Below are 72089 nucleotides of genomic sequence, written 5' to 3' on the forward strand. Positions count from 1 at the left end.
AGAAGAGAAGGCCTCCTATGGTTATCAACTTACCTTGGCATATCAAGTTGCAGTAAGACTACGTGCATCTTCTACTATTAAACCAAGACAAGGCAGCCCAGTTAGGGGAAAAGAGTCCAAAGACATGCAACAGAGTCAGAGACAGCCTCTGCTCTAGTTGTTAGGGGTCTCATATGAAGACCCAGCTGCACAACTGTTGCATATGTGCAGAGGGCCTAGGTCCATCCCATGCATTCTCTTTGGATGGTGGTTCCATCTCTGTGAGGACCTATGGGCCTATATTAGTTGATTCTGTAGGTTTTCTTATAGTGTACTTTATCCCTCTGGCTGCTCCAAACCTTCATCCCATTCTTCCAGAAGATTCCCCTAGCTCCAACTAATGCTTGGCTGTGGGTCTTTGCATCTGTTCCCAACAGCTGCGGGGTAAATCCTTTCAGAGGACAATATGCACTAGGCTCTTGTCGGCAAGTATAGGAAAATATCATTAAGAATGTCAAGGGTGGGCTCTCTCATGGCTTGGGTCTCAAGCTGGGCCAGTCATTGGGTGGCCATTCCCTCAATTTCTGCTCCATCTTTATTGCTACATATCTTGAAGGCAGGGAAAAATGCTAGCTGAAAGTTTTGTGGGTGGGATGGTGTCTCCTATCCCTCCACTGGAAGTCTTATCTAGTTATAGGAGGTGGCCATTTCAGGTTCTATATCCCCTATTGCTAGGAGCCTTAGCTTGGATCACCCTCAGAGGTTCTTAGGAGTTTCCTTTGTCCTAGGTTTCTAGTTCATCCCACACATACTCCTCCAAGCCCCACCAATCCTGGTTTTCTCTCCCAGATCTCCTGGGACTTGATCCCTCCTATTCCCCTCCCAAGCCCTATCCTAACCAGTTACCTCCCTCCTTCCATCCCCAATATCTCTTTCATTTTCTTTTAGTGAGATTCAATCCTTCTCCTCTAGGTCTTCCTTGTTACTTAGCTTCTCTGGAGCTGAAGCTATTCTGTACTTTATTCCTAATACCACTTATAAGTGAGTTCATGTGTGTCTTTTTGTGTCTGAGTTATCTTACTCAGAATGATTTTTTTCTGGCCCCATCCATTTGTCTTCAAATTTCATGATGCCTTGTTTGGAATAGCTGAGTAGTAAGTTAATTTGTAGATTTATCACATTTTCTGTATCCAGTCTTCAGCCGTGGAACATTGCTTGCGGTCAGAGCTCTGAGAATGTGAGCTGAGCATGGAAATGTGGAACACAAATGTGTGCCGTTCTCCAGTGAGGCAGACTAGAGTGGGAGCTGGGAGGAGCAGCAGATGAGAGCAAGGCTAGCTTTGTTTCTAGAGGGCAAGGCTAGCTTTGTTTCTAGAGGGCAAGGGACAGAGGGTGGAACTAGGAGTAGTGTCCTGTTCCCTTTCGTCACCTCCCAGTCTGCTGTTGGTCTCCTTGGTGAAAGACTTTAGTGAGGAGTGAGCAAGGAGCCTGGGATGTTTTTCAGATCCCAGCTTCAGCACCTCGAGGCATTAAGATGGCTGCCCTACCCTCTCATGAGGCTGAAGGAGACCAAGTAAATAACTGAGGAACTCTTCTGGTTAAGGATTTTGGAGACTTGGTCCCAAGGTGATTTGGGAAAATATGTTCTGTCTTTTGAAGCCTGTTTTCAGTATGATTCTCAGGAATACTCATGTAAGAAATTGCAGCTTGTGCAGAACCTGAGTGGAAAACTCCCAGTGCCAGTGTAGAAAGTGACTCCAGGGTCACAGCATTCCTGTGAGTCCCAACACAAGGGACCGAGGATTTATTTTAGTTTTTGCCTCATTTTGTTCTGTCCTTTGTTTCAAGAATGCCTTCCGGGCCAGACGCCCCCTAGGCTCAGCTCAGATGCTTGAAAGCCGCCCTTAATATAAAGTCTGCTCCTCCCCAGGCCTTGCTGTCAAACTGCACAGCCATACCCTACTCTACTCAACAGATCGTGCTGTCCCATGTGTTGTTCCACCGTGACCTAGGAGAGGCCTTCACTGTCTCCAGCCTTTCTTGAGTTTCTGTTTTTTTCTCTTCCTTTCAATATGATACTTTAGTGCATTTCTCTGGATTTTCTTTTAGCTATATACTCTTCTCCTAGAATCCACTATGCAAGGAATATGTTGTAATAAATAGTGATGTTGGCATCTCTTAGCCGGTTAAACTTTTACATTCTTCAAAGATCTTTTTAGTTTATTACTTTGACTCAAAATTTGGACATCGGTACAGGGAGAAAGTTTCTGAACAGAACACCAATAGCGTATGCTCTAAGAGCAAGAATTGACAAATGGGACCTCATAAGGTTACAGAGTTTCTGTAAGGCAAAGGACACCATCAAGAGGACAGATCGGCAACCAACAAATTGGGAAAAGATCTTCACCAATCCTACATCAGATAGAGGGCTAATATCCAATATATATAAAGAACTCAAGAAGTTAGACTCCAGAAAACCGAACAACCCTATTAAAAAATGGGGTACAGAGTTAAACAAAGAATTCTCACCTGAAGAACTTCGGATGGCGGAGAAGCATCTTAAAAAATGCTCAACTTCATTAGTCATTAGGGAAATGCAAATCAAAACAACCCTAAGATTTCATCTTACACCAATCAGAATGGCTAAGATTAAAAATTCAGGAGACAGCAGGTGTTGGAGAGGGTGCGGAGAAAGAGGAACACTCCTCCACTGCTGGTGGGGTTGCAAATTGGTACAACCACTCTGGAAAGCAGTCTGGCGGTTCCTCCGAAAACTGGGCACCTCACTTCCAGAAGATCCTGCTATACCACTCCTGGGCATATACCCAGAGGATTCCCCACCATGTAATAAGGATACATGCTCTACTATGTTCATAGCAGCCCTATTTATAATTGCCAGATGCTGGAAAGAACCCAGGTATCCCTCAACAGAAGAGTGGATACAAAAAATGTGGTATATCTACACAATGGAGTACTATTCAGCCATTAGAAACAATGAATTCATGAAATTCTTAGGCAAATGGATGGAGCTAGAGAACATCATACTAAGTGAGGTAACCCAGACTCAAAAGGTGAATCATGGTATGCACTCACTAATAAGTGGTTATTAACCTAGAAAACTGGAATACCCAAAACATAATCCACACATCAAATGAGATACAAGAAGAAAGCAGGAGTGGTCCCTGGTTCTGGAAAGACTCAGTGAAACAGTATTTGGCAAAACCAGAACGGGGAACTGGGAAGGGGTGGGAGGGAGGACAGGGGAAGAGAAGGGGGCTTACGGGACTTTCGGGGAGTGGGGGGGGGCTAGAAAAGGGGAAATCATTTGAAATGTAAATAAATTATATCAAATAAAAAAAATCTATAAAAAAAAAAGAATATAGAAAATAAAAAAAAAAAAAAAAAAAAGAAAAAAAAACAAAAAAAAAAAAATTTGGGGGTGGGGAATACAGGCTTTTGGATTCAAGTAATAACATTTAACTTCCATCCAGTTAAGTGATAATAGCATTAAGTCTAAATTAATTTCTAAAACTATGGAATTGCTCTTGAACCTCTGCTTTAACTGAAGGCTATGACAAAAGTCTGCTAGGAAGATTAACTGATACAAATTGTGTGCTTTATCTACCACATAATAGGATGGAGTAAATGTTGGTCCGTTGTACTCAAGTTAAGTAGGATACTTTACTTGTCTAAAAGGTGAGACCCTTTAATGGATAGCGGAGCTCACTGCCTATCCCAGTGATCTGATTTTGATTCCAAGCATGCACATTATAGAAGGAGATATCTAATGCCAACTACTTGGTTCTCCAGCTTCTCACATCTGCTCTGTGGCATGTGCCCCCACTGCTTAACTAAATAAATCTAATTTTTAAGAGGAAAGTGGGGAAATAAGTGGAAGCATTATATAAACCTGGCCATACAGTGGGTCACATACAAATGGTTTGTGATTCTGTTTTGAAGAAATCTTTTCTGTTCCTATAGGAGATAGGATGAGTTTAGCCTTTGTGGTGCCTTTAACTATTCAGTTAACTAAGGTGCAGATGCAATATCTGCACGCAGCGGAGAGGAGACATTAGGAGAAAGTGCAGGGCAGGGACAATAAAGGATCGTCTTAAGGAGAAGGAAGGTTTTGTATGGAAAAGGCAACCTAGAATCAGATTGTGCCTTGAAGGCTGGTCCAAACAGCATTTTTTTTTCTTTAGACCACAGAAAGTCCAAATCTGAAAGGGTAAGAAAATAAAGAATCTTGTTAAACAGATTCCACATTTTATATGCAACAACTTGTCCTTAATAAATGACAGGTGAAGAGATTCACAGACAAGCAAGATTCAGGAGGCATTTGCCTTTGGTGATTCATTTTTCCTCTCTCCCTAGATAACTCTGGAAAAGATTCATTTAATGTAATGGCTGATGGTGATTCCTGTGTTTTCATTCACATTGAAAACATCTTGTTGTTTACTTCAAACATCAAAAAATGCTATCAATAGATAATAGTAATGCTGTAGAGAGGAGAGGAGAGAAGAGGAGAGGAGAGAAAAGGAGAGGAGAGGGGAGGGGACAAGTGGGGAGGGGAGGGGAGGAGAGGAGAGGAGAGGGGAGGGGGAGGGGAAAACAGGGAGGGGAGGAGAGGAGAGGAGAGGGGAAGGAAGGGGTGGGGAGGGGAGGAGAGGAGAGGGGAGGGGAGGAGAGGGGAAGGAAGGGGAGGAGAGGAGAGGGGAGGGTAGGGGAGAAGAGGAGAGGGGAGGGGAGGAGAGGAGAGGGGAGGGGAGGAGAGGAGAGGGGAGGGGAGGGGAGAAGAGGAGAGGGGAGGGGAGGAGAGGAGAGGGGAGGGGAGGAGAGGAGAGGAGAGGGGAAGGGAGGGGTGGGGAGGGGAGGAGAGGAGAGGAGAGGAGAGGGGAGGGGAGGAGAGGAGAGGGGTGGGGAGGAGAGGAGAGGGGTGGGGAGGAGAGGAGAGGTGTGGGGAGGGGAGGAGAGGAGAGGGGAGGAGAGGGGAAGGAAGGGGAGAAGAGGAGAGGAGAGAAGCGGAGAGGAGAGGAGAGGGGAGGGGAGGGGAGGGGAGGAGAGGAGAGGGGAGGGGAGGGGAGGGGGTCTTTGGGTAGATTATTTAGAGAAAGGATTCCATTGTTAAGATTATTATGTTCAAAGTATTTTCATCTAGAGTTTACTTCTAACAGAACCAGCAATCTGCTTACAGTGAAAACTGCATAAAGAGACTGGGAAGATCAGGGTAAGAGGTGAGATGAAAAGCAGACAAGTGCTTTGCTCTCAAGGTGGGGCTAGTAGAGCTTTAGCAAAACCATTGAAGAAGTCACACAGTGATAAGGGTGGATAGTTAAATAAGGCCTTAAGAATTAGGAGCTAACAATGGACAGAAAGGGCAGAAGGCAGAATTGTTCACAGAGCAACAGCCAGAACAGTCACAGAGACGAGAAACATCTGAGTGTACAGGGATAACATCTAATATGTCTTATAGTAGGGAGAGAGGGAGGCTGAAGATAGGGTGGGTGAACCAGAAGAAGTGGGACTTATATGTTCTACCAAGAAACTTACACTTTATTCTGAAAGTGAAATGGAGATGTTTAAGATCTCTTGGAAGGTGAGTGAGGCATTCTGTTTTGTGTTTGCAGATAGGAGAGAAACAGAGTTGGAGACTAGAAATAACTGGACACTGGAAATAACCTATATAGGAATGGGGATGGGGTAGGCAGAAGTAAAGGAAAGGCAGTGTGGAAGAGCCTGAGACTGGGGTCTGTGGGAGTTGGTGATGGCTTAAATAAGAAGGTAGGGCATCCGAATGTTTATCCGTGATGCACATGGATGATGCTGGAGGCCTTCTAAGTGAAGGAATACCGAGCGGAGAGTAATCTAGGCTTTAGGAAGAAGGGGCATGGCTGCCTTGAGGTGCGGAGCCCTCATATTTCTTCCAGGTGCACTTTGGGTAGATTATTTAGTTCTCAGTTCATCTCATTTTATTGAGGCAAAACATCTTTTACTTTTCAATGAAAGCTATGCCTAAAGAACTCCAAGTTTTGCCTTTACCAACTTCTTTTCATTAGCATCATCTTTACATTAGGAAAATGGATACAGGTAAAAGGTACCTCCTTCTACAACTTCCCTTTATTGAGCCAAAGCTCTGTGGGTCATCTTAAGCTTCAGTTGCACATGATTTTCTCTTGGCTTTGTGGTGGTTAATACTGATTGTCAACTTGACAAGGTGTAGAATCACCTAAAAGACACGCTGAGTCTGTAGCTGAATAAAAGGGAGAAAGCAAGCCAAGGAGAAGCATACATTGTTCTGTTTCTGGACTGTGGACATGCCGTGCCCACGTGCTTCATTCTTTTTCCACCAAGTCTTCCCCAACTAGGACGGACCATATTTCCTTAAACCTCAAGTTGAAATCAGCCTTTATCTCCTTAGCTTCATTCTTGAGAAACTCAAATGGTACAGGCTTCATAAGCTTTTGTAGACTTTCCTTACAGGATGCTAATATTGGGTATCTACTGGTGTAGGCTATCAAGGTGACAGGGTTATACTGAGACGGTCTCAAAAGTGTGTCTTCATCCCAAGACAAGGCATGCGTGAATCCACAAAAACAAAAATTGTGTGCATAGAAAAACAAAGGTGATGTGGAAATTTGCTTAAGCAAATTTAAAATGATTATTATTTTCTCTGGTTGTAGTTAATGTTGCTGTTTTGAAGATTCTGAAATGAATTTTTCTTTTAAATATTATGTTTTTTTCCTTGCCAAGATAATGATAAATAGCTTTCCAATCTCTATGAAAGACATGTGTTTTGGACTCAGAAATTCCTTTTTTGTTTTGCTTTGTTTTGTTTTTTCCAGTAGCAGGATGGAGAAAAGGGGCAAGCCAAAACCTTCAGCTCACATCACTATCAGGAAACCTTGAAATAAACAAGTCCCCAAGGTTCTCGCTACATGTGTTTTGGGGACACAAGTGACTTGGGTATGGCAGATCCAGCTTTTGTTATGGACTGTGAACCAGCATATTTTTAATTTGGCTACTGAGGTTGGTCAAGTATGTTTTCTTGTCTTTCTCTAATAAAGTGCAGATTGTTTTTCTCTTAGAATCCTTGTTTCCAAAGATGTGTTTGAGTATGAACCTCTTCTTTGAGGATAAGAATAGATTTGTAATGAAGTTTTTTTGAACATCATTGTTGATCTTCCTTCTAAACAGATGTGTAGATTGTTTGACACAGTGGCTTTACTGAGGACATAGTACATGAGTATATGAGAATATATGAAGAGCAGGCTTGGTCTGTGGTTAATCCTTATACACCAGCCATCACTTAGAATGGCTGTATATACTGGGTAACAATACAGGTCAAAGCAGGATTAGGATCTGGATTGTAGCCCTAGCTATGTGTAGGTGTATTTGGCTTATTCTGCATAACCACCTTGCTCTTGTGTTTGGTGCAAAGGTTGACCATTATGATTCACAGTTTGAGCCCTGAGTATGTAACTTTTTATCTCTATGACTTCGGGGCATTTACTCACAGTTGACCCACTGTTGTGAGTTCCTATCAGGAATTGTGAAGCTCTGTGAGTTCATATTTACAAAGTACTTGAGCAGAGCTTGACAGATGCTAAATCCAGTGTAGATGTTAACTACTATTCCAATATTTTTATGCTACTATCTCTTACTGGAAGAGTGAGACTTTTTTTCCCTAGGGAAAAATGACTAGGATCTGTTCTTTGGTGTTAGAATGGCCATTTTAACCACAGCCACTTTGGGTTTTATTTTTTATACCTGCCAATAAGAGAGCACTCTCACCTCCAGATTACAGTGTGTGTGTGTGTGTCTGTGTGTGTGTGACATATAAAATCACAAATGTACAAAAGCACAGTGAACTCTAAAATGCTTTATAAATGTGAGTTTATTAGTTCAAACTCTCTACTCAAAAAATGAAAATCGAATTAACTTATTTCAAAAGGGGGATCATTGGATTTTTATGACAGCCCTCTAGGAAAATAGCAGCCCTACAGGAAGAGACAAGGTTTGGGGAATGTAACTGATAGCTGTTACAATTAGAATAAGCTGTTCACACTAGCTGGCATCCATCTCTGATGTCCATGACCTCTTTCTCTTCTCCACATGACTGTCTCCATGTAATGAGAAAGGAGAGGAGAAAGCGATGAGGAGAGAGATGGCAACAGGAACCCATGGTATTGTTACTCCATTCAGTCTCCTGAGCTGCCACATATAGAAAAATCTCCCAGTCAGTTAGTCTCCTGCATCAGAGTCTTCCATTCTAGTTGAATGGCTTCAATCTCCTGTCCAGCTTTGAGTTCATGGTCAGGTTCAAGGGGCTGGATTACTGAAGTCATTTATTCCTCGGACAATACTCTTTCACTTAACAGACACATTGAATATATAACCAGCACAAGGAGCAATTATAAGGAGACTAAGAGACTAAAAGCATTTAAACCAACACATGCACACACACAAGCACGCACACATGCATGTAGGCACACATACATAAACACGCACAACCAAACCCTCAAGTTATCACTATTATTGCTTGTATCTGTATGGATAATCACAGTGAGTATCTTTGTATATTTGAAGCCTAGATTAATTGCATCCTCAACCCTCAAAGTCTCTAGAACTTTCTGGTGCATAAAATTGTGAAGATACCTTTTTTTATTAGAAACTGTCTTGATTTGAGAGATTGCCTATCAGCACAATATGTTTAATCTCTGAACACTGACATTTGGGGCTGGAAAATTCCTTGTTGCGGGGGACTGTCTTGTACATTGTCAGATGTTTACAGCATTCCTGGCTTGTAACACCTCCTCCTTCCTTTTGACAATAAAAAAAAGTCTCTAGATATTGTCAAGTGCAGCCTTGGGGGAAAATTTATCTCCTTTCTGCTTTTGTAAATATTTGTACTAGTGGAGTACAGGTAAGCAGGAATTGCTACTCTTTGTCCTACAGGACAGGATGTGATACTTTGCTTAGCTGGACTTGCTTTATTATTTTATATTCTCTCCTTATCCTTCTACAGATATTTAAACTTCTTTAAATCATCCTATTTCTGGACACTGAAAGGTCACATAGGATGATTAGAAGGGATAAATTGTCCCCTTATACTCATTTAGGAGATGTGTTTAGCATTGTTTCTCTTCTACCTCAGTAAAATGGGGAGATGTCTTACCTATTCCTTTTCATGTTACCTTAATGTTTTATGACACATATTGATGTCATTTGAACAAAGAAATTGGATAGATCTCTACTGAGTTCACTTGTTGAATAATTTGTGACTATGACCTTAAGTGTCCTGCGAGTATTTCTTTTGTTCATGGAAGTTAAGACTGCACCAGGTTCCCTGAGATGTCTGGGAAGCAAGGGAAAGCTCTGATGGACCCTTGGCAGGACCTCTGCTAGAGCTTAATGCTTCTCCTATGTTGCCATTTCTGTGATGTTCCCACCTGTAAGAAAGAAGGAACCCATGTAAATGGGAAAGCATGCAGTGAGGCTGCAGCATAGTGTTCAAGGAACTGGCATACTATAAAAAGTATGGGCAATTGGTCAAGGCCTCTGGTGCAGAATAAAGGGCACATCACAGTTACCTAGGGGATTTAGAGTGAAAGAATATGTTGTAGAAAGTGTATTCTGTGAGTGCATTGTATTTCACCTTATGTTTGAGCTTAGAAAATCAAGATGGCTGCCGCTGCATTTTCTCCAAAACATTGATACTTAGGTCTCATGTTTTTGAATCTGAAGACTAATACTCCAAAAGGATGAGTTAAGAGTAGTGACTACACATTTGAAAGATTAAAAACAGCAGAAATGTGCTAGCAGAGTTTGAGGGTCAGAAGTATGAAGTCAGAGTCCATCTGAACACTTTAGGAGGGCATCCTGCTCTATGCTTCCTCCAGCTTCTCTTAGCTCCACATGGTCTTTGTCTTGCAGTCTAGCTACCCTATCATTCCCTCAGTGCTCACTTTCTCCTTTCCATAGTTGATTTATAAGAGCACTTAGAACCACAGGGGTAGTACAGAATGAAGAGTCTCATATTGACATTTTTTTAACTGAATTACTCCTGGCCCAAAAGTTCCCTTCTAAATAATCTAAAGGGACACTGCATCAATTCTGGCCTTGTTTCTGTTTAGCTGAAAATAATCACTTACAGTTTCTTTAGTTCCTCAGATTTTCCAAGTATGAAACAAGCAAGTTGGACTTTGAACCATCACTTAGTGGATGAGCCAAACGTTTCGTTAAAAATCAGTGTCAAGGACATGGCTTTTAAGGAATGGTGCCATCAGTACAAGGACAGTGGTTGCTAAACAGGTAAAATCTTCCTGCTTCTACTCAACATGTAACCACTGACATGGAATGGAAATTCTGGGGAATTTTAGGCCATCTTCTCTAAGATATTCTTTGCTACAAAGTTAGGTTCCTATAGTCTGCAATCATGAATATTCCTCCCCATTTAACTAGTCTTCACACTCATCTTTGTTTAATAACTTTTTATCTGCATGCTTGAGCCATAACCACACTTACCTCTACGTATAATTATCCTTTTCTTATTCCGTGCATCCAATGTATAAGAAAGTGACTGAGGACTTTAGATTTCCCTGAGAAGGTATAGAGCATGAGAGGCCACAGTCTCACTCTGTTTGTGTTGATGTTTAATTAGACCAATGCCAGAAAGGCAAATTGATGCTTTTACAAGGAATTGTAGATTTCTGTTATTCCATTCTCTTTCCCATTTCCCTCATCTTTTCCTCTTGTGACCACCCTACTCCTTCCTTTTCAAACACTTGAGCTTCTACTAATTTGCATTCACAGCATGGATTTAAGGCTATAAAGATGGCCAAGTCACTGACTTCCACAAATAAGTCATAGTCTCATGACCAAGAGAGTGATCCAAAGAAACAAATATCCATGCCAGGTGTACTATAGCACATCATTTCATGTAACATCTTCTATAAACAAATAACTTGCCACACCATTATTTAATTTTGCTTATAATTTCAATCTAGTATATAAAACACTGCATACTACAGTGTAGATGTGCCAATGGTTTACTCGTTCTCTACCTGGCTCAAGGGGAAGCCATTAGAAAATGTGGCTTTTATGAAAGTTTTAATTTTTTTCAGTAGATAAAAAATACTAAGAGATTCACACCTGGTCAAATTCCAAGGAATAACTGACCGTGGAATGCGAACTCAAACTAATACATCTACACTACAGCCCCTATACCTAGGGTTCAGGAGACAGCACAGTAGAGGAAGTAGAGAGATAACAAGAGTCAGAGGACCATGGCACCTGCTACCACAACTACTTTCCTAAGTCAATATAGCTTTGCTAAACACTTAACCTTATACCCATAGATAAGTCTAGCTTTCACTCCTCACCCTTCTCTAAAGAAGCTTATTTCTGCAGCAGATGTAGAACATCATAGAGATCCAGAGTTGGTCAAAATTTAGAAAATAAGTTAGCATACGAAAAAGAGTTCTAGTTGGCACACTTACAGCACAACCAGTACTCCTTTTGAGGCTCAGGAAGCATCAAAGAAGAGGAAGCAGGGAAGATTGTATGAGCTGGAGGTTAGGACATTTGCTGTGAGATGGAATCTTCTAGATGTCACAGGGATGCTGCAGCCATGAACTATGACACCATTGCTGCCTGAACAAAACCTGCATAATGGTATCTCCATTTGAGCTGCCATTAATGGGGGAACTACTACAAGCCCTCACCTTTACACTAAGAGCAACAAGCAATCAATGTGTGCTGAGAGAGAGAGAGAGAGAGAGAGAGAGAGGGAGAGAGAGAGAGAAAGGGAGAGAGGGAGGGAGGGAGAGAGAATCTTCTCAAACAATGAACTCACTGATAGGTTATCAGCCCTAAACATGCACACCCTCCTCCCCCACAACATACACCGAGTGGACTCAGTAGCTATTATTTTACATTAATTATATAGTATAGCATAATGTAATGAAGTATATCATATGTGTGTTATGTAGTAATATTAAAGAGGAAGAAGTCACAAATTTGAGGAGTATGGGCAACGTAGGTGGATTTGATGGGGAAAAGTAATATAAATACAGCATTCGTGTATACAAACCTCAAAATTAAAAAAATAAACAATAAATATATATCCATCAAGCAAATTTACAATAGAGAAATGTAGTACGTACATTCTTGAAAGGCATGTGTGTGTCCATATATATATGTGTGTGTGCATGTGTGTGTGTGTTTGCATGTGTGTGTGTGTGCGTGCACGTGTGTGTGTGTGTGTGTGTGTGTGTGTGTGTGTGTGTGTGTATGTGTGTGTGTGTGTATAATCCCAGTGTCTTTCTTCAGGGCTAACTCTTTCAGAGAATTGTGACCTCACATGTACCCGGGGTGACTGTAGAGCTGTATCACCACTCTTTCTAAAAGACAGCAGACCGAAGAACCCCGGTGAAGCAATAGGGACACCAACGAACCCACAAAACTTTCAAACCAAAACGTATCTACAAGAAATACAGTGATTGGGAGGATATGGCCAATAAATAATGGGCCCAACTTGAGACTTATCCCACTGACAAGGACTAATGCCTGACACTATCAATGATAGACTCCTGCTTGCAGACACGAGTCTAGCACGGCTGTCTTCTGAGAGACTCCACCCACCAATTGACTCAGACAGATGCAAATACCCACAGCCAAACAGTGGATGGAACTAGGGGACTCTTATAGAAGAATAGTAGAAAGGATTTCATCCCCTTAGGGGATGGGAACTCCACAGCAAGACTAACTTCCTGTAGTCTTCAATATCCATCTTCCTATGGATTCAACCACAGGAAGACTCAACTAACCTGGACCTTGGGGGCTTTCAGAGACTAAACCACCAACCATGGTTTTGAACATACATGGGCTGAACCTAGGCCATCTTACCTGTATGTAGCAGATGTGCAGTCTGTATTCATGTCTTCATGTGGCTCTCAAACAGCTGGAGAAAGGGCTATCCCTCAAGCTGTTGCCCATATATAGGACATGTTCTAGTAGTTGGGCTGCCTAGTCTGGTCTCAATGGGAGAGGATGTGCCTGGCCTCACAGAGACTTAAAGTGCCAGGGTAGGGAGATATTCAGGGGGACCCCACCCACTCAGAGGGAAAGGGATGGGGGGGTGATGAGGATTGTAGAAGGAGAGACCAGGTGTGGTGCAGTGAGCAGGATGTAAAGTGAATAAGTAATCAATCAATCAATCAATCAATCAATAAATAGATATTTAAAAAGCGGCCTGTGCCAACTGCATCATTTGTTTTTCCCAAGGTTCAGATTTCTATCCAAATCAGACTAGAGGTCGGGGCAAGCTGAGGCCCAGCACAATGCCTTTCTCACTGAGCTCTCAGCCTGGTTTGCATTAGTCTCCCTTCCAGCTACTTTGGACTCCACTGCACCCACGTGTCTTTCCATTGCAAATTTAATTTGCAAAACATTCAAAAGGCTTATTTTATTTCTCTAGGATTTCACATTGCCAATAGACACTAATTACTAAATAGGAGTAGTTAGTAAATGAGGCTATTGCTGACCATATTATTTTAATACATCCAATAATCAGGCAGGAGCAAAGGAGGAGCTGGATTTTGCTTCATGTAGCCTCACCTGCATCTATCCTTGAGATAAGCTAAGCAGCTAACGGGGCTGCATGAGGTGGGCCTTCGGGCCTGCTAACCTATGCTGGAAATGGATGGGAACTGAGCCAAGGGAGCCGGCTCTCTGCTCAGACCCAGGGAGTTGTCTGTGCTGTTTGCACTACTTTACTATTCTATTTCATTTCTTCCTGAGGGGATGACTATGGGCCTTTACCTTTTAAGTTCTTTCTGCCTGCATAATTTTTATGAAATAAGGATTATATTGGCTGAATAAACTAGCTTATTCATTAGTTTATGCATTTATTAATATTTATTGTACATTATTGTCTTTAAAAATTGTGTCAAAAATATTTAATATGCGATCTACCCCTATAACAAATCTTTCTATATAAGTACTACTTAGGTGACTTTGTTGTGCAGCAGCTATGTAGACATTATCTTGCACAACTGAATCTAATTTTCTCCTTTGTCCTATCCTCCCCATTCCTCCCCCTCTTCTTCTTTCTCTTCTCCTTTCCTCTCCCCTCCTGCCTCCTCCCTTCCACTCTACTTCTCACCTTTCCTAAAAACATAACGAAGAACCTTGCCATATGTGACAGGAACCTTGGGGACACTGTGGATAATTAAAGATATGGAGTGTGTTAATGGCTGAACAACTAAAAAGAGAATGAAGACTATGGCTTACATGGACTGGGAGGGGGATGGGAAGTTGCTTCTCACTTCTCACCTTTCCCCTTCCCTTCCCTTCTCTCCCCTCCCCTCCAGTCCCCTCCCCTCCTTTTTCTGTCCTCTCCCCTGCTTCCCTCCTTCTACATTCCCTTTCCTTCCCTCCCCTCCTCTCTTTTCCTATTCTTCCCTTCCTCCTCCCCTCCCTTCCTCACCCCTCTCTTCTTATCTGTCTCCATCTCTCTCCTCTCTCCTTCCCTATTCCATGGCTCACTCCTTTTCTCCCTCCTCTACTTTTCCCTTCCTTTCTCTAAATTTCAGTCCATCACTCTCAGCCTCTTGAGTGCTACAGATAAGAGAGCAGCCAGGCCTGGCTCTAACTGAAACTTTCTACCTATCCTACAGCAACCCCCCAACCCTCCTCCCAGTCTTTGGCAGCCCCATTCTTCATTCTGTTTTTTAGGAGTTTAGCCATTTAGACACCCCAATATCTTTAATCATCTACAGTGTCCCCAAGGTTCCCATACACTGTCACAAATTGTTCATTATGGTTTTTATCAAGCTTAATACTATCCTACCATCTAAATATTATCGATGGACATTTATGTTTCAGCATCTTAGCAGATGAATAGTGTATATTGGTTTGAATAATGGTGCAATAAACATGAAGATGCATAACTGCATGATTGTCTTGACAGCTTGATTTCTTTTCTTCTGGAAATTAGGCTGTGGATGATATGGCTAATCTACTTTTAGGTTTCTGAGTGACTGACTACACTGTCTTCCATAGCCCCCACATTAGTTTACACTCCGAGTTTCACACACCATGTTTCATAGCTCTCCACATACCAACATTTAGCACTTAATTGTATGTCTTAAAAATATGCTCATAACCATTATGACCTCATAATGTGTCTTGTATTTGCATTGCTCTGATGACTAGTGACCTTTTCATAGACCTTTTGGCCATCATCTTGTTTTCTTTGTAGAAATTTATTTCTGAGTTCATTTATTTTTAAAATCAATTATTCTGCTTATTCACTTTTGAAAGGCTTGGGTTCCTTATATATTTGAGATTTTGACTCCTTATCAGATGTGTTCTCTTGTAAACATTGGCTTTCCATCCTATAGGTCACTTCCTTTCATGCCTTCTCACCTCTCTCCATAGAGAGTTTTTACCCCACTCTGGGCAGAACACTTTAGTCCTGCCCCATCCCAGGTCTCCAGCTAGTCCCAGAGATGCCTCCCATACATGGGGAATATGGAGACTGAAGTGGTTACCTCCTATAGCCAGGTATGACTTCCATTGGAGGAGGAAGACACCAATCAACCCACAAAGCCTTCAAAGTCAATTTTTTTCCTGTCTACAAGATATGCAGGGATCAAGATGGAGCAGAGATTGAGGGAAGAGCCAACCAATGACTGCCCCAACTTGATACCCATCCCATGTGAGAGCCAACCCATGACAGTATTAATGATACTCAGCTATGCTTGCAGACAGCAACCTAGCATAGCTGTCATTGAGAGGGTTCACCCAGCAGCTGGTGGAAACAGATGTAGAGCTCTACCGCCAAACATCTGGAAGAGCTCAGGGTATCTTGTGGAAGAGTGGGGGAATAGTATTGGGTGAGCTGGAGGGGTCAAGGGCACCACAAAAAGACCTACAGAGTCAACTAACCTGGGCCCATGGGGGTTTGCCATGGGGGTTCACAGAAGTTGAGGCACCAACCAAAGAGCATGCAGGGGCTGGGCCTAGGTCCTCTACATTTGTAGCCGATGTGCAGCTTGGTTTTCATGTGTCGTCTAATTGGGCCTCAATGGGAGAGAATGTGCTTAATCCTACTGTCAACAAATGTCCCAGGGTGGGGTGGAATCCAAGGAGGGCTTCCCTTTCTTTTCAGAGAAGGAGAAGAGCTAATGGATAAAGTATTTATATAAAAGGATAGGACTGGGAGGGGCCCGAGATAGAGACTTAAAATGAATAAATAAATTAACAAAAAAATAGATTTTAGTCATTTTTCGCTTGCTTTCTTTAGCTGTTATACTTTTTATTGATACTAAAACTTACTGTCTACCCTAGTGTCAGGAAGCATCATTCCCATGTCCAAGATTCAGGTTATGCTCTTCAACCCATTCTGAGTTGATTGTACTGTCAGAACTGTCTGTTATGAACTATAAATGTGGCAAAGCAAGAGTAAGGGAGTGCCTTGCCTGTGTATGCCATGGCGTTCCCTGAGAAATCATGCCATGGGACAGACTTGATATAAGGAAGTTTATTGTGGGGGAACAGAAGGGAGCAGAGACATGGAAAAGGGGGTAAAGGCAGAGAAACAGGAAGGGACAGATAGAGAAGGAGAGAGAGAGAGAGAGAGAGAGAGAGAGAGAGAGAGAGAGAGAGAGAGAGCGCCATGGAAAGAGAAGGGAGGGGGAAGAGGATAGCAAAGAGTGGAGAGGAGAAAGAGAAGTGGAAATGGGCTGGGGTATCCAGCAGTCTTTATATGCTGACACAGGCAATGGCTGAAGGTAATGATACAAGCCATTGCTGCATTGCTGTTGGGAGGAGCCTAGCAGAATTGTCTGCAAGCCAACACTGCCTCAGTTAAGGTTCATTCTCAGAGACAGCCATGCAATACGCCTGACCAAAACTGCTGACCAAGTTCTTCAGCTACGCCTAGGCGTATTTTATCTTCTGTGATTTTATAAGCCGCATGATTTCCTCAAAAGATGTCCATCTACTCGCTACCTTGTGCTATCGCTTCTTCTTCTTCTCTCTCCCTTCTCCTCCCCTCCTCATGTGAGTAATACTTGAAAGTCAGATCTGACTGTCTCCCTGTTAGAGGCTTCTCTGAAAACCTTTGGTTTAAACAGGAAAGTTCTTTCTCACCGATCAGCTTCTGCAGGCAGGTCGACAGTGAGGCCAAGATGGAGCCACCAATATAGACTGAGTACTTGCACTCAGGAGGAGCAATGATCTTCATCTTCATTGTGCTGGGTTGCTAGGGCTGTGAACTCCTTCTGCATCCTTTCAGCAATGCTTAGATACATGGTGGTACCACCAGATAGCACTGTATTGGCATACAGGTCTTTGTGGATGTCCACATCACACTTCATGATAGAGTTGAAGGTGGTCTCATGGATGCCACAGGACTCCAAGCCCAGGAAGGAAGGCTGGAAGAGTGCTTTTGGACACCAGAACCTCTCATTGCTGATGGCGATCACCTGCCCATCAGGCAGCTCATAACTCTTCTCCAAGAAGGAAGACGATGCAGCAGTAGCCATTTCTTGCTCAAAATCCAGAGCAACATAGCACAGCTTCTACTTTATGTCATGAATAATTTCCCTCTCAGCAGTGGTGGTAAAGCTGTAGCTCCATTCAGTCAGGATCTTCATGAGATAATCTGTCAAGTCCCAGACAGGCCAGCCAGGTCCAAAGGCAAGATAGAGTGGAGAAGGGCATAGCCCTTGTAGATGGGCACTGTGTGTGTGTGTGTGTGTGTGTGTGTGTGTGTGTGTGTGTATGACCCCATCACCAGAGTCCATGACAATAAGAGTGGTGGGTCAGATGCATACAAGGACAGCACATGGCTGGGGTATTGAAAGTTTGAAACACGAGTATGATGAATTGGGACCCTCCATCATCCACCTCAAATGCTTCTAGATGGGCTGAGCAGGTGCCAGGCATCTGCTGCATGAGCTGATTCTGCAGTATTGATTTGCCCTGGTAAATGTACACACTTCATGCTAGCCTCATGAAACTGGAATAAACCTTTGACAAGAAATTTATTCTTGAAATTTGTATCTAATATCAGACTGGATCGTAGAACTTGTTGCTGATTTTTGGCCTTGTATTCAAATGAACTCTTCCCTTGGTATAGGCTTAGTACCCTATGCATATCATGATTTAGTCTTTAGTTCATGTGGCATGGTTCCTTGGTGTCTGGGGAGAGCACACTGTGGAAGAGAAATCCCCAGTCTAGTGGATCTCTGTGAGCACCACAGCAGACTTCCAGGATTTCCCAAGGTTGGCAAGGGTTCCTGAACTAGTTACCACTCCTTCTTGCCAGTCTAAAAGTGTGGGAATGTCTGAGCCTTAGGACCCAGTTTCCATTCTGTTTTTTTCCCTTCCTGACCACCATGGTTTTTACTTGCCTTGAGTTGGAATGTTTGCTTGGGCACCTGTAAATGTATTCATCCTTTTCATTTATGTAAGTTTTTTTTTGTACTCAATTCCTTAAGAAATGACAAATTTTGGCTTTCTATTGTTCAGTGAGAACATTAGGCCCTAGAAACACACCATTGTGTAAAGAAAAATAAAAGTGCTGCAGTAACTGAAAAAAAATTCTTTGAGAAACTACAGTGTTGTTGATCACTATGATAAAGGCAAGAAACTGGTCATATATTTTCATTTTCCAGAAACTGCTCATATATTTTCATTTTCCAGCTCTCTGTGAATGCAAGGATGGACACAATTTCCTTACTCTGGGTTGTATTCTCAGTTCTAATTATAAAACCTGCAAAGTCACTAGGAAAGAAGGGAGATAGGGTGGGGGTGGGGTGGGGGGAAGAACATGAAGGCATGAGAGATGGTAGAGAGACAATTAGCACCAATGGCTGGAGGAGACACTCATGGGCTCATGGCTAAGCTCAGTTTGAATTATTTTATGTATAAACTCTTCCATAAAAGTTGAAACAGCTGCTCACTGTCTGGTGTGAGGACTCTAGAGATGTGGCCACTCAGCGACTTTGTAGACTAGCTGGGGAACTGGGGAGGTCTTCATTGTTTGTGCTGGAAGGCAGTGGGTTGCTTTTGTTTGTTGTGACTCTGTTGCCATGGCTCCCATGACACCCCCCATCTGCATAAGCGCCTCAACATGCTGAGATGGAGCTGCCAGGCGGGTTTTCTCAAACTCAAGAGCCTCAACAAACCAGCAGAGGAAGGCCAGGAGGGGCCTCAAACACCAAGAGATGGAATGTGGATCTGTCCTGATCTGCCTCATCTGAGGGGAAATGATAAAGAAGGAGTCATAAATGACTGGCACCAGCTCAACTATTTGGCACCAAAGGCCTCTTCCTAAGAATCATTTTCAAAGTTGGGTTCGCACCCCTGCAGACATACTCATGTCCTTATGAATGCTGTTTGTCTTTCTTTACTGCCCTTCTCTGACCCCCACTCTCTCATTAAAAAAAAAGCAAAAAGTAAAAATAAAAACCAAAAAACAAAAAAACAAAAACATCCTGGCTTTCATTTTCAATGAAAAAAAAAAGTTTCAAGAGAGCCATCAAGGTAACCATGGAAAGACAAAGCAGGAGAAGTGAGATGAAGCCAGTGGGAGGAGCAGACGGTCTGCATGGGTGGGGGCTCAGTCTTTCTCCTGACTGGGATCTGCCAAGAGTTAGACCATGGGCTTAAAGTCTGCTGAATTCTTCTCATTGACCATGACATTGACCGGATCCTCAATGGTCATTATGTTTCCCACCAGGCTTTCTTCTCCTAGAGTCTTCCTGACTGTCTCCTGGGGAGCAATTGCACTGAAAGGCATTTTGCCACCTTCTGTTATGCTCCATTAAGAGATTTCCAACCAATCAGAGAGACTATAAATTCCCCCAAAGCCACATCTATCCTCTTACATTTCTTACATTTGGTGTATCCATTGTTTAGTTGCTTAGCTGCCCCCATGACCCCAGTGTATTCCCAGCCTGCAAGGGTCATAGTGCCTATTAGAATAGAGATGCACATCAGTCCAGAGACCACTCCAGGGATGAAATAATGGAGGGTCCTATTATGTTCCTTAGGGATTCAAAGACTCAGACTTTCTTTACACCTTGTCATCTCCTGCCCTGTGCCCATATACTTCATATTCTCCACCTTGTAACCTCCCTACTTGTTACTCTTATCCCACACCATTCACCTACAATTGGGGAAGAGAACTTTTTATTTTATTTTCCTCTACAATTGTACATAGAAGGTACACATGGAGAACAGATGTACTGAACCCCAATCCCCCATCCCAGAGTTTGTATGTATAAGACTGTAACTTTCCATTGGAGCAAGAGATTATTTTGTTCTGGCCTGGAATCTCATCAGTTCTTTTCCTGCTTCCATTTTAGTATGTTCATAACAATTTGGGGCTGCAAATGTGTGTTTTGTTGGTAAAGTGCTTGCCTGGCATGAGTCAAGCCCTGGGACCAAATCAGTGTGGTGACATAGTTCTGCTATCCCAGCACCAGGAAGAAAAGGATTAGAAGTTCAAGGTTATCTTCAGATCCTTAGACAGTTCCTAGCTGGCTTGGGATACTGTCTTAAAAATCCCAAACCAAACCAAATAATAAGAAAACTCACCCTGCCAATATTCTAGTGACTACTGGGTGGGGTAATTTGATGGTCTTACCCTAGCCACAGCCAGCACTGGTTTTCAATAACAAACCACAATAGTTCTTCCTACTATAAAGCTGTTGCTTCTCCTACACACAGCATACTCACTAAAGCATATTCAAACAATTTTTTGTGCTGTCCATTCATTCCCCAGGCACCTTGGCTATCATAGAGGCATAACTCTATTGACTATAGAACTGAAAAGCCAAAATTCTGCTTTTGTCCCTGGCATTTAATTTTTGTACAGTAGGCTCCTTGGATCTTGAAGACAGTAACTTGGTGCCACTTATTTCTACATTTTTAGTGTCTAATGACAAGCTTAGTATGTACTCACAAGATACAAAAAAGTATTTTCTGGTGGAAAGGTTTGCTGCATTTTTTTAGAGGTTAGAATGAGAGACTGAGAAGACTTGCACCCAAAGCCTTAGCAACATGGTAAAGGTAGAACCATATTTGTTATACCTAATGGTTCTAGATGCCCCTGCATCACACCTCTCCCTCCTTTATTATTTGGTTGCCATATTTCCATGCATGTTATATTTGGACGCATGCAGATTTGTTTATGTTCTTCACAAGCTGGTGGTCTGTACCAGGTCCCCTACCTTTCTTTTTGTATGTGAGATGTGTGGTCAGTGAGGGAGGGGGCATGGGCATATCAGTCCCATTCTTAGTACCACACAGTGCATATCATAGATCTTAGACTTTCAAGTTTCCAGAATGGTGTGAAGTACATTTTTGTTGCTTATCATTCTTTACCCAGTGCTATTTTGTTTTACAGCCTCAATATATTTAAATGGAGATATTGGCATGACAAAATGGCTTACTTCTAAAAGGCTCATGCTGCCAAGTCAGCCACTCTGAGTTTAATCCCCAGGTCCCATGTACTGGATGGATAGAACTAATTCTTGCTAGTTGTCAATTTACCACCATGTTCAGGCTGTGGCATGCACCACACACACACACACACCTAAATAGATTAATTAATAGATGGAGGTATTATTGCTCACTGTACTCATTTCTTATTTCTCATTTCACATTTCCATAAACGTTATTATCTGTAAATTTGTAAAATATTGCCTCATGTTGTTTGTGGAGTAGAAATTCAGGTGTAACTGCACTTGGTTTTACTTGAGGTTATAGAGTGCTGAAATGAAGGTATGGTTTGAGCTGGACTTGGGAGAATCTACTTTCAAGCTCACTAAGCTTATTGACAGACTTACTTCTTTGTAGCTGGTGTCTGATGTGGCAGGCCTAGAATGATGGTGGGTGTCAGCAACGTTAAATTAGATTGCTAGGAAATGATTTTTTTTATCATTCAAAACAACAGAAATGATATCCCATAGGTATAAAGATTACAGCTCACAGAAATCCCGTGGGCTACATTGTGAAGATGCTCCGTCATCATGAGGCTGGAGAGCGACTCACTGTGCTAATGGGGTACCTTAGTGCTCCATTATCGAATTTAACCTAAATAAAAAGAGCATTATGTGTGAATACCAGGGAATGGATGGTCAACACACAATTGAGGTAACCCAGTATCTTTTCTTTGTACCTCTATAAACTGAACTGAAACAGCAAAGAAATTAAAACGGCACTAAAAGGTACTATTTTATGACTTTATTGACATCTCCAATAATACTACACTCTCCTACAGCATTTCATTTATTTTCCTTCCATCCTTTATGGGGCTTCTAATGTAATGATCTCATTCATTAAGTCCCCCATTTGGACTCTGAATGTTATATGAGAAGTCCTGGAGAATTGGTTGAGATTCAGTCCTACTAAAGTTGAGCTTCAAAACTCCTAAAGTCTCAGTCCAGCTCAAAGCATGTTCACTTGGCCATGAATGTATCAGTTCCAAGAAATTAAGGTAGCTCTTACGATGCAAGGATTGCGTTTCAATGGTTCATGCTTTCCTGGGATGATGGTGTGAGTTGGCTTCAAGAGACACTGGCTTATCTGAACAATTTAAACCATGTCTGTCTAAAGAGTAATGGTGTCGTAGGCTCCTAGAAGGCCATCAATGGATGCACTCTTTAATAGACTAGATAATACATATACTGAACCATGCAGGTCACTTGCCTTCTGTCACAAGTACTTAGCACTGCCAGCATAGCAATATGTAAGTGACCACTCATGGCCACATTCCAAGAAAACTTTAAATGATGGGCAAATTAGAGTTTTAAATTATTTTATGGATCCTGAAGAAGAGTCTTGACTTTTCTCCAATATTTTAAAAATGCAAACTCTGTTGGAATTCCTGCCATAAAACCAAGCCAGTGAGCTGGATGAAGTTGTCAGCCTCTGACATAGATACTCAGCTATGTCTATTATTTTGGAAGCTGGTTGGTGCTGCCCTTGGGTTCCAGAGATCCCTGGAAATCCTTAGGAGAAAGAACTATCACTTCAGCTGGCCTTTCAAAATGAATCCTTTCTTTACTTGGAGTTAGTGTGCAGAGGTAGAAGCTTCTGGACAGCAGACCTCAGCTTGTCTATGGGAACGACGGCTAAGTGCACTCAAGCTATGATAACAGTGATCTCACCAGCAGGTGTGCAGCTCCGTACCCAGATGTTCTTGTGGATGTCCTGGAAGTGCTTGATGATGGAAGTCTGATATGGCTGTCTCCTGAGAGGCTCTGCCAGAACCTGACAAATACAGAGGAGGGAGCTGGCAGCCAACCATTGGACTGAACTTGGAGGTCCTAGATGGAGGAGATGGAGAAGGGACTGCAGGAACTGAGGATGTTTGCAGCTCCATGGAGGGAGCAACAGTGTCAACAGGTGGGTGAGGGAGCACCCTCATAGAGGCAGAAAGAGAGGTGGGATGGAATAGGGGGATTCCGAAGGGGAGACCTGAAAAGGGGAAAACATTTGAAATGTAAATAAAGAGAATATCCAAGAAGAAAAAAAGAAAGAAAAACATGAAAAAAAAAAAGACAGACTGCAGCTGCAACTGAGGATTCTTACTAGAGCAAGGAGTAACCTGTTGAAGATCAAATAGCCATATGGAAATAAATATCTGGCTTATATTAAAGTGATAACTGAGGGAAATTTATGGAGCATTTTAAACTATCTTGAATACTCCTGGAGGTAGGTTAGTAGAGTGTAGTATAATACTGGCAAAAATATAAAATGAATTTTATACTTTTGAGCCTTGTGACTTTAATGCCCCTAGAATTTGGACATGTACAGAACCTTAGAAATTTTTGTGGAGTTTGGCCTGTGAGGCCCAAGATGTATGTTATCACACATACTTGTAGTTGCCAAGCAACAGCTATATCCTCATTATCCTTTGTCTCTGAGTTTTAAACTTTCTATTTTGAAATAATTAAAATGCCTCAGACAAGTTTCAAAACTGCTAAGTGCCCACAGTCTCCTAAGTCAGATTTCTGTGTTGATGTTTGTCTACATTTGTCTTAGAATTCTCTCTCTCTCTCTCTCTCTCTCTCTCTCTCTCTCTCTCTCTCTCACACACACACACACACACACACACACATATACACACTCACAAATCACACATACTCTCACACATGTACACACAAACCATATGTAAATTCAGGAAATTTGTGATTAAAAAATTATACTATTGATAGCAACATTTTAAAATTAATTCTGTTACAATTTCATATATATATATATACATATTTAATGTATTATATATGTATATAATGTTCTTTTTGAGATTATAATTGCAATATTTTACCCTTCCCTCATATCATGTTCTTTTTTTATTAAGTATTTTCTTTATTTACATTTCAAATGTTATCCCTTTTCCTGGTTTGCCCTCTGAAAACCCCCTAACCTATCCCTCCACCCCTGCTCACCAATCCACTTACTCCTGCTTCCCTGTCCTGGCATTCCCCCTATACTGGGGCATTGAGCCTTCTAAGGACCAAAGACCTCTCCTCCCTTTGATGTTCAACAATGCCATCCTCTGCTACATATGCAGCTGGAGTCATGGGTCCCTCCATGTGTACTCTTTGGTTGGTGGTTTAGATCCTGGGAGCTCTGGGATACTAATCAATGTCTCCTCGTGACCCTATCTTAGGTCTTTGCATCTCATATAGGCTCTTCTTTCTAACTTCCCTTCCTACATCTATGTGGGTTTTTTCCTTGTTACCTATTGTATTTAATTAGGAGTACCTCAATAAGAATGAGCAGAGGCAATATGCCAGTGGCTATACCACTGACAAATATGACTCCCTCTCCTCCTAAAAACTTTGCCTCTAATGACTGCCATTCTTCTGGTAGGAGTGAAATTTTATGAATCTCTCTGACAACTATGATGGAATGTTACTGTGTTCAGTTTTGTGGCACTGCTGTTGTATGTTCACAGATATTCCTTTCCCATCCCCCCAGCTTTTTCTTCTCTTTCTCCAATGATCCTGAGCCTTAGGGGGGTGACATAGATGTTACCTCTAGGGCTTAGCCATCCACAGTCACTTTCTCTCCTCACACAGACCAGTTATAAATTTGCACTAGCTGGCATCCACTTCAAGTTTCTCTGGCCATCTTCCTGAGCAGTGTCAGTCATATCCATCAATGTAGTGAAGTAATAGACTCAAAACCAGGAATGAGTGTTTATTCCATTGTCAGTTTTTCCTTCTCCTCCCATGTGAGCAATTTCCAGTCTTTCCTTCTATTTTATGGTTGTGACATTTTAAATGGAGCAGGTTTTATAGAATGTCTCCAGTGGCTATTCTGTTTGCCCACAGTAATAGTCATTAAATATTCTCCTTGTAGAGAATTTAATTCTACTTGTCATATTGTCTTATAATAAGGCAATATGAGCAACTTTGTCTACCAATGATAAAACTTCTTCATCCCTTGATTAAATGAAATACTTCTGTATAAGTAGTCAACAATTACTTTGTGTTCATGATTAGTGGTTAGTAAAAAACAAGTATTTTCTCGGGGGCACGCTCTACTGTAATATGCAGCTTCTGTGCCACACTCTTGTGTTACTAATGGTATATGGGTTTCTGTTTAACTCCAAATCCTAAAACCTTTAAAGGTCAGGGTCCCTCTTGGTGCTCCTATTCTCCTATACTGACCAGTAAAGCCCTTTAAATTGGCTCCAAGGAACTTTTGACCTGCTCTCTCAATTCTTTAGGAAACTACTTAGTTTATAATCTAGCAAAAAATTATCATTTTTGAATTGAATTTCTTCTCCTCCTCTGCCGGAGGACCCTGCTATACCACTCCTGGACATATACCCAGAGGATTCCCCAGCATGCAATAAGGACATGTGTTCCACTATGTTCACTGCAGCCCTATTTATAATAGAAGCTGGAAAGAACCCAGATGTTCCTCAGCAGAGGAATGGATACAGAAAATGTGGTATATATAGACAATGGAGTACTATTCAACCATGATTCAACATTTCAAAACAATGAATTTATGAAATTCTTAGACAAATGGATGGAACAGGAGAATATCATTCTAAGTGAGGTAACCCAATCACAAAAGAACATTCATCGTATGCACTCACTGATAAGTGGATATTAGCCTAGAAGTTTGGAATACCCAAGACACAATTCCCATATCAAATAAAGCCCAAGAAGAGGGAAGGAGAGGCCCCTGGTCCTGGACAGGCTCAGTGCAGCTGTGTAGGGGAATACCAGGATAAGGAAGCAGAAAGGGGTGGATTGGGGAACAGGGGGAGGGAAGAGAGCTTATGGGACTTTCAGGGAGGGGGAATCCAGGAAAGGGGAAATCATTTGAAATGTAAATAAAGATATATCAAATAGAAAATGCATTATAGATTTTAAAAAGTTTATCAATTTTTTGAATTTCTTTCTTTCTCAAGATCTGTGTCAATGCATTTGGGTGTTCTAGATTCTTCAGTGAAGAGCTGTGCATAGAAAGAAACAAAGAGGGAGTTGGAGATATAGCTTAGTGGTTAAGAATACTGGCTTTTCTGGAAGTCCTAGGTTCAATTTGAAGCACCAACATAGTAGCTTGAAAGTATCTGTAACTGCTCTTTCAGGGAATCCAACAACCTCATATAGACATACATGCAGTCAAATCACCAATGTACATAAAATAAAAATAAATTATTAAGAAAAAAAACAAAGAGCCTTTTAGATGGAGAGAAGCCAGGTTGTTAAGAATAAACTCATGCCAATTCTGAGGGGAGTACTGATATTTATAGGTACTTCTTATGGACAGATCTAGACCACAAATAAATATACATACACAGACAGAAATGCAGACACACAGACATACAGAATACAGAGTTACTCAGAAATATATATGCATATGTATTTAGGTCTATTTAAAATAGGGAGACTAACTTATCTCCAAGTTTCAATCTACACCACACCATTGAACTTTTTCATTTTTAGTCTTCTATTTGTAAATTCTTTCCCCAATCATCAGGACTCAAACACAGCATTTTCCATTTGCTTAGTTTTCTTTAACATCTTTGACAGATAACTTTCTTACTGGTAGTATATCTGACTTCAACATGTCAGGCTATGACCCATACATTATCCAATTTATATCTCTAAGAAGGAAAAAGATGAAGGAAAAAAGCAGAAGTGGAATGAGAAGGATAAAATTCTATGCCTAAATAAATTTCCCTTTCTTGTGTATTATATAAAACCTGGGTTCCAATAAGTAGCAAATAGGGAGAAGACCAAATAGATATATCAATGCTTTTTCTACTAAGAAATCCAGGCAAAATATTGACATGGATGAAACAGAAAGAAGACAGCAACAGGTAGAGGAAGGCAGAAATTCAGTATCTTCCTTTGGTCAGTGTCTAGAAATTCTACAAGAAAGCTAAATACTCAGTTCCCCAGACTTGGGGTGACTTCAATACAATAAATAGACATTATTGGAAAGTTTAGCCTGCATGAAAAATGTGGGTGCAATGGCTTGTTTCATTTTCTTTGTCCCTAAAAGTGTAGAAGATATCTTGTTCCCATGTCAAGTAGTAAGATGGACACAGCAAGAGAACATGAGTAATGCTGAACTCCCAGAGTACACTCATAAGCCTGGCTTCAGATAACTGAATGAAAGCCAGCACACATGTATTTTTTGTTATATGAATTTGTATGTTAAATAAATGTCTATTTTATAATCACTATGTATTAGTATGTAAGCTGATGCCTTTTCATCTAAACTCCAACTTGAACATAATGCTGAATGAAAATCAGATCCCCATGGTTGGCCTCTGATGGGCCAGAGAGTTGTCCTTTTCATACTCCAGTAATTGTCAAGGGATGGGAACCTGGGGGAATCTGGACCTGGAAGAATCACCTGTCATCTTTGTTATTTGTCAAGTATGCATGTGAGGTTCATGATCAGTGTGGCCGCTAACTTCTTGTCTGAATAGGAAGATGAAACATTGAGAGGAATTTGATTCAAACCACAGTATGAATTCGAGGATAAAGCCTGCTCTACTCCTGGACCTTCTGTTGTTGATATGGTTCTTTCTATTATTTTACTATTATCCAACTCATTTTGCACTTTTTTTGCAAGTGCTGGTGAAAAGCAACTTGAGTGACAGAGGCAGATGACAACTTTCTCTATCAGCTTCAGTTCTTAGTACCTTGAGTTCTAAGACTCCCAAAAAGAAGTAAGCCTGTGTTTCAACATGATAAAATCAAATAGTGTAAGTCATGAGATCAAGAAGACACATAAAACAGAACTAAAAATGTCTGAAAGAAGTGCTGTAATATCTCTTCATGTATTTACTGACAATAGCACTCATTGAAGGAAGAGTGTTGGGTTTAGACAAAAGTATGAACACACAGACATGAAATGCTAAAAGATGATTGGGATGGTGCAATGTTAAAATCAAAGTATCAATTATGAATCTAACATATAAATATGTTGGATTTCTATGAACTCTGGGCCTAGCGTGTATGTGTAGAAATTGTGAAGAACTAAGTAAGGTGACCTGCTCTTAGGGCAGAAGAATGCGGAACTAATAAAACCGTTCTTCTAAAATGGGCATTCTTGTGAAAATGGGCTGTTGTGTAGCCCCTACTTCTCTGAAAGATCTATTGTATTTGATATGTAAACGTAAATACTATTGTCTTTTCATTTGGCTGAAAATATTATGACTGTTGGATCTAAAATCATAGCTATCAGGAAGCCGATCATCTAAGGACTTGAAGCTGCTTATGCTTCTAATCTACTGTGGGACACATGCCCACTTATGAATTATCTTTAATGAAGTTGTGAAACAAAATCCCTTGATAGAAAACCCAACCCATGTCACAACCAGTAGTGTGTCTGCTCTGTGGCTTCTGCCTGCTGCTCTAGAGCTGGCCCTGTTCCATGGCACAAAGTGGGTAAAGTTTTGAGTCAGTACTGCTGACAGATGCACCTTTGGGACAGGAGTCGTAAGAATCTATCTTCCTCAGCTATAGCACATGGGACTCAGAGCATGTCAGGTCACTTTGTTATTTGCTTCATTCCAAAGAAAGTTTACCTTGGGTAATTTGAAGATATCAAGACTCAGCAAAGGGACAATGCTGCAATTTTAAAAGAAGAGAAAAAAGACATAAAATAGTAGATTATGGGTCTTTTAGGTTTAAAGAAGTATAGGGAATTAACAAAATTAATACTATGACAGATAAAGCAATTTAAGAAATTAGCTAGATACTGAATGAAACAATGAAATAAAAAAGAAAGGAAAGGACATGGCTGCTTCTAGGAATGGTGAAGGAGACAATTTATTATAGATATGCGAGAGCATAGCCAGAGGCAGGCACATAAGGAGAGTCCAGAATGGTCATGAAACTGAAGTACATGGGAAAGGGGGAGTGAGGGAATCAAGTATATATAGCAGCAAGGAGCTCAAAGGTACAAAAGACTCAACTAAGGGCAGGTAACCAACATGTCTAGATCATATTGGAAAGAATCTCTAGAGGAGGGGATGCCAGGGCCTGGGCTGGAGAGTTGAGGGTAGAAGACAGAGTATGCTAGCCATATCCTATAATAGGAACTAACGGATGCTGGAAGACATGGCGACTAGGTCTGCTTTGATATATTAAAGAGGCTCCTCAGCCTCTTGTCCAGGGTTTGAAAGTTAACAGATACAAGATAATAAGAAACATTTAGGTATGATAATTTAGATATATTGTAACTTGTATCTCTTTGTGTGATATAGATTATATTTGATTATACTTCAATCAAACAAATAAAATAAAACAAAAGAGAAAAATACTATTCCATAGAGACAGAGAGCGGTCACCAAACCTATCTTCCACTAATAATGAAATGTCATTATCAGCTGATGTGCACTGAATGTGAAGATGAGTATTTGATTGACATGTTGTTTCTTCTCAATTGTTAGTGCTACTTGTACTACAGTCCTTAGAGTAATGCATTTAGCATATGATGCCTCAGTTTGATAAGTTGAGACAAGGGTGAGTGTTCAGATTACACCTAGTCTTATTCGACCTTCTTGCCTTGGTGTTCCACCTTTATGGTTTTTGTTCTATCTACCAAATAGAGTGATGTGGATTGATATATTAAATGGGGGAATTAAACCATTCTGCCTGTCTGAGTCTAAAACTCATAGTCATCTTTGATTTTTCTATTTTCATCATAACACATCCCAGGTAGGGTCCTGCTTTAGAATTCTTTCCTCAAGCCAAAAATAGTCCCTTTTGTAGAAAAACCATAGCTGCTATTTTCTTCCCTAAGTCTTTTCTTGCATAAGCCAACATTTTCTATATTTATTTTTCATCAAATTTCCTTCATATGCTCACAGGTAACCTATTCTTATCTCCAGCCAGCCATCTGTGCCCGCTTTGATATAGAAGAGCCACTGTTAAAATAGGAAGAACATAATTAGCTATGCTATTTTCAAATCATCTTTGTTTTTTGAAGAGTTGAATGTAGAGATTTTGTGTGACTATATTTTGGATGCTCATATTTAAATCTGGATCAGGAGGGGACATCTTGTAAGGCCTATTTCTCCTCCTTGATCTGATAAAGTGTCCTCACTAAGTGAAGGTATTATGAAACATTTCTCAGATGTATATTCCCTAATCAGGACCTTAGTAACCAATGCCAGTACCAAGGGTCTACATGTATCCTTTCTGACTCATTCTTGAATAAAATTTTCTCCAAGGACAGAAGGTTTCCATTGTTCTTTATTTAGAGAAATGTGGCTATCTGTTCAGCATATGAACTGGTAGAAATCCATAGAGGAGTCTTTCTGGAAGTCTATGGAAAGTTATATTGGGAATTACCCAACAGTTAACAACATCTTTTTTTATTTTTTAAAAATTTTTGTAATTATTTTATTTATTTAAATCCCAAATGCTGCCCCCTTCCAGTTCTACTCAGAGAGTTCTTTCCCAAGTCCCTCCTCCCCTTTACCTCTGAGAGGGTGCCTCCCCCTGTATCTCCCTACCCTGGGACATCAAGTCTCTGCAGGATTCGGCACATCCTCTCCCACTGAGTCCAGGAAGGGCAGTCTTCTGTTACGTATGTACCAGGGACTTCAAAGAAAGATGTGTCATGTTACCTACAATTGGGGATCTGACCATAAAGAGGCAGATCTTACTATCCCTTCTTTCGATTAACAGTAAGTACTCAATACTTAGTGTGTTAACAATGACCTTGATATACCATTAATTGATACACTTTGCTGAGTTTTCCAGTGTGATATGATACAGTATAAAGAAAATTAGCTAGCTCAGAATTGCACATTGGGCATCCCAATCTCTCACTCATGAAACACAGAACTTAACAGACATCTTGTTTATATTTGAAATAGAGAAAATGAGCCCATATTTTTCCTGTCAGGTTTTCAGCTTAGCATTTTTCCATACTTTTTCTTCTGCCTGCAATGTCCTCATTGGCCTACATAGTGAAGTGATGTTTTTCTTGGGTTTGAAGACTTAAACTGGAATTTGTGTCTACTGTGAAGATTCTTTGGCCATCCTAGGTAGTCTTGGTTTCTGGCTTCTAGATGACTTCACAGTGCTATAAATATTGGCCTAGATTGAAACTGCTGTGTGTTTCTGGTAAGACTGTGCCAATACACTTTCTTCTTTGTCTTTGAATCTACAACATCTAGGTAGTGCCTAATACCCTGTAGGTAGGTTCAAAACTATCTTGATCCACGTGGTCTATATAAATTTTCATAATAAAATTGCTTTAGCCAATACAGTCCAGATTCTTGCTTTAGTCATCTGTGTTGGTCTACTGTGACTGTCCCACATCCTACTGACATCTCTCCTCTCTCTAGCCATATTGTTCTACCTTTGTGGCTTTTGTCATGTTTAACTACATCTGCTATCAGAATTCACATTTCCTTATGTAGATTCATTACTAACAAATAAAACAAAAAAAGAGCTAACTTTAAACGTGAGAACTGTTTTCTGTGCAGTCACTCTAAGAAGTTATATGTATGAGAAGCATTTAGCAATGTCCTTTCAGTGTACATTCCAATAACTTACAAGTGCTAAAGGATGTAGAGGTTTGTCCATGTAGTATCTATAAGTATTTAATATACTGTTGATGTGATAGGATCTTAAGATCTCCATATTTTTTCCATAAGGATTTAGTATTCCCAGAAAAGCATGCATCTATGTTGGAACCTTTAGTTGCAGAACCCAGATTCAAGTCCTGGTTTTCTGAGCTGCCTTCTGCAGCACTTCCACAAATTAAGCAAAATATATACATTTCCTTGATGCTGTAGCATTTTGAGCAGCCTTTGTCACTGCTCCAGGCTTTTGTGGCTAGGGTGAAAACAAGATACTACACAGATCCTTGTTTGTGCCCTAGCAACGAAGCACAACACAGATGGCCATCCTGGCAACCTGCCCATCAGCCGCTGATTGCATACCTGGTGCTGAGACACAATGACAGCTTCCCCACGCAGAGAGAGAGCGTGCATTTTTACAATGAAGCTCGAGTTCATAACAATATGCAATGAAGATTGTATCCTGTAACTTCAGGCCAATTTGCTGGGTTTGAGTCAAGAGGCAATAACTTTCTGTTGGTGTAATGACAACTTGTCTGCTGCAGCTGGATCATGTTAGGACAGTAGGAATTTTCTTCTTTGGTCCCTTTTCAATAGTGCCTTGTAATAATAGGGTAGGATTTTCCCAAGATGTTTCTTGCCAGTTACACACATGTACTGGCTCATGAACACAAAATTGTGAGCATTGCTTGGCATCGAAGAATAAGAATTGTCCTTATTTATAAATGGACAGTCCTTCTTTTGGAGTCTACCTCCAATAAGACAATGACTCATTTCAAATACAAAAGATATTTCCTATTATTTGTTAATTCGAACCAATGCTAGTGTGCATAAGTCATTCTGCTAGGTAATGGAATACAAAGATAAAAGATGCAGAATTTGATGCAAACGACATGTGGGCTAGTTGAGAATCTAAGCATTTAAGCTAATAACTATAATATAGCACACTGAATGCTCTAATAGTGGGGTATACCCAGTGCTTTGAGAACAAAGAAAGGGTGGGGTTAAATTACTGTTGGCGGTCATCTCTGGGGAAATTCAACATGCAAACTTTGTGAGGCTCTTGCTTTGCTGCCTGATGAATCTAGATTGCAGATTCCCGCTCTTCCACTTACTCATTTTGTTAACTTAGACAGTGCATTAAGCCTTCCAGATCTTTTTATCTTTACAATGCTTAGAGAACAGACTTGTGTCATAAAATATATGTACATAAGTAAGAACAGAATGAAATAATCATTAAGGCATGTTTAGTGTCTTTTCTGGCATCTAGTAGTTAATAAACATTAGTTGCCTTCATTTTTATTATCACTATTATTTATGTGCTGATCTTGTGATCAGCCTTTGATGTGGTGACATTATGGTGATAGAAAGTTCTGACTAAGAATGCCGATCTGAATTTTATTACCTGTGTATTCTTGATATTGTCTTCAGTATTCTGAAGTAATTATACTACCTAATCAAGATGGAGAAGATATACATATCGTCACCCTGTAGATTTCCCTTCAAAAGTAAAACTTTGAACAAGGTTGCATTTCCAGAATTGTGGTATTTGAAAAATAAAAGTATTTCATTAAACTTCCAGAAACACTGTCAATTAGGTTGTAGATGTAAACATTTTAGAGAAATACCATGATACATTAGTGGTACATTGCATTTTCTGATATGTGAGTCAAATTTGGATTAGGTGTACAGTCAGAAGATACATGTTGGACTCAGAACTTTCTTTTTGATGAAGCATGAAAATAATGGGAAGAACTTATAGAAATGTCTTGTGTCCGTCTGTGTCTGGTCTGCCTCTGGGCACACCTCTTGGGGAGGTATAATGCAGATGGTTTGACTGTGATCACCCCACCCTGCTGCTGGGGCAGGTGCTGGGCTGTTTGGAAGCATGGAGACCCCACTCCAGGGATGGGGAAGCACAGTCTGAGATGTGGGAAAGCCAGAGCTGGTTTGGGGGTCCAAGGGCCTGTGACAAGGCCAGGGCTTTGGGGTTCTCAGACTCTTGGATATACAGGCATTGCTGGGAATTTCAGACAGGCCAAAAATGGAGTTAGGGGACCTTGGGCTGAGGACAGCATCTAGCCTGAGGCCAGGGGATTTGAGGAGGAAGGCGAGCACCCGTTTGTCCCATGGGTGATTGTCCTTAGCTTGGTGGAGGCAGGCTTGGTGGCAGTTGTGGTTGGGAGTACAGAAAGGCCTTTATACAGGAGAATTAAGCTCTGTAGAGGAATGCCTTCTCCACCGGCTCCCCACAGTGGATTTTGAGGAAAGAGACAGTCCATGGTTCTAAGCAGTTTATTGGCTGTTCATGGTGGAAAATGGATGCATAATGTCCCATACTGACTTCAGGTGGACCTGAGAATAAATACTTTTTGCCAGGAGGGATGTCTGGGAAGGGAAATTTATTGGCTAAGCCCTCTGGGTTTCTAGGTACCTCATTAGCATGGAGAACTCTGATTTTGGTCTACGTGACCATAGGACACATTTCTTTATGTGAGAATTGTGGCATGTGTTCTAAGCCCAGAGTCTGGCAGGTAGTTGAGAGTTGCCTAAGCCTCAGGTGTGTGACCACTGAGTCTCTGGGTCTCAACTTGCTCTACCTTACCAAACTTCCTAGCATGGTTTCACATCCCACAGTCTAGAAAGTGAGGAAAAGTATGCTTGAAGAAACCATCCATGAAGAAAAACAAAGAGATTCTGTTCCTTCTCACAAGAATCTCTAAGAATGTCTTTCAGAAGTATTCTCCTGAAGGATGGCACCACAGTCATGCATATAGAATTTTCTTTCCCTACTTGAGTGGCTTTTCCATTACCTCCAGCATGCAGGCCGATGTGTTGCTGGAGACATAGCTGAGATTTCTACATCTGGTTCAGCAGACAGCAGGAAGAGAGACATTTGGCCTTGCTTGAACATTTGAAACTTCAAAACCCAGTGCCAGTGACACACCTACTCCCTTGAGGCCACACCTCCTAATAATGCCTCTCCCTGTCAGCCTATCAGGGCCTTTTTCATTCAAGCCAGAACAGTGTACTACAGGTATTCCCAGGGTCCTTCAAGAAGTTGTAAGGAGCAAATTCATGATGGTGCTCTGGAGAAGATGCCATGCAGAATGAAAATAATCTTATTAGTTTATGTATAAATGGAGTATCATGGAATAGTTTGTTGCAAAAGTCCTTGTAAAAGACAACAAATTGAAAATGGCAGGGTTCTGTGTCTTAATGAGCTCACTGGGGCCTCCTCATAAATTGTCTATTTGAGACTTTTTATTGTACTTTGATGATGGTAACACAGACTGATGTAATTAGTGAAAAACACAGCTTCAATGCACACCCCTAAAGTCTAACCTATAATTACAAGTAGAATAGCATTCAAATACACACACACACACACACACACACACACACACACACAAACACACACACACACACACACACACACACACACACATATCCTATTTGGAAGCTGTTAGTGTTTAGAGGAACAGAAAAGGCATTTCTTAGATCCTTTAGCTCATCCCGACATGTAGGGTGGTTATTTTAACATCTTACGATGTAAAATGAGACAGCAAAGATATTTCAAGATTCCAAGGCTATTTTAGGAATATTCCTTTAAACCCATTTTTTCCAGAAGTTATCCTTATTCTTTCTTTAAACAAACAATATTTAAAATATTGTTTATATTTATATTGTGCCTTTATATTTAAAAGGTACTTTGACAAGAAATGTCCACAGTGGCTGTGTGTGAAAAATCTTTAAAATGATGTATTTGTTAGCAAGAGAAACAGAAGATAAATGATACAATAAAGATTCATCTTAACTCCTATCAATTTCCTATATCTGAAATGTCTATCCACCAAGCATCTTTGGATGCCAGGCTGCCTTTCTCTTGGTTGGGTTCAGGCCTCCAGAACCTGGCTGTGTGGCTGCTGTTCCAAAGGACAGTGCTGAAACTTTACGACTGTTCAGCAGTCAGCTAAGAATAAGGCTTCCACCCAAGTATTGTCTCAAGGAGGAATTATCAGTGCCGGTGTTAGTGTGAAATCTTGTGAAAAATATGTCACAAACAACATGATACTGGCTGTGCTCTTCCTTGTCAATCTCCACAGAGCCCACGGTTCATTCTCTTACTATGTAACACAGTCTATCTAGACTAAATGCTTAGAAATTATGAAACGTCTTTTTAAAATGATAAACTTACTTAAAATCGCATATGCAATATCAATATAGGAAAGTGTGATAGAGAGGGAAAGATGGCTTTGGTGTTGTTCCTACCCACATTTAGCTTCTAGGGAGCTACAGGACCCGGTTTGGAAACAAATTGTATAGGAAATTTCCATCTAAGTACCTATGGGAATGTTGTCTGAATTAGCCTTCCTGGGTCTGAATCTTGATTTAAAGTCTCATAATTTCTGTGAATTTAAAAGGCAATATTTAATCTTATTATTATTTGCTTTATTAAATTTTCCAGGGAACCTTTTGTTCCCTAGTAAAGAGGGATTCTGAGAGTATTACATACTAGCAGACATGAAAACCAAAGTCATACTTGCCATGTTGTGAGACATTAGTTCACACCCATGTCTTGTGTGCTTATGCTTCCTTGGACAAATATAATAATGTCAGCAATGATAATCTCTGTATAATATCTCAATAATCACTGGAATTGTAATGATTATCCATTCTTTTGAGTGATTGTTTCGTGGTATCTTCTGACCTCATAGTCTTTGCAAGGTAAATGTCTCCTAGATCTGTTTTACAGATGAGGAAAGTAAGAGTCTTAAAGGTTCAGCCTCTGTCTACAATGACACAGCTAGAATAGGGAGAAAACAAAGAAAAGATAATCTGACCCCCAAATGAACGTCTCTGCATTCTTCTCACAAAGGTCTTCAAATTTGTTCTTCTGCTGAGGGATTTTATAAGAGGGAATTATAAAGATGAAGTGTTTAGGTCCTGGTGGCTTTAGGAATGATACTCAGGGGTGACTAACCTCATTGAAGAACTCTAAACACTCCACAGGAGATGATCGTAATTGTGTATCCAATTGGCTCTATCCTTTCTTTATTATATCCATGGAGAATGATGCCATGATCATATAAAATCTTGACACACATTATGTGACAAAATATGTCTCCACATTCTTTATTCCAGGATAATTCTTTGCTGCAAATTAACCTTATAGGTCTAGAATTTCTTTCCTCAGATGTTGATAAGTGAGACTGTACAACATGAAATGTGTCACCAAAATAGGGTTCAAATAATGCTTTGGTCATGTCTCATCTCTGTGGCATTTATGTCTATTTTATTCTCAGAATTCACATTTTTGTGGTTTTGTTTTTATATTGTAAAGACATCTCCCAACATGGTGACTACAGTGTTAAAATTCAACCAAAAGATCTGACTTTGGTACTTAAAGTCCTTAGTATATGGGACCTATTATTAAAATTATTAAATTTATCACCTGCAGTTGCAAGAATTTGTTTTTAGCTAAATTTCATCCAATGCAAGCTCCTTTCCCAGGGGTCTGTGTGCTCTGTCTGGCTGAGAAGGCACCAGGCTTTTCTCTGTTCTTTGGATAAAGGCATTTCTAGCATCAAATAACCCCAGTGAATCTACCCAACGTTCCCCTCTTTCCAACCCCCTCCACCCTAACTACACTTTGGCACTTCTTCAAGGGGCCTCTGTAATGAGCAGGTTCCCAGAGGAAGCTGTTTCCTGAAAGGCTTATAGTATTTAAAAGAAAACAAGTTTAGGGTCTCAACATTCTTGTTTTTGAAGAAAGAAAGAAAAAAGAAAAAAGGGCTTAATCTGCAGGCCTGGCAGCTGCATCAGGAGCCTCAGGCGTTCCTGGTCACAAACCTAAAGAAGCACCATCTCATCATGTATGCTATTTCCAAGCCCCTTTGCAACTTTATTCTGGTTTGCTGCTTCGCCTGGGAAGGGTTTGGTGGGAAACCCGATTTTTCCCCCAGTTCTTTGTTCCTCAAATTAGGGCTGGGTACTGTTGCCACTCCAATCAGCATGAATAGCCCTTTCCTTATAGCAGTGTGAAACACAGGGGCATGGGTGTGGGCATTGTTTCTTTGATAGGCTTAAAAACTGTGGAGCAGTGGGGGAAAGCCTATGTATAGGAACCAGACAGACTTGTGTGCCTATTGGCTACATCACAACCAGAATTTGGCACCTCCAACAAATAGTTTATTCTCCGTTCTCTGAGTTGTCTTTCTTAGTTCAACAGGAGCCATGGTGTCTACTTGGGTTGTGTTGTAAAGAGGACACTCAACAATGCATAAGAGAGTGCTTTTGCTGTGTTTTAGCATTGATTTACTTAATAAATGTTAACTTATTAATGACACACATACCCATTGTTTTTATAAAACATCTTCTAGGTTCTTTTGGGGAATTTTGCAGTCTTAAGCATTGGAAATGAAAAGCATACAAAAATCAGACATACTGTAATTGCACTTACAGCAACATCCAACCCAGGGAGTCTATATTTTATATATCAGGTAAGGAGTGTTAAAGACAAATACATGATGTAATCAGCTATAAACCTATTCAACATTAAAGTTGTATGGGACCTTTAAAAATAATATATTTTTAAATAAGAAAAAATGGTGTAGCAGTGAATAGGAAATCTGCACTTATGGTCACATAGAATTGTATGGAGAACATTAGACTGTCAGTCATAAATCAACACCTTTCCTTTCCTCAGTTCTGAAGCTTGTACCCTCAATGAGAGATGAAATAATTCGAAAGGGGGAAGCATCAACCAAAGAAGCAGAGGTATCTAAGAGTTATTCTAGAGGAGGGAGGATCAGGCTCAGACCTTGATGAGGGATGGCCTAGCAGAAAAACATCTGGGCAGAGAGATGTGCAAAACAACGCCACATCCTATTTTGGGACTCCTGATGGCACAGGAATATAATATCTTAGTCAGACTCTCAGTCAAGTCTTTTCTCCTCTGAACAGCTCTACTTGATGTTAATACTGGGCTCAGTGGGTAATAAGTCTCAAGTAAATGGGTTTGAGTGTTCAGAAGTCATTGCTTTGATAGCTTTCAGGAATCTAGAAACAACTCCAAAAGAAGACTCTTTAGCACCTTTAAGCTCCTTTTCAAGGCTGTGCAAGAGAGCTTGGCAGCCATATTAATGAGCCATTAAAACCCGTTTTTAGTCTGTCACTAAAATCTGTGAATTTGAAGGTAATTGCATCTTCTCCCATGCCAGACTCCACACAGACTTTACATTGGAAGCCTATTTTATGCTTCCGGAAAGCATTGTCTGCCTTACAGGTTATTAGTCATATAGCCCAAATCTACTAAGGAAAGGTGAAATTAAATATTTGGTATGATTCATAGGCACTGGGCCATGGGAGAATCCATAAACATGAGGGAAGTTAATTTAAAAACATGCAAATCCTTGAATAAAGTTTCCTGCTGACCTTAGAACTTCCAGTCAGGGAACTCCCTCAAAAATAATTATTGTCACATGGGGGTTTGTAATAATGTAGTTCTTAGGAACTGGAGACCAAATTATTTTGAATTTTGTCTTAGGGTTTTATTGCTGTGAAGAGACACCATGACCACAGCAACTCTTTTTTTTTTTTTTTTTTTTTTGGAGACATTGTTTCTCTGTATAGCCCTGGCTGTCCTGGAACTCACTGTGTAGACCAGGCTGGCCTCAAACTCAGAAATCTACCTGCCTCTGCCTCCCAGAGTGCTGGGATTACAGGCATGCACCACCACTGCCCGGCGACCACAGCAACTCTTATAAAGGAAACATTGAAGCTAGCTTAAAGTTCAAGGGTTCAATCAATTATTGTCATACAGATAGCATGGCAGCACATAGGCAGACATTATCTTAACAGAGTTCTGTGTCTAGGGTGACTAGGCCAAGATATTTTGGCCATTTTTATTTCATCAGTTGTTGTTTTATAAGGATAGATATCTAGATTCAGTTGATATTACTAATGGTGTCTAATAAATGGTGAAATGGCAAGTTAAAGTAGGTTGCTCTCCATACAGACAATAATAACCTATTACTGAATATACTTCTACAACTCATTGGACATGGTCAAGTTGAGCTGGTGCTTACATAAAACTATTATGTGTAGCTCCCTGATGCTCATTCTTATTAACATTTACTGTTACTTGCTTTTCTCCAAGTAATTTATTTATTTACTTTACATCCTGATCACAGCCCCACTCTCCTTCACATGGGCCATCCCTTCCCTTCAGCTCTGAGAAGGGGGAGATTCACCCTGGATACCTAGGCACCTCAAGACACTGCAGGACTGGGCAATCATCTCCCACTGAGGGGCATGCTGATCTTTGTATATCTTCATTTGAAAAGTGTCTCTTCAGTTTTACTGGGTTATTTCCTCTCTTGGTGTTGACTTCTTGGATTCTTTATATAATTGTTTTAGTTAGTGCTGCTATGGCTGATGAAACACCAAGGCTTGGAAGGGTTTATTTTGCTGAGAGTTCCATGTAACAGTTCATCATTAAAAGCAGCGAAGGCAGAAACTCAAGCTTGGCAGAAATCTAGAGTCAGAAGTTGGTGCAGAAGCCCTAAAAAGGTGCTACTTACTGACTTGCTCCCCATGGCTTGCTCAGCCTGCTTTCTTATAGAACCCAGGACCACCAGCATAGAAATGGAACCACCCACAATGGTCTGGGCCCTCCAACATCAATCATTAATTAAGCAAATGCCTTATAGCTAGATGTCATGTAGATATTTTCTCAGTCGAGACCCCTTCTCTGATAATTCTAGTTTGTTGCCTGGTGACATAAAACTATCTAGTACAATACAATTCTATAAATTAATCCCTAAGTTAATCTAGCAAGGTTTGTCAACATTCTAAGGATTGTTTCTTCACTGCATTGGCTGTTTCTTTTGTTGTTTCAAAGCCTTTTGACTTTGCTTGAGGGAAAAGATGATATTCTAGTTTTAAAAAGTCCTCCTTCTATTAAAGGGATAATCCAGAGAAAAACACAGCAGAGTTTGATAAATCTGGTACTGAGAGTGGATTCTTATTTTTCATAGCTGAGTTCTTTAAAAAAAACTTTACTTAATCCTTTGAGTTTGTCTGCCTCAAGTATAAAGACAGGCATTAAAATCTAAATTGATACATTTTTGTAATTCTTAAATAAATTATGTTGTATCAACACACTGGCAAATAAGAAACTTGAACATGGCAATGATTTTAATAATTGGATTTTAAAGCAATTTTAGGGGAGTATTTCTGAAGATTTATAGATATATTAAAAAAGGCAGACACTAGCAAGGACAGAGGGTTTTCTATGTGTAGTCTGTATCCAGATGATGAACCAAACAGTTTTAACAAAGCCCCGTCTGATGTCTGATAAGGATTAAAGACTAAAGTAAAACAGCACTCCTTCATTTATACATAGAAAAAAAATGTGATCATCGTTATGGCTTTAGTCCTCTTGATAGCAGGCTTGCTGAGCCTTTTCATTATAAACAGACATATTTACAAGGGGACTTCAGTCTCTAGTTGAAAAATGGTGATTAGAAGATACAAATTGGAAAAATAAGTTAAGAAAGGCCTTGCTGGCTAATTTCTCCAGCCATGACTTCTCCATAAAAGTGAAGATCTAGGGAAACACCACCTTTCCCTCTGTTCCGATCTTCTGGTTTAAGCAGATTTAATGAAAAGTGTAATGGTGTAAAAGATAAATGTAAGTCTGATGTGAGAACACTGTAATCCCAGTTAGTAGGAACAGAAGGAAGAAAGATCAAAAATTCAAGGCCATCCTCTCTTACATAGTGAGTTCAAGGTCAGCCTATTTCAAAAAGAAAAAAAAAAACAAAAAACAAAAACAAACAAAACTATATAGGGGGAACTATATAGATAAAAAAAAATACCTTGTAAGTTATTTTTTTTTCTTTTCTGGACCTAAATAGACTTCTTTGTCTTAAAAAATATAATTTATTCAGCTTGTGTTTGGGAATGTAATATGCATGTGTCATAGAGCACACATTGAATTCAGCAGAAAACTTCTGAGGACTTTCTTCTCTTCTTCCATCATGTGACTCCTGCAGATAGAACTCAGGATAGATAGTTTGGCAACAGGAGCTTTGTCTGCTGAAACATCTTGTCAGCCTCCAAACAAAGGCTTTTCTAGGGGGCTGGCAAGATGGCTCAGTGGTTAAGAGCACTGATTGCTCTTCCAGAGGTCCTAAGCTCAATTCCCAGCAATCACATGGTGGCTCACAACCATCTGTAATGGGATCCGATGCCCTCTTCAGGTGTGTCTGAAGACAGCAACAGTGTACTCATATATAAACTAAATTAAAAACAAAACAAAACAAAACAAAACAAAAAAACCCCAATAAACAAAAGCTTTGCTATCTTTGCCTTGCTGAGTTCAGAACTTCTGGCCTTCTCCATCAGTTGTTATTATTTTCTTTTGCTTTATTTGTATAATTTTGTGTTGTAGAAAGTTGATTCATTAGGGAGTGAAATAGATTGAAGGATGGAGAAAATGAGCTGAGTAGACAAAGGTATTAAGACAAAGACGATTTTTGCGCTCCTGTGAATGTCTTCTGCAGTTCTCTAGATGTTTAAATCTAATTCTCTTGGCCTAGGTAGAGCCCAGTCCCGTCTTATTGCTAAAGATTACTCTCATGGATATAGCAAGGGTGAATGCACCATTACTGGCTGGTCACTTAGGGAGCCACCAATCCTCAACAGTCTCTTTGGGTTTTCATCAGCCTCCATGGCGCCTCTTTTAATAAGCCCCATTCAGTCGGCTTTGCTCAGCCAGCTAGCTCTGGCGCTTGGCTCTGTCATCAACAGGCATGCAGTGACTTCCAAATAGGTTTCACTTAGCTGCTTGAGTCAAGCCTCTCCTCTTTGGATTTTTTTTAGGCAGATCAGGCTGGCCATTTACAAGTCCCTCAAGTAGCCAGCATATTCATAATATGGCTTTTGGATTTTTTTCAGTTTGAAACTGATGGAAGATTAAGGCAGGACTTGAAATGTACGTCAAGCAAAATTCTCTCGTGTGCATTGTAGACAATTTACTTTTCGAATTAAGTGAACGCTTGACCAAGCTACATCACCTCCTGTGTTAGTATTGCTTAGATAGACAAGCTTCTTATTTTGAAGTGCCTAATCAGCACCCACCACACATATCCTGGTCATTTTCCTTTTTATCCTTCTTTGATCACTTAATTTTCTGAAACAGTACCAGATTCTGGAGCTGCCAAAATTCAGCAGACATAGTCAACAAGTAACTGTGCCCTGATAACCAAACTGACAAAAAGCCATTCTAAGGAAAATGAATGTGGCCCCTGTTGGGAGTCAAGTTGATATTAGACTTTCTTAGAGCCCCTGTTGAAAGGACAAAGGGTATGTTAGTTCTGTGTCTTTGCCCAGGCACAGATTTGGCATGGTCTTGTCTGGGGCCATAGCAGGACCTGCACCTCTAAGGAGTTAAGGTTTCCTTTCCTGGGAACCAAGATTTCACCCCTGGAAGGCTGTGGTGATCAGTTCCACTTATCTGAGGCATCCTATGTTCTCTTTGCCAATATTGTCTGACTTAGGTCTCTGCTGACCTCAGTCCCACAAATAGTGTATAAGATGCTCTCCATCATGATAAACATTCGTGGCATGCATTATCAGGTATCTGTCTTCTTTATTTATCATCCCCAGTCATTCTACTCAAGTGGCTGCTCGCCTATGAAAGTATTAGGAAGGACCAAAGGAGCTGAAGGGGTTTGCAACCCCATAGAAAGAACAACAATACCAACCAACCAGACCTCACCTCCAAGCCACCCCACACCCCCCAGCTCCCAGGGACTAAGCCACCAACCCAGGAGTACACATGGCTCTGGCCAAATATGTAGCAGAGGACAGCCTTGCCATACATCAATGGGAGGAGAGGTCCTTCATCCTATGAAGGTTTGATAAATGCCCCAGTATAGGGGAATTGTGGGGCGATAGGAGAGGGGTTTCCAGGAGAGGGGGAAACTGGGTAAGGGATAACACTTGAAATTTAAGTAAATTAAAATAAAAAAATAAAAAAATAAAGTATTACGGAAGGTATATATAACTGATTTGTAGAATTAGGTGAAGCTTTTCTTCTAACAGGAAGATTTGTATAAAGTTAGATATGACAATTAGAAGAAGTTGATAATGTTGAAATCTTTGCTTAGGTAAAAGTGTTCGGCTTCATGGAGGATATTTGTATAGATAAGAAGAAAGTAAGATTACAATATATTCTAGACACTAAAAGGATTCTTTCTACTTTGGGTAAAACATTCAACAGGAGTGTTGAGGTTGGAGGTTGTAATGAGATTAGAAGGGAGATTTGAGCCAAAGTACAAAAGTCTTACAGAAATTCAAACAAAAACATCCCTATTCTTGCAGAAATGAATCTGCTCATATGCATGTACCGTCTGACGAAGATCTGTCTGTATTTATTCTCAGAGGCACTATCATGTTTAGAATGATTAAAATTACAATTATTTTGTGGGAAGGGGCTTCTTTTTTATTTTTATTAGATATTTGCTTTATTTACATTTCAAATGTTATCCCCTTTCCTCATTTCCCCTCTGAAAACTCCACCCCCTGCTCACCAACCCCTCCTCCCACTTTCCTGACTTGGCATTCCCCTACACTGGGGCATCAAGCCTTCACAGGACCAATGGCCTCTCCTCTCATTGTGTCTGAAAAGGCCATCCTCTGCTACATATGTAGCTGGAGCCATGGCTTCCTCCATGTGTGCTCTTTGGTTGGTGGTTTAGTCCCTGGGAGCTCTGGAGGTACTGATTGGTATTGTTCTTCCTATGGGGCTGCAAACCTCTTCAATTCCTTGCCTCTTTTCTCTGTCTCCTCCATTGGGAACCCTATGCTCAGTTTATTGGTTGGCTTTGAGCATTTTTTTCACACTTTAATTCCTTTCGTTTTTATTTATTCTATTCTCATATATTATATCCTAACTATAGTTTTATGTTACCCAAGGCTCTCTCCACTACCTCCCCTTTCTTTCAGATCCTTTTCTATTTCACCTCCACTCAAAGAAGAGTAATCCAGAGACATCAACCAAATATGGTATAACAAGCTAAAATACAACCAAGCACATATTCTCACATTAGGGCTGGATGAGTCAACCCAGTGGGAGGAAATGGGTTCCAATGGGAGGCAAAAAGGTCAGAGACAGCCCGTGCTAACACTGCTGAGAATTCAATAAAAATACCAAGCTGCGTAAACATAGTTACATATGCAGAGGACCTAGGTCAGGCTCATATAGGCCCCCAATCTCTGTGAGCCCATTTAGTCTCGGTCAGCTGATTCTGTGGGTTGTGTTCTTGTGGTGTCCTTGATTCATCTGACTTCTTTACTCTTTCCCTCCTCTCCTCATCAGGACTCCTTAATCTCTTCTTAATATTTATCTGTGACATTGCATCTGCTCCCATCAGTTCTTGGTTGACATTTCTTTGGTCTCTCTCTTGGTAATTATGGCTCTGGTCCCCACCATATCCTACAGGTATGACAAATTGAGGGTTGGAGGTACTGTGTTTTGTTTGGTGCTTCAATTCCTTCACTTAATGCCTTGCCTGGTTACAGAAGATGGCATATTCAGGTTCAAATGTCCAGAAAGTATTTTCAGCAAAAATAAAGAAGAAAATTTTCCTAACTTAAAGAAGGACATGCCTACAAAGATACAAGAAACTTACCAAACACCAAATAAATTGGGTCAGAAGTGAAAGTTTCCTTGCCAGATAATAATCAAAACACTAAACAGATAGAACATAGAATATTAAAAGTTGCAAGAGAAATAGATCAAGTAACATATGAAGACAGACCTGTTAGAATTATACCTGACTTCTTAACGGAGACTCTCAAAGCCAGAATATAGACCAAAATGCTACAAACTCTAAAAGACCACAGATGCCAGCCCAGACTACTATACCCAACAAACATTTTAATTGCCATAGATGGAGAAAACAAAATATTCCACAATAAATTCAAATTTAAACAATATATATCCACAAATCCTGTCCTATAGAAACTCCAACTGAGGAGGTTAACTATACCCATAGAAGAAAGGAAATAATCTTACCAGCAAAACTAAAGCAAGGAAACACACACACACACACACACACACACACACACCACTACCACTGCCACCATGGATAACAATAACAACAGAACATTTTAGCAAACACAAAATATATCCTCTTCTCAGGAACTCATGGAACTTTCTCACATCAGCAATTGACCACATACTCAGACACAAAGCAAGTCTCCATCTCTTTAAATTTTTCTTGTAGCAATTACTCCTATCATAAATTTGGATATTCTGTGTATTCATTTTCATTTAATTCTAGCCATCTGTCTATGTTTCTGTCTTGACACATTTTTGATTCAGTAGAGAGTTGCACAGTTTTGATGAGTTTTAAGCTTTCTATTATTTCTGTTTTTGTTGATATCCAACTTTAATCCAGGTAAGTCTGACAGAATGTGGGGAATTGTTTGAATTTTCATGTATCTGTTGAGCATGGGTATTTTGATCTCCCTTCTAAGAAGGACCAAAGTATCCACACTTTGGTCTTCCTTCTTCTTGAGCTTCATGTGGTCTGTGAATTGTATCTTTGGTATTTCAAACTTTGGGGCTGATATACAATTATACATCTGATGGAGGGCTCATATCCAATATATGCAAAGAACTCAATAAGTTAGACTCTAGAAAAACAGAAAACCCTATTAAAAATGGGGTACAGAGCTAAACAAAGAATTTTCAACTGAGGAAGGGGCTTTTTTTTTTTAATAAAAAATGTATTTACTTAGAAGCATTCAGAATGTCAATAAAACATCAGCATTTTTTTTTTTTGCAATTATAGAGTACTATTCAGGTAACAGAACAAAAATTATCATCATATATGCTGCATCAGAGACAACTGAAGATGAAAAAAATAAAACCCAAAAATAAAACCAAAAGAAAAAAAACCAAAAAAAACCCTCCAAAATCCAAATTACTGTCCCCATATATAATTAATTTGTAATGTGTACCAACAAGAAACTGCTTTAAATTCCCATGCCAATTTACAACCCCCAGATGGTACCAGGCAAGGTTAGTGGCTATTGAAAATACTACCAGGACAGGGCTATCTAAAGACACATTTAGTAGTGTATTAACTATACAAAGAAAGACACTGCACAGCTTAAAAACACATCATACACAGCCTTACATTTTAATTTTTTTTTCTTTAAAAGGAGTGAATTGTGTGCAGGGGTCTTAAATACTATAAAGACAAGAAAAAATCTGCGGTAGCACCAATTATTCATCATCATCATCATCATCATCTTCTTCATCTTAATCTTCCACTTTTTTTTTTATTGAGCATCTTCTTCATTTACATTGCCAATGGTAAAACCTTTCCCAATTTCCTCCCCAAAAGCCCCCCTCCCAAAATATTCCCTACCCCTCCTCCCATCCCCTGCCTCCATGTGTATGCCCCTCTACCTGACACACTCCCACCTCCCCCCCAGCCCCGAACCCCCATCCGTTTTCCTTTGTTGGGTCCTCTATTGAACCTTTACGTGACCAAAGACCACTCCTCCCACTGATGCCCAAAAGGCATTCCTCTGCCACATATTTTGGCTACAACCATGTGTTCCCCTTGGTTGACGTTTCAGTCCCTGGGAGTCTTGGGGTGTCTGGGTGTCCAAAGTCATTGTTCTTCCCATGGGGCTATAAACCCCTTCAGCTCCTCCGGACCACCCTTCAGATCCTCTGTTGGGAACCCCAAGCCCAGTCCAATAGTTGGTTGCTAGTTTCTGCCTCTGTATTTTTAAGGCTCTGGCAGGGCCTCTCTGGAGACAGCCATGGCATGCTCCTTTTGGTACACATTTCTCATCGTAGTGTCGGGGTTTGGTGACTGTTGATAGGATGAATCCCCAGGTAGGGCAGTCACTAGATGGCCTCTACTTTAGACTCTGCTCCACACATTGTCTCCCTTATTGTTCCTGTGAATATTATGTTCCCTTTCTCAGAGGAACCATAACACCCTCACTTAAGTCCTTCTTTTTGAGCTTCCTGTGCTTGGTGAATTGTAGCTTGTTTATTTTGAGCTTTTGGACTAGCCTCCACTTATTAGTGAGTGCATATCATGTGTGTTCTTTTGTGACTGGGTTACCTCGCATCTTCCACTTCTTTCTCCTCTTCCTCATCCTTTCATCTTCCTCCTCATCTTCCTCTTCCTGCTTTTTCTTGCTCTTTTTAGCCTTGACCACCCCCTTTTTTCTCTACATCAGGTTTTCCTTTAGCTCTGTAGGCACCTATATCCTTCTCGTACTTCTCCTTCAGCTTGGCAGCCTTCTTCTCATAGGGCTGCTTGTCATCCGCTGCAGTGTTGTCCCACACCTCTACTAGTTTCTTTGCAACATCACGAATGGATAAACCAGGATATTTGCCTTTGATTTGGGGGCAGTACTCAGAACAGAACAAGAAGAAGGCCAAAGAGGCCTCTTGGGTGCACTGGGGTCCTTGAACTTCTTTTTGGTGCCCCCTTTGGGGGGATGTAGGTTTTCACTTCTCTTTCCTAACGAGCTTTGTTAGCCTTTGCCATATCTTCAATTTTCCCTTTATCTTTAGCAGACATGGTCTTCCACTTCTCTGAGCACTTCTTGGAGAACTCTGAGAAGCTGACAGAAGCGTCCGGTGCTTCTTCTTGTGCCCCACCTGGCAGGTTTGCACAAAGAATGCATATGAGGACATTTTGCCTCTCAGCTTCTTAGGATCTCCTTTGCCCATGTTTGGTTGATTTTTCCTCTGTGAGGCACAGAGTCGCCCAGTGCCTGTCTGGCTCTCGCTTGCCCCAGCGATGTCTCTGTGGAGCTCACTGTACTGCATTGGCTTCAGGAAGGGACTTCTTAAGCATGTCTATCACCTCTGCTTTTTCAATCATCCATTTGTGTGATAATCAAATACTGAGTCCAACTCCTAGTCCAGTCCTAACAAGAATATATGAACTCATTTATCAATGAGACATTTTCTGTACATGAGTTTTTATAGGGGACACAAAGAAAGAAATCAATAGGTATAATTTAAATTATATTAAAGAAGAGTATGCTATTCTACATTTTGTAGTCAATGTTTTTCAAAGAAAGGCAGAGGAGGGAAATGGAAGAGCTTGAGTTGGAGAGGGAGGAGGTGATGAGCACGTGAGTCATGGGCTAAGAGAAATACTATGGTTAGTGGACACATTTATAGATACAGAAAATACGTAAAGACATGATCTATGATATTGAAGTTTACTGACCGAAGTCAGAATGGCCTATGTGTGAGTTATAAGAGGTGTGGCTAGAAAGATAAGCAAAAGTGATTGCTCAGGAGACCATCTGTTCCTTCCTAATAACTATAGATAATCTTAGCTAAATTCTGTGAAGTTGATAGGCTCTGAGCTCATGGGGAGTATCTTCCTGGATATATTCTGTATTTGTAACACATAATTGCAGGTACACTTAGGAAGCATTTAGCTCATAGAAGATTGACAGTGATGCTAGAATTCTCAAGAGCAGAACAAACTCAAAACTTCTCAACTATAACTTGCTATTATTTTCTTAAATATGTCAAGGCCACCATGGTTCATGTTGGCAGAATCACACAGTACCTATTTTATAGTCTGCTAGAATTTCTCAACAGTTTATCTCTGTTGAGTCTTAAACTTAGCATTCCAACTCACATTTAATTCTTGGTATTCTTTGCTCTTGTACTAGAAGACTAAACACTTTACACTACACTTACCACTTGCTGATCTTTGATTTTGTTATCAAATGAAACTCCATACTACTCTAAGAAATAATTTAAATTATATATGCTAAGAACTTAGCACAGACTAAGTCTACTTCTGAATCTGAGCACCTAAGAATGTTCATCTGGAGACAGACTGAATTGTAGAAGCATGATTAAAGCAAGGCTATATTATAGATAGGGACAGACAGAGCAGTGCTACCTGTTAACAACTAGAAGAATACGGTGGAAATTTAGCAAGGTAGTCTCAAAGTAGGATCTGCCTCCACCTCCTTGAATCTGTCAAAACCTAGGGAACATAGGAGGGGGCACATCCACTAGAGTTGAGAAGAACAGAAACAAAACCCAAAAACTAGATGATCTCTAGTTTTAGTGCTGGTAAGAGACCCTTTTGACAAAGATAAGGAAAGGCATAAGGGTGGGATTCTGAAATCTAAAAACCTGGACCACAGAAAGCCCTGCATGAAACTTAAACTCAGATTCTGGAACTGATGCAAGATGTGGGTCTCACACAAACTCCTCTCAGGAGGAAGGACAAACTGACTTAACGAGTGAATTGATGAATGTCATCAACCCTCTCTCCACTTGCAGAGCCTGCTACAAAAGCAATTCAGATGGTATGAGCAACCCCAGTATTCTTCCATAGGAAGGGAGACTGACAGTATGCCATCTCCACTGTAGTTTCTCCTCCTTAGATATTATTTAGAGAGATATCTTTCTATCTACTTATCAGTGGCCTATATACAAATACAAATATGTGACATTATACTATCTATTTCATTTTTCATTTTAAACAAATATTTCTTGTTAAAACATTTGACAGTTCAATTGCTTGCATTGTCGCTTATTTTTCATCTTAGTAGGCCTTCTTGACTATCCTTTCTTTTCCTGCAATAGTCTCTAGAATTTTCCTTATTGTTCTTCATACTTCTAGCCCAAATACTTTTTTATTCTCTTTATTTTCCTTCCGTTTTCATTACCCCCTTCTTCTTATATATTACTTATGGATACTATTAACTGTAAGATAGCATGAATTATGCTTCTTTCCTACTAAGTACCTTTGTGCTACTATCTCCTAATCTTATTAGGGATAGAAGATGCACAGGTATCTTCTGCTGTGAGTTAGTCATTCATTTCCTAACAAGGCACTGTGCTTGTTGTGGTTGGCTGTCTTCTAAACTAGTGGTGGTGAGCACAGCATAAATGAAGAAGACTCACTAGAAAGAGTTGAATAAAAAAAGAAAGAAAGAAAGAAAGAAAGACAGAAAAGAAAAGGAAAAATATAAAAATATAAAAAGTAAAAATTGGAAGATAGGCTAATTCCAACAAATGGCTCAGACACAATGAAGAAACACTTAAGATATAAGTAAACAAGCACCATGAAGCCTCTCTACCCTTGCAGTTTCTCAATATCAGAAGCCACAAATAATGAGATAGTGGATATCTCAGGACAGTCTTACTCTTACATGGGGTCAGTAACTATAACCACATTCATGATCCAAGTAAACAGGTGGGGGAAACAAAGGGATCGATTTTGGAACTATGTAAGAAAATTATCAAAGTAGGTGATATGGTCAGCAGTTTGGAGAAGAAATAAAATATATCATATAAGAATTCAAGATGGCAAATAAGACTCTGAAACAGAACCAGACAGAAATGCTAGAAATGAAAGCATCAAGGAGTGGAATTTAAAAATGCAATAGAATGCAACATCAATATGTAAGATGAAGAAGAAAAAATTTAGTGATGGAGGACATAATTGAGACAATCATACATCCAGGCACACACACACACACACACACACACACACACACACACACTAATGGCTATGAGTGAATTGTTAAAAAAAACCTCAGGAATATAGTCGACACTAGGTATAGATTCCATAGGCTAGAAGGATTAGATAAAAATCCAAAGACACAATATATTCAATGAATTTGTAGCCTACAGTTTACCAACCACCCCCAAAGGTTTTGATCACATAAGACATTTGATCACATAAGGTTACGTGAGAACATAACCTTTACAAGCAAATTCCAATAAAGATGAAAAAATGCAAAATGAAGAAAAAGTATTAAAAGCTGTAGGGAGAAATAATCAATTTGTCTGTGAATGGTCTCATCATTTTTTGTTTTGTCTTCTTTCTTCTTCTTCTTCTTCTTCTTCTTCTTCTTCTTCTTCTTCTTCTTCTTCTTCTTCTTCTTCTTCTTCTTCCTCCTCCTCCTCGTCCTCCTCGTCCTCCTCCTCCTCCTCTTTTTCCTCTTCTTCTTCCTCTTCCTCCTCCTCCTCTTTTTTTTTCTTATTAATCTTTGGACTCACCTTCAGGATGGCCAAGTAGTATAAGGTGCTTCCTTCAGATTGTAGTCTCCCCTGGAGGCATGAGTTTGTTTTGTCTGATCAAATCAGGGTTTCACTGTGTAGCCTTGGCTGTCCTGGATCTCACTCTGTATATCAGGTCGGCTTTGACATCACAGAGATCCACACATTACAGAGATCCACTTGCCTCTGCTTCTCAAGAGCTGGGATTATAAGGCTTTCACCATCATCTATCTCCCTCCTCCTGGACTCACCAGCATTCCTAAAAGTCAGAAAAGCAAGGGGTCATATATCTCAAGACCTGAAAATAAGAGTGCTTTATATCCAGCAGAGTCATCTTTCAAAATTGATGGAGAAATAAGAACATTGTGGGAACAAAATTAACTTACAGCAAGCCAAAGTATTCTTCAAAACACAAAGAGGAGTGCTAAACAGTCTACAGGACAATCTCTTTTATGATAGAACAGGGGAAAATTAAGTTCATGAGAGAACTAGATAAAGATAGGATGTGTGTGTAGGATGGGATCAACTGTACTTACTGCATGATTAATTACAAATTAATGCAGTAAATTAGCAAACACAATTAATAGAAAAGGAAGAAAAGCATAAATAGTAAACCAAAAAAATCAGACTAACTACAGCAAAGCCATAGCAATCAGCAAACTGTTTCCAGTCATAATCTTAAACATGAATGGCCTCAAGTCAAACCACTTTGGGGTTTTTAATTTCATAAAAACAAATTCTAAAAGTACAAAAGTTCACAAATTATGATGCAGCAATAAAGTAGATGGTTTTAATATCTTACCCTTATCTATAAATAAGTCTTCCAAACCAAAAATCAGCAAAGAAACTGGGGATATAAATGACATCATAGATAAATTGAATTTAAGAAGTATCTACAAAGTATCCCTTCCAATAGATATGGGATATGCTTTCTTCTAAGAAGTTCCATTTTTTTCTATAAAATCAAACACATTCACTGGAGGAAAAAAAATCCAGCCTTCTCAACAAATGGTCCTGGGAAAGCTCGATATCTACATGTGGAAGAACAAAATTAGATTTGCATTCCTCGATCTGAATAAAAATCAATTAAAATGGATCAAATACCTTAATCTAATACCCTCCCCCAGTCTATTCTTTCCCCTTCCAGTGCATATTCATGTTTTATCAAAATAGGTGTGTCCTCAGAATAGAATTTCACCAGATTTAGAAAACTATAAAGTTCACCTGCATTTAGTCATTATTTTTCAAATTTTATTAAGTCAGCCAGGTATTCGTGAGCTTTTATGTTCATAAACAAATCACCTATTTATTTTAAGATCTTGTTATTTCTTATATAGAAACATACTTTGTAGTTACAAAAACAAAGGGATGTAATTTCAAGTTTTGTAGGAAAATTAATGTGAGATGGGTTGTTATACCCTAATGCTAAAGGAATTGCAGACTTTTCAATTTTCTTTAAGGTTTAATTGTACAAACCTTCTGAATTATCTGTAGTTACTAATCTTTATCCAACAATGTTGGCAGTGATAAGCGCATGCAAACTGCATGGGAAGCCAGAATAAATTTCTGCAATAGAACTGGAATGAGCTGAGATAGTTTCCTCTATTGCAAGATTTAAAAGGAGAAATTCACAGATCTCATTCATTAATCACTGCAGAGTAATTAATGATACTGTCTTAAACTACTGTTCATTGTTACTTATACTGTCTGAGATTGGGTATAGTGCAAAGGAAAGAAGTTTATTTTACTTATCCTTTTAAGGACTAGAAGTGCAAAATTAAGTGGTCACTTTTGGCAAAGATCTTATGCAGTACAGTAGAAGGACAAATGGTCAGAGAGGGGAGTAAAAGTAGCAGGGCAGACTTAGTGTACAACAGTGCATTCTTAGGAAAATATCTCTGAGAAGACTGTTGGCATATCATCATTTAAAGCCTTCATTTCTCAACATCAGCATAGGAATTACACATTAGCATAGCTTTCAGAGGGCACAGAGCATATTCAAACCCTAGCAGACACTAATAAATATCTGACCAGGTATCAAGTTCTGGGGCATGAAGATAAAACAGATATGGTCCTTTTGATTGGAATGGAGCCCAAAATACATGTGGTGTAATCGTTGGTGATGCAATAGTCCCAGTGAGTGAACTGTTTTGCTTAATGTCTAAGGGTCTTTTTCAAAGGAGATCTGGTTCCATAGCAAATTCTCCTGATCCTAATTTTAGCATTGAGTTGAGGTCAGAGCTTATTCCACAGAAGTCAATGGGCACTTATGTCAGTTATGACAAAAACACTAAGAATGTCACCTTGGAAGATTCAAAATCTATGGAAGTAAAATCCTGCTCAATAAGACTTCCCTCACACGTTCCTATTTATATTTCTTGCTCTTGTATCTCCAAGAGCACCCAAAACTTGGTAATAGTTTTGAGACTTTGGATCTAACAGAGGGACATAACTGTGACTGAACAATACATCTACTCTTCATTAGGAACAGACTTGGAATCTTTCACTTCCTGTCATCCACAGCCCACATTGGACTCGCCTAGAATTTTGTGGAGGCGAAAGGCTACCACAGGAAGAACACTATAGAATTCAACTGGGAGCCATTCAAATCTCCTCATTCTTAGATCCACCTCCAAGGAGACCCAGACAGCAAGGGTATGACATAAGTCTTGCTTGTCTGCCAAAATAAGAGAAAATGATGAGGATGAAATTTTATTTGGAAAGAGACAGCTTGAAGAATCAATTTTAACTTTGTGAAAGGGAATTCTGAGACAAAGATTTCTTGGAGTGTAACTTTATGTAAGAATTTCCAACTCTATTCAGATAAGGGACACATAATAAAGAAAATAAAAGTAATCCCTAGAATTTTGGAAGGGATGTGGAAACTTCAATGCCAAATCTGCTATCATTTATATTTTAAGTAAATACTGGGAGGAAGGGACTGGGCTAGGAAAAGGCCTATGTGTAATAGAATACAACAGGCCTACAGATTTTTATGAGATAATTGAAGATTTAAGAAGTTTATAATTCCAGAATGTCTGATAGCTATTTGTATAGATAACAATGAAGACTTGGTTTAGCTGAGTCTCTTAGTAGAGGGAAGAGAATCCCTCTATGAGCAATCAATCTGGTGCGCCAGAAGTTGCTGCTACTGATTAAGACAGAAGTATGTCTTGATGTTTCCCAGCATCCTTGGCAATTAGCTTGACCATGTGGCCATTTTGACAATAGTTTGTGAGTAGAGGTCATATGCTCATTTCCAAGAGAGGTGGTTAAATATCTGGTGTGTCTGTCTGTACTCCCCAACTTCCTCCCTCATCCTTGAAACTGGATAGAAAGTATTATTAATGGTGGAGAAAGACAAAGAGTATACAGATATTTTGATCACTGCCTGGGGAGAATCCTTGTAGAGCTCCCTGATTTGTGTCAGAACCTCAGAGATGAATACACTGCAATAAAAAGACGGTTCAACTGTTAGAGGAAACAGACTTCTATCCATGGAAATGAGCTGCTTAAGATATGTGTTTTTCAGATTATAGAGATATCTTTTTTAAATTTTATTCGATATATTTTTTATTTACATTTCAAATGATTTCCCCTTTTCTGGTTCCCCACTCCCCGAAAGTCACATAAGCCCCCTTCCCTCCCCCTGTTCTCCCACCCATCCCTTCCCACTTTCCTGTTCTGGTTTTGTCTTATACTGCTACACTTGGTCTTTCCAGAACTAAGGGCCACTCCTCCGTTCTTCTTGTACCTCATTTGAAGTGTGGATTATGTTTTGCATATTCCAGTTTTCCAAGCTAATATCCACTTATTAGTGAGTGCATAACATGATTGATCTTTTGAGACTGGGTTACCTCACTTAGTTTGATGTTCTCCAGCTCCATCCATTTGCCTAAGAATTTCATGAATTCATTGTTTCTAATGGCTGAATAGTACTTCATTGTGTAGATATACCACATTTTTTGCATCCATTCTTCTGTTGAGGGATACCTGTGTTCTTTCCAGCTTCTGGCTATTATAAATAGGGCTGCTATGAACATAGTGGAACATGTATCCTTATTACATGTTGGGGAATCCTCTGGGTATATGCCCAGGAGTGGTATAGCAGGATCTTTCGGAAGTGACATGCCCAGTTTTCTGAGGGACTGCCAGACTGATTTCCAGAGTGGTTGTACTAATTTGCAACCTCATCAGCAGTGGAAGAGTGTTCCTCTTTCTCCACATCCTCGCCAACATCTGCTGTCTCCTGAGTTTTTAATCTTAGCCATTCTGACTGGTATAAGGTGAAATCTCTGGGTTGTTTTGATTTGCATTTCCCTGATGGCTAGTGAAGTTGAGCATTTTTTAAGATGTTTCTCTGCCATCCGAAGTTCTTCAGGTGAGAATTCTTTGTTTAACTCTGTACCCCATTTTTAATAGGGTTATTTGGTTTTCTGGGGTCTAACTTCTTGAGTTCTTTGTATATATTGGATATTAGCCTTCTATCTAATGTAGGGTTGGTGAAGATCTTTTCCCAATTTGTTGGTTGCCGATTTGTCCGTTTGATGGTGTCCTTTGCCTTACAGAATCTTTGTAATTTTATGAGGTCCCATTTGTCAATTCTTGATCTTAGAGCATAAGCTATTGGTGTTCTGTTCAGGAACTTTCCCCCTGTACCGATGTCCTCAAGGGTCTTCCCCAGTTTCTTTTCTATTAGCTTTAGAGTGTCTGGCTTTATGTGGAGATCCTTGATCCATTTGGATTTGAGCTTAGTACAAGGAGACAAGGATGGATCAATTCACATTCTTCTGCATGCTGACCTCCAGTTGAACCAGCACCATTTGTTGAAAAGGCTATCTTTTATTCCATTGGATGTTTTCAGCCCCTTTGTCCAGGATCAAGTGGCCATAGGTGTGTGACTTCATTTCTGGATCTTCAATCCTGTTCCATTGATCCGCCTGCCTGTCACTGTAACACTATTGCTCGGTAATATTGCTTGAGGTCAGGGATACTGATTCCCCCAGAATTTCTTTTGATGTTGAGAATAGTTTTAGCTATCATGGGTTTTTTGTTATTCCAGATGAATTTGAGAATTGCTCTTTCTAACTCTATGAAGAATGGAGTTGGGATTTTGATGGGTATTGCATTGAATCTGTATATTGCTTTTGGCAAAATGGCCATTTTAACTATATTAATCCTGCCGATCCATGAGCATGGGAGGTTTTTCCATTTTTTGAGGTCTTCCTCTATTTCCTTCTTCAGAGTCTTGAAGTTCTTGTCATATAGATCTTTCACATGTTTGGTAAGAGTCACCCCAAGGTACTTTATACTGTTGGTGGCTATTGTGAAGGGGGTCATTTCCCTAATTTCTCAGCCTGCTTATCCTTTGAATATAGGAAGGCTACTGATTTACTTGAGCTGATTTTATAACCTGCCACTTTGCTGAAGTTGTCTATCAGCTGTAGGAGTTCTCTAGTGGAGTTTTTTTGGGTCACTTAGGTAGACTATCATATCATCTGCAAATAATGATAGTTTGACTTCTTCCTTTCCAATTTGTATCCCTTCGACCTCCTTATGTTGTCTAATTGCCCGAGCTAGTACCTCAAGTACAATATTGAAAAGATAAGGAGATATCTTATAGAGATACAAAATCCTGTCATATTTCTTTGGTGAATTGCTTCTTTGAATTTATAAATGTGTAAATACTTGTACTGCTGAAAGTAAAACTGCATAACAATAAATGCTAAACCATAATTTGTGGTTAGTTGTGGCAGCTAAATGACAATTGGACCACTTCGCACTTCATCCCTTTCTTGTGTACACCTTTAAGTTCTTCAGCAGATGCTGCCTTCTTAGAGGTTAAGGGAAGAGACAGTCCCATTGGTCGCTCCTTGTCCATTTGCTAGTGACTAGTTGAGTGGTGGACCAGGGAGTTAATACTGAAGTTCTCTACCACATTTGCTTGTATCTTGAGAAATAGATCAGCTTTAGCTTTTTTCTTTGAGTAGAGATGGACATTTAATGGTTGGGGGAGAATGTGACAAAGGACTTTGAAGTGTTTAATAACATTAGATAATTTTATTTGTCTAGACAAACTTTCAGAACACTCCATGCACTTGGTCAGAGACTTGGAAGTGAATTAAAACAAAGTGAAGCAGTTACAGGGTGCTGTGGTGGGCAGGGTTAGGCTGTGAAATATTACTTAAGGACAATGACTCGTGGCCTTCTAGAACAGCCATATCAGAGCCTTAACCCTAAATTGTTGCATGTGTGAAATGGAAATTTCTGCTTTCTTTGGAGACTCAGTGGTGCCTTAAATATTGGCTAAATGATAGTAAAGTCAGTCTCTATGGGCAACTGTCCTCTTGACTCATTTCTCTTTCACCCCCTTCCTGTTAACCTCAGAATTCTCTTCCAGGTAATCCGGTTCGTATGTGGTCGTGGGCGGCAACAATTAACCATCTTTCTCCCCTACCTTTTGTTGGTAGGCTAGAAGCGAGGTTGAGTGTTTAAGAACACTTACTAAAGTATATTTTGAAAAATTTCAGTCTACACACTTTGACGAGCTGCCATATTACTAAAGATCCTTGGACATTGGGCAGATTTGAGTAAGTGAGACAATAGGAGAGTGAGAGACCAGAGGAAGCTAAAAAGCATGTGAAGCCATGACAAGGTAGCTCCAGCCAATGAAGGGGGACCTGAGAGTCTGAAAGCCCTGAGTGAAAAGCAAAAGGAGTCTTATCCTTGTGGGCTTCAAAATTATGTCATGAGGCACCCAGTACTGCATGGGAATGGAACCAAAAATGAAAGTAAGCATGAAGAATACTATAGTAAGGGGTAACACAGCGGTGTGCACCAGGCTTAGTTTGAAACTGGGTTTTCTGTTACAGCTTTCTTTTCCTGAAATGATTTATTCTACCAATGTCCTGAGTTTCAGAGGATTCTTACAATAGTATTTTTTAACATAGCTTTAAACATGTTCTTCAGCTTTCTAAGCAATCTACACATTTATAGTACCTTGTTTGGATTCAGAAGTGCATTTCTTATCTAGTTTGATAGTCACGGGTTAGCCTAAGTTGTTCCTTTTATAGCGTGTCTCATGTATAACAGTATATTTTCAGAGTCTCCAGGTAACATGGAGGGATGAGTGGTAAGCCCTTTGGTCAGCTCTCTCCACATGCACAGTTAATCTATCACTATTCGTATAGGAGCTTTTGCACCAGATCAGGATGATGACCCCTGGTATTATGTGATAAGGCAATTTGCACTCTGTTTTGTATAGTCACCCTTTACTAATATGAAAAGTGGGAAATTCAATGTAAGTTCCCAGAAAACCACGCATCAGTTTAGACTGACCTTGTTTTTGATTGATCCTCAGACCTCAGGAACTGAGAGACACCACTGTTGGAAACTCTGAGAATGTCACCCACGCAGAATCCTTTCTGTACTCGCAGCCACTCGCCCACAATCCCCATCTGGCTGAGGCTTTGGTCAGTGTGGGAGAAAAGAGATGAAACTGTCCAGCTGAGTCATGACCCAGTGCTAACAAGGGAATAAATCCTATTGTGGCCCCTTAATCTGTGGTCTGGTCTATGACACAGAGGGACCAAGGGAGGTGGAACCCCAGTTTTTCTTCTCTTGTCAGTCCTGAAGCTTTGGAAAGGAAATGAGTGGGGTTCTTGATAGTTATGGAAGAATCAGGCACAGGAAAATGGGATGACTTCTTTCATTTCACCTCCACTCTCTACCAGAAATATTCTCTGGCCAAACCAAACGTCAAGATTCCCAGAAGATGCAGTCAAACCAGAGCCAAGAGCGTGTCCCACCTTCCTGTCGCCACTTACCGTCCCCAAAGGCCTATCTCGTGAATATGGTCAGGAAGCTTAAAAATAGCTGAGTATGTGGTGACAAGCTGTGTGGATTTCATTTGTAAAAAATATCCCAAGCAAGGAAATAAAACTTTCAGAGGTTTATATTTCCACTGCCCCAGAGTACAGCTCCTACTTTATGCTGTCATAAGCTTTCTGGGTACCTAGTAAACAGTGGAATGTCTGTGCCGTGTGGAAAGGGCAAGGGTCATTCAAAGCCTGGATATGGATTTCACAGTGAAAAAAGAACACATATTAACCTGTATATCAACAGCAAAGTGAGCAGTGACACAGGCACCAGAGAGGCTGGATACATGTTTGTTCAGCCTGCCTGCAGAATGAAGTGTGGCGCTAAGCTTTAGTGTGTTGACACCAAGGGCATTTTTAAATGACAAAATAGGTTAAGACATAGATCGGGTCTTCTGTATTTATCAGCCATAATGTCCTTGCCCAGGCATAACAAAGCCCACAATTAGTTCTAGTCTCTTTATTTCAGGTGATGCTTCATGACTTGATAATGTTTCTACTCCAAGTCTAGGACCTCATTATCTGCACCTTCCATCCAACCTATTTAGTCATTAAAATTCAGCCTCAGGGGCAGGAAAGAGGGCTTAGAGGATAAAATCATTACTGCAACAAACAAACAAATAAACAATAGCAAACTGAGTTCAGATCCCAGCATGCCAGAACACATCTGTAACCACAGTGCTGGAGAGTTAGAGGCAGGAGATTTGCTAACACCCTCATCTAACCAAATCATGTTTTAAAACTGAAGGCATAAAACAACAGAGGAAGGCACTAGACATCAAACCCTTGTACATACATGTACACACACACACACACACACACAGGTACACACACACCTTTTGCCTAGAAGCCTTCTTTCTCAAGAAAGAAATACAATTCTCAGAATTATAATTCCCATTTCCTTACTGTGTCATTCCTAAGAAATTATCCTATCATCAATAAATGCATGGTAGAATGTTCTCTCTCAAGATGTGCAATTTAGCCTTCTTGGTTTTATAGATGCATGCAGGATCTGGCAGATCTAACAACTGCTCATAAGACTGCTGACAGGAACCTGATATAGTTGTCTCCTGAGAGGCTTTGCTAGAGCCAGACATATTCAGTGGCGGATGCTTACAGTCAACCATTGAACTGATCACAGGGTCCCCAATGGAGGAGCTAGAGAAAGGAGTGAAGGACCTGGATGGAATTGCAACCACATAGGAAGAACAACAATATCAACCAACCAAGCTCCCAGGGTCTAAACCACCAAACAAGGAGTACACATGGAGAAACCCATGGCTCCAGTCTTATATGTAGCAGAGGATGGTTCTGTTGAGAATCAATGGGTGAAGAGGCCCTTGGTCCTGTGAAGGCGCGATGCCCCAATATAGGTGAATGTGAGGATCGGGAGGCAGGAGTGGATGGGTGGTTGGAGTACACCCTCATAGAAGCAGGAGGAGGGGGGATGGGATAGGAAGCTTTTGGGGAGTGGAAATTGGGAAAGGGTATAACATTTGAAATGCAAATAAATAAAATATCCAGTATAAAAAAAGAAAAATCAGCAAATAAGGAAAATAAAACAAAAAATCACTTAGAATGCTTTGAATATTCTAGATAAATATGAATATAAACATTTTTTACATTAGATCTTTTTAAGGGAGAGTCCTAATTGGAATATTGCCAGTGGGAGTATAATTTGAGTGACATAACAAGTATTAGTCTTAAAACTATTTTGATTTTTCTCTTGTATTTTAAAGAGATAAAATTATATATATAAAAAGGACTAGTGAATAAATTAAAGATGTCATTGTTTCTGCTACAGAAGAGAAAAAGCCAGAATGCCAGGGTGCTGATTGGTTAGATAAATCCAGGTCCCTGTGGAGTTGATTTTATAAAAGTCTCTGGGCCATACTTTTTTTTTAAAAATTATATCTTAAAAGTATTTGTTTGCCTATTACTTTATCTGATTTTTTTTCAAAAAAAAACTTCAATATTATCAACTATTCTATGTAATCCTCAATTTTCACACACAAGATAAATGAAAATCTTCATTATATTCAAAAATATACTTATTTTTCAATTATATTCTTTTTTATTTTTTATACGATATATTTTTTATTTACATTTCAAATGATTTCCCCCCTTCTGACCCCCCACTCCCCGAAAGTCACATAAGCCCCCTTCCCTCCCCCTGTTCTCCCACCCATCCCTTCCACTCCCTGTTCTGGTTTTTGCCTTATACTGCTACATTGAGTCTTTCCAGAACCAGGAGCCACTCCTCCGTTCTTCCTGTACCTCATTTGATGTGTGGATTATGTTTTGGGTATTCCAGTTTTCCAGGCTAATATCCACTTATTAGTGAGTGCATACCATGATTGATCTTTTGAGTCTGGGTTACCTCACTTAGTATGATGTTCTCCAGCTCCATCCATTTGCCTAAAAATTTCATGAATTCATTGTTTCTAATGGCTGAATAGTACTCCATTGTGTATATATACCGCATTTTTTGCATCCATTCTTCTGTTGAGGGATACCTGGGTTCTTTCTAGCTTCTGGCTATTATAAATAGGGCTGCTACGAACATAGTAGAGCATGTATCCTTATTACATGCTGGGGAATCCTCTGGGTATATGCCCAGGAGTGGTATAGCAGGATCTTTCAGAAGTGACATGCCCAGTTTTCTGAGGAACCACCAGACTGATTTCCAGAGTGGTTGTACCAATTTGCAACCTCACCAGCAGTGGAGGAGTGTTCCTCTTTCTCCACATCCTCGCCAATACCTGCTGTCTCCTGAGTTTTTAATCTTAGCCATTCTGACTGGTGTAAGGTGAAATCTCTGGGTTGTTTTGATTTGCATTTCCCTGATGACTAATGAAATTGAGCATTTTTTAAGATGTTTCTCTGCCATCCGAAGTTCTTCAGGTGAGAATTCTTTGTTTAACTCTGTACTCCCTTTTTAATAGGGTTATTTGATTTTCTGGGGTCTAACTTCTTGAGTTCTTTGTATATATTGGATATTAGCCCTCTATCTGATGTAGGGTTGGTGAAGATCTTTTCCCAATTTTTTGGTTGCCGATTTGTCCTTTTGATGGTGTCCTTTGCCTTACAGAAACTTTGTAATTTTATGAGGGCCCATTTGTCAATTCTTGATTTTAGAGCATAAGCTATTGGTGTTCTGTTCAGGAACTTTCCCCCTGTACTGATGTCCTCAAGGGTCTTCCCCAGTTTCTTTTCAATTAGCTTCAGAATGTCTGGCTTTATGTGGAAGTCCTTGATCCATTTGGAGTTGAGTTTAGTTCAAAGAGACAAGGATGGATCAATTCGCATTCTTCTGCATGTTGACCTCCAGTTGAACCAGCACCGTTTGTTGAAAAGACTATCTTTTTTCCATTGGATGTTTTCAGCCCCTTGTCGAGGATCAAGTGGCCATAGGTGTGTGGGTTCATTTCTGGATCTTCAATCCTGTTCCTTTGATCCACCTGCCTGTCACTGTACCAATACCAAGCAGTTTTTAACACTATTGCTCGGTAGTATTGCTTGAGGTCAGGAATACTGATTCCTGCAGAATTTCTTTTGTTGTTGAGAATAGTTTTAGCTATCCTGGGTTTTTTGTTTTCTAGATGAATTTGAGAATTGCTCTTTCTAACTCTATGAAGAATTGTGTTGGGATTTTGATGGATATTGCGTTGAATCTGTATATTGCTTTTAGCAAAATGGCCATTTTAACTATATTAATCCTGCTCTGGGCCATTCTTATTCTTACCATGGTGTCACTGAATGCTGTTACCATGGAGAACTGCTATCAACAGATGTGGCAGCAGGATGACTCTGAGATTAAGTTTGGGTTTAAATCGTAGGTCCTTAATTGGTTGCCATATATGGCGTGTACCTGTAACACTTCTATGTCTCAGTTACTGATCATTATTTGAATGGTTTAGGGATTATCCCTAACTCATGGGTGCTGTATGTTAATGGAAGATATTTGCTGATCAGTGAAAAATATTACATGCTAGGTACTTCCCCTTGAACCAACATTGCAACACTAACTCAGCTATATAGAATCATTTTTTTTTTACTACAAAACAGTTCAAACATAGAAGTATATATTTTTTCCTAGTGGGGGTTTTGAATCCCCACCTTTCTGGATTTAAAATTTGATATGTATTTCCTCTTGTGGCAGCAAAATTCCCAACTACAATTTTTTTCCTAGAGATTTGCTGGGGGGAATCATGTGGCTAAGGTAACCTGTGAGTTGCAGATGGGAAGCTTGAAGAGCTGAGCTTCCCTGAGCTCTTATCAGCTTCCAGAGTTAGAACTGATGCTAAAGATTCTTCATGGGGCATGGGTACAGCTTGCGTAAATACCAACGCTTGGAAGGTAGAGTGAAACCATTTAAAACCAAGCCTGCTTTCTTAATAAGTACTTTGGAGACAGTCCTAAAGCTGAAAGGTCTATTGTAAGTGCAACGTGATATTTATCATTGGGCTGAAAGCAGAACTTGCCTGTAGGGTAGGAGGTGCCCCGATTTACGTATGTGCTTATGTGTCATCTGGCAATGATGGTGAGGGTGCCAACACTTACATTTTGAAGGGCAAGTGGGCAGAGAGTGAGGCCAGGAGTGTCTGAACCTCAGTCTTGCAGAATGGAGACTTGGTCTGGCAAATAAGACTCGCCCTTCATCTTGTCAGTGTCCTGTTCAAAAGGAAAAGTTCTTGCTGGACCACCCATCGTGCATGAGTGCATTAAATGCCTGTACCCTGAGTTGAATCAGGCAAAGCAGAAAATGTGGTTAGTGTTTAATCAAAGGGTAAGGCAGGGCCATAAATGGGAGAAAAATGAACCCTGAGCTTAGAGACGGAAACGATATACAACCTGTCAGGAAGTGAAGTCCACTGTAGGTCTGCAAAGTGGTTCCCAGAAGGGAGTGATGAATGAAGTGAGGCCTGGCAGCTCTGAGCACGGCATGTCTGCTGCTCTGAGTGGAGCGACCCAGTCTCTAGAAGGCTCCCTTCCCCTACACAAACTGCAAGTCTTCTGAACCTCTCCAGTTGCATCTTTGTGCTCATCCCATGCTCCCCAGCTGTCCCTCAGCAGAAGGCAGGGAGGTGGGTGGAGAGGAGCCCACCTTCAGAAGAGTGTCTAAGTCAGAGCACAGATACCCTCGCCAGGAGCTCAGGGAGCAAGGCATTCCTTTAGATTCGTCATCTGTGTCTGGTCTGGAAAATGAGGAATGAGTTGAAAATGTTCCCTATGTTTTATTCTCAGGTGCCAAATTTCCATAATCTGCAAAACTGGTAAAAAAAAACCTCTCATTTTGTTAATTCAGCAATGGAGGCTCCTTCATTGTTGTGGAATATGCTATGGGTTGACTAGATAAATTGCTGGGTGCTTTGTAGACAAATATCTTTTCTAATGAACTCTGATTTTAGGTGTTTTTGAAGTATTCCAAGCAATCCTTTTGGGCAAAAAGGTGTATATAGGTATTTTTATTTTTATTTTTTTTGCATGTGAGATCAATTTCCTTTTCTTTAAACCTTTTCTGTTTTTTAAAAGAATTATTTATTTTATATATAATTGTAGCTGTCTTCAGACATACCAGAAGAGGACATAGGGTCCCATTACAGATGCTGGTGAGCCACCAGGACAGTGCTAGGAATTGCACTCAGGACCTCTGGAAGAGCAGTCAGCGCTCTTAACTTCTGACTTCTCTCCAGTCCTGAGAGCTATTTCTTTTGTGGAATTTTGCTTTGAGTGTATTTTATTCCTTAGAATAAACTTAGGGCAACTAGAAAAGTCCCTTTTACAAATACGAGCAAAGCCCGTCTATAGTTTCAGAATAGCAAGAACCTATTGCTTCAATTATATCTCTGAAGCAGCTAAACATGTATATGATTTAGTTATATAATTTCATCTGGTCACCAAAAAACATCTGTGGGTCAAGATGAGAGCTCAGTTAGTAAAACATGATGATATCAGTTTCATTCCCAGAATTAATGAGAAAAAAAACCAAAGTTAGACATGGTGGTAGATACCCAGAAAACTGACACCGGGGAGGCAGAGAGAGGTGGGTCTCTGAGGCTCACTGGCCTGCAAGCTTAGCCTGCTAACTAAATTTCAGGCTAAGGCAGACCATGAATAAAAAAAAAGAAAAGTTAAAGTAAAAAAGAAAAAAGAAGGAAGGAAGAAGGAAAGAGAGGAAGGAAGAAAATAAGAAGAGAAACGAAGAAAGAAAAAGGTCTGTTAGTTATCTTGGTACCAAAGGGATGATGATACTCCAGGTTGTCCTCTGACCTACCTGAGTAAATGTTTGTCTTAGTTAGGATTTTATTGCTGGGAAGAGACACCAAGACCAAGGCAACTTTTATAAATGAGAGTATTTAATTGGGTCTGGCTTACAGTTTCAGAGATTCAGTCCATTATCATCATGCAGGAAGCATGGCGGCATCCAGATATACATGGTGCTAAAGATGGAGCTGAGAATTCTATATCTTAATCCAAAGGCAGCAGAAGGAGTCTGCCTTCCTCAGGCATCCAGGAGGAGACTGGAACACTAGGCAAAACTTGAGCACCCTCAAAGCCCTCCCCTACATTGATGTACTTCCTCCAACAAGGCAAGACTTGTCCTAACAATTGCTACACCTCCTAATCGTGCCACTCCCTATGAACAAGAGTCTATGGGGGGGTCAAACCTATTCAAACTGCCACAATGTACAAGTTGGACACATACACCCATACATGAGAGTACACAAACATAAGTAAGAGTTTTGCACTAAGCAATGTCTTTTTTTAAATCTTGAAATGCATTTATTAGTGTTTTCAACTATAAAGTGAATACATGTGTAGCAAGGTAACATTTTAAAATTTTAACTTTTGTTTTCTTCTGAAGAAGAAAGAACCAGAAGCAGTTCTGTTCATTTTTGAAGGGATGGTTTTGGAAAAGGTTTTGCTCCTTTTCAAAATACAAAAAGAGAAACATACCACTACATCTTGAGACTCATGGCTGCCTGAGGTTAGGCAAGGAGAGCCTCATGACTCTGTGCCTCCATGGAAATGGTCTGGAGTTTCCATCAGTTAAGGGGAGTTCCCCAGGCTGGAGCAGGAGACAGTATGTCACCTGAAGGCAGATGCTGAGACAGAATGAATTCTGACAAGACACAGCTAGGGTGGGTTGTCCTTGACATTGCATGGGGTTTAGTAAATTGAACTTGTCAGTATCTGGTACTGGAAATTCAAGAACATTCTGACCTCAAGCTCAGCACTGGGAGCAATAGCCTGTGCACATAATCTGGATCAGCAGCAACCTATAGTCATTTCCCTAACTGGGTGACAATAATCAGCCATTATTATGGAAATATACTGCTTGCTTAAGAAGAATTCTTTGGGCTTTGTGGGCCACATGGTCTCTGTCAAATGGCTCAGATCTGCTACTGTGGGATGCTGACGTACAGAATGGATATTACCATTCCTAAGTGTTTTGCTTAAATGAAAACTGGTTAGATGGCTTGATGATATATGGCTTAGGATATTCATGGGAACAGAGTTACTATGTTAAAATGTATACAGATTTCTAGACCATTCTGTATGTTATCATTACCTGGCAGAAGGATTACACCGAATCTGTGTTATCCTTGCATGAAAATACCTGTTTCATTCCATAGTCCTCATTTATTAAAAATCAAACAAGCAAATTAAAGGTGGAAAGTTGCACTAAAATTTTCAACATGGAAAATCTGAAAACAATGTTTTTTTCCCCATCCAAAGTCCTAAAATTAAGAAATTGACAAAATTATCATTAGTGCCTAGAACTCTTGATTTCAAATTATATTAATATAATTGGGTAGGCATTCTCTGAGATATGAACTTCAGCTCTGAGTGTGAATGTGTGTGTGTGTGTGTATGTGTGTGTGTGTGTAGAGGGCTATGCTGATAACAACTCTGACTTCTTTCAAATTCAGCTGGTAAGTAGTTGAATAAGTTACCTCATTGCACTATAGCTTGGGACCTTCATTAATAACTGTTTCTACCTAAAAATAAATTCTCTAGGATATCGTGATTTGTGTTGGCTAGCTAATCTGTGCAAAATGTTCTCTTGGATCTGGTGTCCATTTCATTCACCCCATATTTGCCTCATAAAGAATGAATCTTTTCCTTGAATCTTTCAGGATACATGAGGAATGAGGAGAATATTGGCTAAATATTCATGACTCTCTTACATTTATAGTTTTAGCAATCACTAACTACAGAAGCACAGTATCATCTAATAGTATTGCTCTTTGGAGGCACACAGATCTGATTTGAATCTGATATTTGTCCTACTTTTTAGTCAACTGTAGCCTTAGATGTGTTCTGTTTAGTGGTCTTCTATAGCACAACACAAATACAGTGATTTTCTCTACACACTGAGTTTACAAAGCATGAGTCATCACATATTTTTATCCAATTAAAAGAGGTATGTTGTTTGTATAACCCCAGGACATAGATCTTGTGATCTCAGCTGCAAAATAGTCAGTTAATAGAGAAATCAGAAGATTTCATTTGCGTGAGCTATTTTAAGTGGCCAAGGACTGAGAATCTCAATAAAATTTCATAGAAAAAAAAAAAACCTACATAGAGGGACTGGCATCACCAACCCATTACATAAAAAAATACAGTTTGATTCAACAAGAATGCTTTAGTACATGTGATTGCAGCATGCTTGTCTGATGCTGCTATGTATTGCAATGCCAACTACTGGCTCCAAAGATCTTACTGACCCCAATTAGCAGATCATCACGTATACTGGGTGATGCTATATAACATTGCTCTACAATTTAATGGGTCAATAAAAGGTTAGAGCCTATGATTGGGCAGTAGAGGGAGAATGATGGGACTTGAGGATCATGTGAGGGTTCTCAGGAGAGAGTAAAGAGAGAGAAGTAAAAAGGACAAAGAAAGCATGAGGCCACCATGAGAGGAGATGGGTCATGAGGATGCGGCCAGGCAAAATACCAAGTAGCAAGCGCCATTATGTCTGTGGAATAAGTGAGGTTAGCTCCCACCTGCTCAATCTAGGCTTATGTCTTATAAATATAATGCCTGGATTATGGGTCTTTTATATGGGCTATCTACAATGCTTAATTCCTAATACATGCAATTATAAGTCCCGTGTTTTACTCTTGAAGTAAAAGCATTTATTGCAACTTAATTGTAGTGCTAGATCATCTTTCAACACAAATATCCAGGCAATTATGTGAAAAATTTAAATATTTAAATATTTTAAATGTAATTTTCAACTGGAAAATTATACACACACACACACACACACACACACACACATATGCTATAAGGGTAAGATAAAAAAAATTATTAACCTGGGTAGCTAGATTTTGGTTCTTTTATGGGTTAGGTAGACTTGAAGTTTTCTAGAATAAAGATATTGATTATATTTGAGTACAGGGCAATGAAATAGCATGTGCAATTTTTTTGAATCACAGGAGATGTAAGGATATGTTGGAGAATAGCAACAGTTTTGGTCAGTTATAAAGCTCTATCAAAAACTTTTTCTTGAAAGCTAGTGAAGGTTTTGTGTTAGACAGTGATATAATCAGGTTTCTACTTCTGCTAACTCAACAGAGCAGAGCTGGCAGTTAAACTATGGAATTGACAATAAGAAAAAGGGAATATATGTAAACTCTATTAATTGGGAAATCTGGTGAGGTTGGACAAATCATGTCCCAGAGTCTGGTCTGAGAAGTGGGTGATTGACAGAGTGATGTCAATCTTAACCTTAAAATGGAAGAAGAGGTGGAAAAATAGAGATACAATATTGAGAAAGAGACAACAGTCAAACCAGGGAGTTCTGAACTGGGAAACAGGCTCCCTGGATTCTGATAACTCTTGCTAAATCCAACTCATTTTTCCTCTTCATGTTTAATGGCCCCATTTCTCTCATAAAGATGATGGTCCCAAGGGAATTACACATAAATGTATCATGGTTTTAGAATTATATACTCCTGATTCAAAGCTCAATGTGAAGCCAAAGAATCTGTGTTTTCAAAACTTTCTAGGAGGGCCTACAAATTTGGAGATCCATGGACCACAGTGTCCCTGAGGATCTTAGGTCAAAAACATCTCTGAATGCATTCCCTCAAAACTCTGTCCTTCATGTTAGTTCTCAGATGAGACCTGGCAAGCAGTATATCCTCCATAGTTGCTTGAGCTATGTGCCTATCCACAGTGTAACTCCATTGTCTTTTGCCTCCTTCTTCACCCATCACCAAGGGCAGGCTGGCTGCAAAAGCTAAGATAGCTAGCTGTACTGTGCAAAGCTGACTCTGGAGGTGACTCCCTGATGTGCCTCCTAACACTGTGGGCTACACATGGTTAACCTTTCTCCAAGCTGTCCTGTAATAAGTCTTTAACAGCCCATGGGGATGGAGGGCTTTTTATTTCAATGTAGTAGCCAATGCATGAATAAAAGGTAGCATTCTTAAACTCAAAATCTGAGCAGACAGGAACAATCCAAGACCTGATTATTCTTACTCCCCCCCATATCCCCTCCCCCCTGCTGCCGCTGCCGCAGCTCTTCTGGGAGGACATGTTACCTACGCTGTCTCTTGGTGTTTCCACAGATCCCACTTCCTGATTCAGATGAGCTAAACAGACATTGCATATAGACACGTGGGGAGAAATCATTCAATATGTCTGCAAAACACATCAGTGCTTGGCTGTCAACACTGAGGCTTTAGGTGTGACTTCTTACAACTCGAATGCAGCATTAATTGCACTGAGACCTCCAGACTGGACTAAGAAGGGGATCCTCTTACACCACACATGAGGACATTTGGCTGGAGTGAGACAGCATGGGTCTTTCTCTTGCTACAGGGCTATGATCAGTTCTTGGCATCCAGATACAGAAGGGATGTGGAAATCTGGTAGAAATTGCAAAGGCCTGGAATAGAAGACTTATGTGCAGAGATGAAAGGCAGCAAACTTATTTGGCCTGGAAGGATTGTGGGATGGCTTAATTACAACTTCCCACTGCTTCTCATATCTCTGATGAGGGTGAGGTAAACCTGCTGCTGGATCCCAAGATCTTGTGCAGCAGACACGTCTTGCTATCCTTCACTCTCTCCATGTGTCTGGGATGGATCTGTGAATAAGAGGTCTTTGGGGAAGCTGATTCAGCAACTGTATTCCCACATCTCCTTACCATGGGAAGTGATGAACACTGATGTCATTCAAACCTGGGTTTGAATTTCAGATAAAACAATTAGAACCCTTGTATAAAGTACTTCAGCGTCTATGTTGTAGTTTTCTTATCAATAAAATGAAGCTAGAATACTGACTGTATAAGACATTTTTGAAGAAGAAAAGAGTTACCTAGCATTTCTAAAAGACTTTCTGGTACAATTCCATATGTTTGTTGAATGAAAAACTAAGAGAAACTTTTGAGAATGTTTAGATAATCCACTGAAGATAGCTAAGTTGGCCTATGAGAAATCTCTCTTTTCAGTTTCCCTGAACAGTGCTGCTGGCTGAAGGTCAGATAGGCAAAGATTTCGTATTGAAGGGACAAGGTGAATAGGTGATTTGTCTCTTCTTTTGAAAATACTCACAATAGGAAATATGGAGACAAAGTGAGGAGCAGAGACTGAAGGAAAGGCCATTCAGAGAATGCCCCACCTGGGGTTCCATCCCATACACAGTCTCCAAACCCAGACACTATTGCTGATGCTGGGAAGTGCTCGCTGACAGGAGCCTGATATGGCTATCCCCTGAGAGGCCCTGCCAGAGCTTGACAAATACAGAGGCAGATGCTCTCAGCCAATCATTGAACTGAGCACAGGGTCCCTGATGGAGGAGTCTGAGAAGGTATTAAAGGAACTGATGTGGTTTGTAGCCATGTGGAGCAACAGTGTCAACAGGCCAGAACCCCTGGACTCCTGGGGACTGGACCACCAACCAAAGAATACACATGGAGAAACCCAGGGCTCCGGCCCTGTATGTGGCAGAGAATGGCCTTGTTGGACTTCATTGGCAGGAGCGGCCCTCCTGGTCCTATGGG

At 40.1% G+C, this 72089-nt stretch overlaps 2 pseudogenes; both read right to left on the reverse strand.

Annotated features, from left to right (window-relative positions):
• Positions 1-16984: 16984 nt before the first annotated feature.
• Positions 16985-19792, reverse strand: LOC127680260 (actin-like; annotated as a pseudogene).
• A 27598-nt stretch (positions 19793-47390) lies between these two features.
• On the reverse strand, positions 47391-59641 carry LOC127680261 (high mobility group protein B1-like; annotated as a pseudogene).
• Between the last annotated feature and the right edge of the window lie 12448 nt (positions 59642-72089).

Source organism: Apodemus sylvaticus, chromosome 3 (assembly GCF_947179515.1).
Source record: "Apodemus sylvaticus chromosome 3, mApoSyl1.1, whole genome shotgun sequence".
In the NCBI taxonomy this organism is placed as follows: Eukaryota; Metazoa; Chordata; class Mammalia; order Rodentia; family Muridae; genus Apodemus; species Apodemus sylvaticus.